We start from the raw sequence: 72089 nt of genomic DNA, 5'->3' as shown, positions 1-72089 counted from the left end.
GGAAGATAATTGATGGAACTCTAATAGCAAGTGAGTTAGTTGATTCAAGATTAAAATCCAAGTCACCTGGGGTTATTTGTAAGATTGATTTGGAGAAGGCTTTTGACAGAGTAAACTGAAGTTATTTGGAGTTTATGTTGAAGAAAATGGGATTCAGTAGAAGGTGGTGTAATTGGGTCAGGTTCTGCTATTCTACAGCTACCTTTTCAATGCTAATTAATGGCTCATCTTTTGGTTTTTTCAGCAACTCTAGGGGGGTCAGGCAAGGATGCCCTCTATCACCTTTGTTATTCAACATTATTATGGGGGGTTTCTCTAAATACATTGATAGGGCTGCAGCTTCAAACCTTTTCAGTGGCTTCTCTATGACTAATAATGTCTTTATAGTGAATCATCTACATTATGCTGATGACACTATATTCTTTACTGATAACAAGAAATAGGAGACATCAAACTTATTCTCCATCCTTCACTGTTTTGAATACATTGCAGGTTTGAAAATTAATACAGGTAAAACAAGGCTAATTGCAATTGGTGAAGTACCTCAGCTTGAAGAATGGGCAGCTGAATTAGGTTGCATCACAGATTCGCTGCCATTCTTGTACTTGGGAATGCCTCTGGGAGCAACTGCTAATTCCAAAGCCATCTGGGTTCCTATTATTGAAAAGTTTGATGCAAGACTATCTATATATAATCAGTGTACTTTATCTAAAGGAGGTAAATTGACACTTCTTAAATGTATCCTCACCTCTCTTCCAATGCATTATTTCTCCCTTTTTAAGGCTCCTATATCTGTCATAAAGATTTTGGAAAAGAAAATGAGGAATTTTCTTTGGAGGCATAATACTGGCAGCACTTGCTCTCACCTGATTAAATGGTCTACTGTTTATGCTAGTAAAGAGAAAGGAGGCCTGGGTATTCTCAATTTAAGGAAAATGAATGATGCTTTACTTGCTAAATGGTATTGGAGGTTTGGTATTGAAAAAACTCATCTTTGGTATAAAATTATTGTGGAGAAATATGGTTGTGACTTCTCTTTTTGGGTTCCAGGGCAAATTCAGACTCCATATGGTGTCTCATATTGGAGAACTATCTCCAATGTTAGTATTCTGATTTCTGCAAACTCAGCACTTTGTCTTCACCCTGGTAATCAACTATCTTTTTGGCATGATAAGTGGATAGGTAATACTTTCTTAGCCTCTACTTTTGCTTGTATTTTATAGTTGCAGCAAATCCTACAACACACCCCTTATAATAATTTGTAGATCTAAACATAAGAATGATGATAAGAATGCTAAAATTGTAAAGAGACACAAGATTTACGTGGTTCGATCCATTTGATCTACCTCCACGGGGTTAGGGTTTACTATGATTGTTTGTAATTACATCTTGATTACATGGAGACTCCATTAATGAGTATTTGGAGCTCTAGTTTCTTGAAGGAAGAAGAAGAAGATAATAATACAAATTCTGCTCTCTCTCTCTCTCTCTCTACCAATGTGTCCTCCCTAAAGTGTGTGTTTATAAAGTGTCTCCCTAAAGTGTGTGTTTATAAAGTGTCTCCCCCCTTTTCTCTCCTGTTATTCCCTTTATATAGGTGTTTACATAGTGGATGACAGCTCATATTTCCTTTTATTTCATATTTCCTTTTATTTCCTATTTCCTTTTATTTCCTATCCTCCGTGCGACATTATTTCACATCCTTTTATGAATCTCTCATAATTACAAATATTTGTGCGGTATTTCGATCCTACATCTTGCCTCTTTTTTCTTGAATATTGCTTGAAGAGCGATCTTTAGGAAAAAATCTGTTGTTGTAGTTGTTGGAGCGAGATACATGTTCTTGGAGTAGTCTTTGATCTTTGTTGATGAAGGAACGAGCGAAAGAATACTGGACTTGAAAAGTACGTACTTGCCTCTATTCTTTTGTGAAGTTCCGAAACTTTGCGAAGTAAATAAGAAGTATCATCTCTTGAAGTACGCGAAATATGAAGTATCCTTGAAGAAGTATAAGAAATACTCAATCCTAGAAATATAAGAAGTATCCGTATTTGAATGAGAGTAATAAGTATTGCCTCTATTCGTGCGAAATTATTACTCTATTTTTGGTGAGGATTCTTGTTGTTGTACGTCCACTTTGGAAATGATTCTTGCCGAAGAGATAAAGAATATAAAAGGTTTTCTTGGTAATCCATAGTTGCATCTGTTGTTTATCTATGAAGGTAGAATCCTTGAGAAAATGTTGAATGTGCGAATTGTTTCCTCATTCTTATCTTGCCTCTGTCTCATGTGTTGTGCTCATGCGATAGTATAATCTCTTCAAGTTGCTTATAATTGTGTGAAATAATTGAGCGAAATAATCATATCGTTCGGAATAATCACATTCTGCAAAATTCTGACACATTTGACGAAATTTTGAATCATTCTGCGAAATTCTGAATCATTATACGAAATTCTGAATAATCCTGCGAAATTTTGAACAATTCTGCGAAATTCTGAATAATTCTGCGAAATTCTGAATAACTCTGCGAAATTCTGAACAATTCTGCGAAATTCTGAACAATTCTGCGAAATTCTGAACAATTCTGTTATGAAATGTGTATGCGATGTTTATGCCATGAAATGCTTGTGCAATGCTTTTATGATGCGAGTATGATGCTTGTATGATGAGAATGCTTATCTATTGCAATGTATAGTTAATGTTTGTGTTACTTAGCTCATTTTACCGTCTAAAATTGATGTAGCTTTAAATTGCTTCCATTCTTCATTTCTCTGGCTTTTTCTTTAGTGTATGCATTCCTCTTCGTGTAGTTATTGTTCCTCACAAGTTCTTACTTGTGTTTCATCTTTCCCCTTTCCTGCACTATTAGTATCTCACAACAGTATGATCATAGTATCAAGTCTGCGGCATTTTCACCGCCTCAATTTCATTTCCATGTACATATTCGCAAGCTTATTTTCTTTCATATAGTCATCTTCGCAAGTTTATTTGCGTACTCTCTTATGTGGTCTTATTTTGCCTTCCTAGTTAAAGGTCTTATTATGCCACCTCTTGTCATTGCGACAAAATCGCAGGACGTCTTTGCACTTTCATGCAAAAACCCATTGATCTTGCCTTAACTTTTTCTTTTGTATTATTGCCTCTTCAGGATTGTTGCAACAATATGACAGGCCTAAATATTCTTGCGAAAATAAAGCCCCGTGACATTGTCGTCCTGCAACGAAATCGCAGGACGTCTTTGCACATTCATGCAAAAACCCATTGATCTCGTCTTATCTTTTTCTCTAGTATTATTTCCTCTTCAGGATTGTCGCAAAAATATGACAAGCCTTAATACTCTTGCGAGTAAAAAGCCTTATGACATTTGCGTCTTAAGACACTTATCAGCTCCCTAATGGAGGGTGCCGCCCTTATCTCCTCCCTGGTTACCCCTTCAAGGAGGCGTACTTCTACCATACAAGGTTAGCTCCTCCCATCCAGTCTTAACAACAACCAGTTGTTTTCGCAGGCTCTTATCCCTTTTACCTATAGGGATTATGGTTACGAGACTGCACCCTAAGTGGGGTTTTCTTCGGGCCGAGTGCAGTATAAGCCAAGACTTGTCAAGAATGCCAAGGTACGCTCCTGGCACTCTTGACTCAACCGTGTACCTCGGCGCCTTGATCAAATTCCGCACTCCTTAGGAGAGTCCTTATTACCTTAGTCGCCCAACCTAAGTCATATGCTTAAGCTGAGAATCCAAGGTGCCTCTCTCGGATGGGCTTTATTGACCCCAAATCTCCATGACTCAGGTTCCAGGGGTGGTGTAACCTTTTCCCTGAGTCATGCTACAGGTACCCCCTTCTATGACGTGCTTTAGATCTTACATTTTCCTCTTGCGAAATTTTATTCGCGAACTAGGGTGTACGCCATAAAGGTTCGCCCCATTCTAATCTTAGATTTTTATGGATCTTAGATTGTCTCTTGCGAAATTTTCGCGTTTCTTTACTCTTTTATTTCTGTCATTTCTTTCATTCACTCTTTCATTTCTGCCATTGCTTTAGTTGATGAAGAAATTACTTCGCTTTCTCTTAATTTGCAATTCTTGCGTCATGCACCGTCAGTTAATGCTCCACTTTAGTAATGTATATATGCTCCTGTGATTCTCTGTAAAGAGTTAATGGTTGCATAATCAAAAAATAACATCACTGCTTTACTTTATTATCGTCAACTTTATTATTGCTTATTTCTAGCTTGGTGACCAATAAAATCAGAGATAAGTGGAGAGGGTACTTCCCTTATGGATTTGAGAAGATTTGAATAAATAATCAACGAATCCAAAAGAATTGAGTCGTTTATTTCGTCATTGAGCTATTTGGATCACCGGTTCTTATTCGTAACTCTTGAACTGTCGAGAGAGATATGTACTTCGCTGGTTTGTTGCTCGCAGATCTGTCCCCTCCGAAGTGATTACTTGGCGAGATAAAGGTTGTCGATGAAGTACCTTCATATCTAACGAAGTAATGATTGCTGATCCTTTACTAGTCAAGTTGGCGAATTGAACCTGAGATATTACGTTTCTGCGAGCTAGCTCGTTCCTTATTGATTGCTGACGAAGTTGGTTGACGAATTGATCTCTGCGAAGCTTTTAACCCTGAGTCTTTCCTCTCCATTGCCTCTCTGGTCCTTCATTTTCCCTTCACTGGAGCTGATATGGAGAATTTGTTTCGAACTTCATCAGCTGCTGGTGAGGTTGTCACGAAGTGTGATTCGCAGAACTTCCTCTTCTTTGAAATAGCACTTCGTTGGAGCAACTTTATGTAAGCGATTTCTTTATTACCACTTCTTCACTCTCTGTACGTCTTCGTGGTAGTTAGTGACGGAGTAGGGTTCTCTACTGTTTCTCTTCGCTATTACTATTAGGAATTCGCGTTACTGGTTGTCTGATGATAACCTACTCCCTCATTCTTTTCATCTTAGCTTTGTACCGTGCGGTTCTCGTTTTCAATATTTCGGCGAAGTAGTTAGTTGGCGAGTTGGGTACAAACTGGTTGCATATAACGGCTGGAGTAGCTCTACTTCGCAGAGTTAGTTATCTCTTCTTTGTTCTTCCCTTTTACGAGATGTCCCTTATGAAGTAGTTTGCTCAAACTTAATTGTTGATGACGAAGTGACCTTAGAATCTCGCAGGTGGATGGTTGGTGACGAAGTGAGCTGTTATTTGGATTGAGCTGATTGCCTCAAACTTAGTTGTTGGTGACGAAGTGAGCTGTTTCATTTCTCGGCCAGAATCATCCACGTCATCGTCCATTTTATTCTTCTTCTTCGAATCTGAACTCCTATTTACATATGTGAGTTATCTTCGCTTGTAGCTGCTCTTGCCCTGTGCGTCTTTGAATTTGTTTTGTTCCTTTATATGTGTCTTTAACCTCCCTTTGTATGAGTTGGGTCTTCTCCTGAATTTCAGTTGAAGTAAACTTCGTACGTCCATGAATATTTTTCTACTGCCATCTGCTTTTTTCTTTCTCCTTCTTTCCTTAGTTGTGAGTGTTTTCTTCGCACAATTACTTTTCTTCTTATTTTCTTCGCACGGGGAAAATCCTTCTTTTCTTTCTATCGTTTCGTTCTATCATTTGGTTGAGGCTTTAAAGCCTGAAAATTTATTTGCACCCAAATTATTGTCTTCGCTTGCTCCATTTTTGGTTCTTGAGTTTGCCGTATGAGAGCTGGCACGAAAGACTTCGCGTGATGTAAAACTTTGGGTCATATTGCGTTGCTGCTTGTAGGAGCTTCTCCTTTCGGTTCTTTTCTTTATGCGATACCAACTGCTTTCTGTGCTGATAGTACATACCGTGCGAAGTTATCGCACATAAGCTTTTCCTTCCTTCTCCCTTAGCTTTTCCCGTTTCCTTGCTTCATTAATTTTTCGAGTTTGTTCTCTTAAACACGTAAAGATGATGTCCTGTTTTAAGACAATGTTTGTAAATCAGACTTTAATAATCACAAATCCTTAGTTGAATTTTGTTTTTGGGACAATGTTTTGAATTTTGTTTCTGAATTGTCAGATCTAATTAGAGCTAAGAACAAAATAGATGAGATGGGGATAAGATTTCGTTTTTTTTGTTTTTTGGATTGCGCATCTCAAATCTTTCTTTGATCTGCAAATCTGTATATTCTCCTTTTGATCCGTTGATGCGGGTTGAAAATCTTTGCATCTGTGTTTCTAAATTGTTGATGATGTTTGTTGCTGGATATAAGAATCTTTTGTTCAAACTTTCGTTTTCTCCCTTGAAGTTTATAGATCCAATAGAATTCACCACTAACAATAACTAATCTTTTTAATTCTCCTTCATACCAACAAGCAGGTAATGTTTCTAGCGCCAAAATGTAGTTGCAGGAAATCCTACAACACACCTCTTATAATAATTTGTAGATCTAAACATAAGAATGATGATAAGAATGCTAAAATTGTAAAGAGACACAAGATTTACGTGGTTCGATCCATTTGATCTACCTCCACGGGGTTAGGGTTTACTATGATTATTTGTAATTACATCTTGATTACATGGAGACTCCATTAATGAGTATTTGGAGCTCTAGTTTCTTGAAGGAATAAGAAGAAGATAATAATACAAATTCTGCTCTCTCTCTCTCTCTCTCTCTCTCTCTATATATATATATATATATATATACCAATGTGTCCTCCCTAATGTGTGTGTTTATAAATTGTCTCCCTAAATTGTGTGTTTATAAAGTGTCCCCCCCTTTCTCTCTCCTGCTATTCCCTTTATATAGGTGTTTACATATTGGATGACAACTCATATTTCGTTTTATTTCATATTTCCTTTTATTTCCTATTTCCTTTTATTTCCTATCCTCCGTGCGACATTATTGCACAGCCTTTTATGAATCTCGCACACTTACAAATATTTGTGCTATATTTGGATCCTACATATTTATAAGCTAGACAGATTGCAATTTGGTAAAGTTACAGATCATATCACTGCTGAAGGTTCTTGGCTCTTTGATTTCAAGGGAGTTTTAACTAATGAAGAAACAAATCAACTTGCTATTATGTTCTCTGTCATTAGCTCTAATCCACCTGAAAGAGACTCTCTGCCATACACAAGAAGATGGGCTCTTACTTCTAAAAGTTTATTCTCAGTTAAATCCTTATATGCTAGCCTAATCACAGAAGATGGGATACAAGAATTTCCTCATAAGGTCAATTGGAAGCCTGAAGTTCCTCCTAAAGTCTCCTTTTTGGTTTGGTGTGATGTTCATGGTAACATGCTTCAATACAAAGGAATGGATTTATACAGTTCTTGTATAATGTGTGGTGACAGTACTGAATCACAAGATCACATTCTACAACATTGCAAGGTAGCTCGAAGTGTTTGGTCAGCAGTAACCCCAGATAAGAACTGGTCATGGGTATTCCCTGTATCTATGCTTTCCTTTGCACATTCATAGCCTATTAATTCAATTTCAGCCACTGCTAAAACAATTTGGGATTTAATCCCTGCGGCACTGATTTGGGTTATGTGGAGAGAGCGGAATTGTAGAACCTTTGAAGTTAACTATAGCTTCAAGACTGATAAGGACCTGGCTACGGATGTAAAAACTATGGTACTAAGCTGGGCAAATGCTTTTGGGAAGAGAATTCATTGTAACTTCTCCTATTTTGTTAGCAATTGGGATACTGTCTTTCATTAGGCTTTTGTTTTCTTTTGTTGTTTCTTGTCTACAGTTTGTAGACTGCTGTAAATTCTTCTTTCTCTAATAAATTTCTTTCTTCCAATCCAAAAAAAAAAAAAAAAGCCATATCATGGAGTTATATACATAAAGCTCTTGGTATTTCTACCCAAGCATTCGGTGCATGGGTATGGTAAATACTATATTTTCATTTATTTTTTATTTTTTTTTATATTAACGATTTCCACTTGAGTGTTCACTTAAGGAACAAAATCATGCCTTAATGCTTCAAAAAAAAAAAATCATGCCTTAAATTCTTTAACCAACAGAATCGGGTCTTCCATCCTAAATTCTTTAACCAACAACAACTAATACCAACACTGCTGATGGGGGTATCAGTTACCAGAAGTGGTACCAAAATCCATAAACGTAGTCATTTTCTCTTTTGGATTAATCACCAAATATATCTGCTCTGTACTTTGTTCAAGGATGAAATTTGCAGCCGAGGTACCTGATTACGGATTCTTAAAAAAGAATTTTGTACTGCATAAGACAATAACTAACTTTCCTTAAAATTAGAAGTTTAGAACTCATCGGAAAATCGAGTCCAATTTGTAATAGTCTGTAAGTCCGACATGTTACCATTTGCCATTTTAAGCAATCAAGGCTAATTTTTAACGTCATTCATGAAATCTCCATGAGTCCTATATTCAGGTAATTCTTGTTCGTTTGTTAGCCACTCATGAATTAGTCCAATACATAACTATTTCAGGCACTTTCATATCCATGCATATGAATATCGTATGAACTTAACCTTAACACTAATGATAATCTTTCTCAAAACTATGAAACTGTTTAATGAAAACCTAATACAAACCCTCTTTTCCTTTTCCATACTCCATATCTTAACAGCACAATAATTCTTGTTTATCGAATAAATGGATGAGGGGTGAAAGTATAGGCTTTCATGACGGTGTTTATTAAAGCATGGATTTCACGCCGAAAGTACTTGTCGGGCAGGTATAAGCAGCAGCACGTAGTTCCCTAGGTTTAAAGACTTTGGGTTGAGGCATAATCTCTGCCGTCCAAATCTGATTGGATCTCAGCCGTCCTTTATCCATCATAGACACCACCTTTCCTTAACATTGATTAACAAAGATAATAATCCCAGATCGGTAATTCCATATTTGTTAATCAGTTTATAAGGAAAAAGTATCGGACATGTTATCTCCAATTGGTAAGGCTTGGAAAACTTGATTTGATTACTCTTGGAGCTATTCCTTGACCAAGCGTCCATGGGGCTAACCCCCACTGGCCACCACGCTTGGATCGGGATGAGGCAACCAAGCGTCCATGGGGCTTACCCTTACTGGCATCCACGCTTGGATGCTATGCTTACCTCTAGTAATCGGGTAACACATCTTACCAGTTGGTTTTTGGTTTTTACTCCTTTGCTGCTATTACTGAATGCCACAAGGAACCATGGCAGACACATCCCCCGGACAATGGTCTTGTTAGCAGCAATGTGAACAAATTCCTTTACTTTCTCAACTCTTGATCAATCAATACTCTACAGTATCTAAGAAAAACTCATGAGTATTTGTTGGATAAAATACCCTAGTTACCGATTCTCCAATAACACAACTCGTGTATTATCCACCGATCCGTTACAACTCTTTGTAATACGGTTTTCATCTATGTATTACTTTTCGTAATACCAACAACACAACAAGAAAAGAATGATAGAAAAAGATGATCAATCACAAACTTAAAAAACTTACTTGGGTGTACTGAGGAGAGTAATCTCCGTGCTTAAGACATTTGATTCCCTATATATAATGATGTTACAGGTTTAGCGGTATATGTCTCCAACATTCAACAATACCTCGATGTTTTTTTGCAGTACTTCGATAACACCGAACAACGAACGCGAATAAATGTAGCACAAACTCTTCTTTAACTCTTTAAGACAACATGCAAACTCTAAAATTTCTTTTTTTTGATAGAAATAAAAGGACAGACACAATTAGAGAGTGAAGAAACCATCATGAATCCAGACAAGCGGATCATGGATTTGTCTCCCTCTCTTCGCCAAATAAGATAAGTCTACATGTTTTTTGGATTGTAAATCCTTACACAAAATGTTACTAAAACTATTAAAGAGATTTAAAACATTGTCCATGAGTCTATTGTTTCGCCAGTTTGTAACTCTCCTACTTTGTTGCATAGATCTCCTGATGCTTGTGTTGTTTATCAAAAGGTTGAAACGGTTGTACTGAAGTTGATAGGCCCATTGCAGAGTTTGAATGGCATCTAAGAAGTCTCCTTCTTCCTTGCTATGAGCTCTGACAGTGTTGGTTCTTTTTCCAATAGTTCTCCCTGATGCATCATAAATAATAGAGCCGATCCCAGTGAGTTCAGTTTTGTTGTCATAGTGAGTGTTAAAAGCAAAAGTAGGCCAACTGGTGTTCAAGGTGTTCCTAAATGGGTTGTTAATGTTGGGTAGCGGCAGACTATAAGGATGATGTAACTTAGAGATGGAGTTCAGGTGATTAATAATCTGAGTACCAGTAGCAAGAGGGTTAGGAGTAATGCCTTTGAACACCGAGTCACATCTGGCTTTCCAAATAAACCAGGTGATTGTAGCACAAAGTTCAGACCAAGGAGTAAAAGAGAACCAGGATTTGCACCAGTTGGAGCAGCTCTAATTGGGAGAAGTAGTATTATCCAGGCTATGATTACAGCGAGCCCAAACCGCTCTAGTGAAGGGACAGTGCAGGAAAACATGTTCAGCTGTTCAATAACATTATCATACAAGGTTCAAGTCGGGTCTATGTGTTGCATGAACCTGGACAGATTACCACTGAAGGGAATATCAGAGTAGAGTTTCCAAGCGAACATTTGAATTCTAGGTAGAGCATTGAGTATCCAGATTTTAGAAGCAGTTGTGTAGATATTCTGAGCATCATGTTTGGTTAGAATGTTGTAAAGAGAATTAGTAGTGAAGATACCGTCATCATAGTGGTTCCATCTTAGAATGTCAGGGTGACTAGGATTGGGTTTTATGGAAAGAATACTCTGAACCTGGGAGGGTGGGAAAAGAGAAGAGATGAGAGGGACATTCCAAGATTCACCAATAACAAGATGGGCAACTAAATAAACTCCTTTGGTTTCTACATCCAAACTGGAAGGATCAAAAGGTTCTATTAGATCAGGTAGACAAATGTCTTTTCTAATGTTTATGCTAAGGCCATCTCCAACTTCCCAAGAACAATGCTCTTTGAGAATCATAAGGCCCTTATGGACACCTTTCCAGGCCCAGGAGGAGCTTGGATTGCAAGAAGAATGAAAGGGATTAGAGAAAGGAAAATATTTGGTTTTCATGTTTTTAGCCCACAGAGAGTTAGGCTGAGTGAACAACCTCCAACCGTTTTTAGAAATCAGGGAAAGCTTTATTTTCCCCATGTCTTTAATTCAGTACCACCCTTATCCTTGGCTTTGCATAGGCCTTTTCAGGCTTTGGGATAGAAGCCTCTTTTCCTAGTATCTTTTCCCCACCAGAAATCACGAACAACACCTTCAGCTCTCTTTATAATGGTTTTGGGAAGGAGGAAAGAGGACATGGGGTAAACATGAATAGATTCAAAGGTCGTTTTAGCAAGTACATTCTTACCAGCTGGTGACACCTTTTTTCCAATCCAGCATTTTAGTCTAACTTCCATTTTCCCCACCACATTTTCAAAACAACCAATCTTGGATTTGTTAGTAAACAGAGGGGTGCCTAGGTATTTGTCGTCTAAGGAAATTTTTTTGACTTTTAAAATGTTGATGATTTTTTTTCCCAAAAGAGTTTTTCACTTTGGGAGAAAAAAAGATCCCGGATTTGAAAAAGTTAACCATTTGACCCGACATTTTACCATAGGACTCCAAAGTTTTCAGAAGACCTTTATTATGCTTGATGGTAGCTTTTCCAAAGATCAGACAGTCGTCCGCAAAAAGAAGGTGACTAATAGGCACACTTTTTGGAGAAATTTTGAAACCAGATATAGTTCCAACAGCTTCAGCATTAGATAGAGTTATAGAGAACGATTCCATACAGAGGATGAAGAGATAGGGGGAGAGGGGATCCCCTTGACGTAAACCCCTAGTGGGTTTGAAAGAGGTGCTAAGAATACCATTAATTAGAATTCTAGAGGTACTAGTGCTAACACATTGGAATATCAGGTTGCACCAACCAGAAGAGAAGCCCATGCGTTTTAAGATAGCCATAAGAAAGGGCCATTCAACCCTATCGAAAGCCTTGGCCATATCGATTTTAAGCCCCCTGAAGCCTTTTTTTTCCCCTTTTTTTCCTCATGGAATGGATAATTTCATGAGCCACAAGGACATTATCCGAGATTTGTCTTTGCTGAACAAAACCACTTTAGTAAGGAGAGATTAATCCATGCAAGTGGGGTTTTAATCTATTGGCTATCACTTTGGAGATAATTTTGTAAATGATGTTGCAGAGGCTGATAGGCCTATAATCACTAGGATTATTGGGATGGTGGACTTTAGGAATAAGAGAGATAAAAGTATGATTTAGTTGTTTTAGCATGTGCCCACTAGCAAAAAATGCTTGCACAGTTTTCGTAATGTCAGATTTGACAAGGTTCCAGCTTTTTTGGAAGAAGCAAGATGGAAAGCCATCCGGTCCCGGGCTGGCATTGGGAGGCATATCGAAGAGGGCCTGATGAATTTCAATTTAGATAGGAGGAGACATAAGAATTCTGTTGTCATCATCAGTAATGAAAGTTGGGTCAAGATTGACAATATCATGGTCAATAACAGGAGAAGAAGTGCTTAGAAGCTCTTGGAAGTGAGAGTTTAGACAAATACCAATCTTAGTTCTTCCCTCCATCCAAATATTGTTAGAAGAATAAAGCCCATCAATGTTGTTTCTCCTACTTCTAATAATCATATTTTGATGAAAAATTTCGTGTTCTTGTCTCCTAGGGCTATGAATTTTTCTTTACCTTTAATTTTAAGCATTTCTTCCTCGTAATCATAAAATTTTTTGAGACTAGCTCTGGTACTGATTAGAAGAGGATCATCTAATATATTGAGAGGATTGATAAGGAATTTCTTAAGAGTGATGGATAGGGATTTTATATTGGATCGAATGTCACCCAGCTGAAGTCTGTTCGATTTCTGAACTTCAGCTTTGAAATTAAGAAGATTTTTGACAAGGCGGAAGGCATGAGATCCTGGAGTTTCGTAATTCCATCTCTCTTTGATGACATTCCTGCAACTCTCTTCTTCTAAGAAGAGACCAAAGAATTTAAACGGTTTATGACTAGGATGAGGCTGAGCATCAGTGTTTAAGAGGATAGGAGAGTGATCTGAGCCAATGTGGGGAAGATGATGGAGTTTAGAATTAGGGAAAAGAATGGACCATTTTCCATTGGCCATACCTCTATCAAGTCTTTTTTTCGATGTGATGTCTACCAGATTGTTGATTAGACCAAGTGAAGGGGAAGCCTACAAAACCTATATCATTCATTCCTAGGAAATGAAGATATCCTGGAAAGTAGTAATGGAGTTTTTGTTAGGTATGTTGCCCCTCTTTTTTTAGAGGGAGATAGGATCATGTTTAAATCTCCTAGAATAAGCCAAGGAGAGTTGACAAAGGGAGACATTTTCTGGACTAGGGACCAACTAAGCTCTTTTTTTTCAGGATAAGGGGATCCATACATGCAAGTGAGGATCCATTCAGACTTAGAACCTTCACTCCAAATCAGACAATCAATTTGGTTATCATCTTGATGAATAATATCTAACTTAGTGGAGTTATCCCAACAAACAGCTAGGCCACCTTTCTTGCCAATAGGAGGTTGAGGACACACATTATAGTAACCGTTCTTGTTTAGAGTCTCAATCACAAATTCATTTTGTTGCTTTGTTTCAGAAAGAAAAATGATGTTTGGGTTGGAATCCTGGATAAGTTTGCAAAGTTGTTGTCTAGTGTCTTTTGAGCCAAACCCTTGGCAGTTCCAAGTTAGAAGACTACTAAATTTCCATTAATAAGAGATGATGGGATATGAGAAGGTAATAAGAGGGTTTAGGGAGAAATAATCACAGGTACAGAACAACTTAGGTTTTCCTAGAATCTCAACATAGATAACAATCAAGAAGTAAAGCATATAAGCACAGGATTTGGTAGTAAAGTACTGCAATTTAGGGGATTGACAAGAAATTGAAAAGATAAGTTTTTGGAAATTCCTGACCTGGATATGAATAAGAGGATGTGCATCATCAGGTAAACTGTTCTTCCCCAGTTCATAGGCATAAGCTCCAGCATTACCCGCCACTCCTTTCTTTTGGTGCCCAATATAGCTTTCTTCTTCTTCAATTTGGGTTTACCTTTGGGTAATTTCTGATTGGATGAAGCAGTTCCTTCAGAAAATTTTTTGGAAGCCTCAAAGTGTTCAGAGCACCAAGTGAAGGTAATGGGAGCTTGGGAATTTGGGTATTTGAATTTGTTGGCTTGAAAAACTTCTTCATCAATGGTTTTTTTTTTGGGGTTTAGGGGTTCAGAGATGAAACTAGGAGAAGGGATTTGGGAATGAAACTTTTTTTCTCTAGAGATGCGAGACCACGAAGGTTTTTTTGGTAAGATCTCAGCCGATTGGGTAGAGAGAGAAAGGGAGAGATAGAGGTGTCGGGTTTAGGACCGAAACCCGGTGGATAGGTAAGATCCGCTTGGTTAGATGCAGGCGGATTAAGAATGGTGAGATGGAGTGGGCTGTTGGTAGCATATCTGCTCATTAAAGGGTTGAAAGATAAGTCATTAATGTCATGGAACCTGAATATAACTGGTTGAGATGGACCAACATGAGGAAAGAAGATTGGGGTTGATTGTAATGGTTGCATGGCCGGTATGTTTGGATTGACAGGCGACATGAAAATAACTGGATATGGAACAAAGAAAGGGTTCTTCGACCAGGGATCAGATAAATGGGTTTGAGGGGGTTTGGCTTTGAAGAAGTGTTCACCAACAGGGAGAGAGTTTGATGGACCGTCCATCTTACCAATGCTACTTTCCATAGGATAACTTCTAGCTATATTTCTTGCTATGAGTTCATGTTTCTTTTCAGGGTGAGAAATCTTTCTTAGAAGAGCTTCTCGTATTCTCGGATTACAGTTGTCTTTGTTGTGATCAAGGGTTCTGCAATGTTGACAGAGTCTGAAAGGGTGTAACGAGTAGGAGAATTCGATCCATGTGTTCTTTACTTCTACAGTACAGTCTATTCCAAAAGGAAAACTGTGTGTAACCTCCACTTCAACCATAACTTCTACATTTTTTCATAGTAATCTCTTCTGTAAGGGTCTTTGAAGTAAAGCATACGACCTACAGGACTAGAGATACCAAACAGAGCTTGGAAAGTTATGTAGTTTGCTGGAACTATCTTGAGATGAATACTTAGAAACACCTTGTCGAACTCTTCAGGTTTAATCTCTTCAACACCATCAAACGGAATTTGAAACATCACCATGACTGAACCATGAATGACCCAGGGCTTTGGTTAAGCAATAGTAGTAAAATCTTCAAGATGATTGAAACTGAGATGATAAAAGTTCCTTTGTTTGTTGAAAGGAGTAACTACTGTTTCTTTTTTAAGATCCCAGAATTTTATTATGTGGGCTTGAGCTTCATAGTAGTGAACGTTAGAGGGACTATGAAGTTTCCCAATAGCACACCAAACATTAGATTCTACTAGAGTTGGCTTTAAATATGGGTATAAAATGTAGCACCTACGTGCTTATCATGTACTAAGAAGGACAAATAAGAATGAAGCAGTTGGAAATGAAGATGAGAAGGCAAAATAAAAAAAGTTTAAGGTTCATAACAATAAACATATCAACCAAGTCCACCTTAATGGTTGTATATGAAACTATCCCCCATCACCATTCTACTCCTTAAAAAATCCTTCATTTAGAAAACAAATCAAATCAATTTAATTAGAGATCGACTACTATAATTTAAGCATATAATTTATTAAGGTATCAACTACTGTAATTTAAGCATATAATTAAGCTAATCATACCAGATATATAAGTAAAAAATGCTTGGTTACCACCGTATGTCCAAAACCACGACACTTGAAACATTGGATTTCCTTGTCATTCTTTAACACATCTTCTTTTTGGTTATGAATTAAGAAAAACTGTTTTGGATGATAAGTTGTCAAGGATCTGATTTTCTCTCATAAGAATATCCTTACCGCATTGTGTTAGAAGTACAATTGCATTTTCAACAAGTGTATTTTCTTCCTTACAACTTTCTTCACCCCAATTTACACTTACTTCTCTCGTAAGAATGGCTTTGAATCCAATGTTCTTTTTTTCAGCAGAACCTAAATATCAAAGATCTTTAACTTTCCTACAAGAGATCTTCTACAAAGTATAGAACCGTCATTGGCTTCTATTACGACATGTTTCTTAGACTCGTATTTGGAGAGTAACGATATGAGAATCTTGCATACTATTTTGTTTTTTAGATATATTCTTTCAAAGCGAGAAAGAAACATTAACAATCTTACAGAGTTTAGCATTAAACTCCTCAAAAATATCGTTATCATTCATTCTAAAGTATTCACATTCATAAGAGATATAATGAAGGCGTACTTTTTTTCCCTGAAATGTTACCTTCGAACACGGTCTTATGAGTATCACAAACTTTCTTGGAAGTTTTACAAGAGGAAACATGATGCAGAAGATCTTGACTCATTACATGTATTATGACATTTAATCCATCATAATATTTCTTCGCAACAGCCTTTTCTTCATTAATATAAGATATTAAGCATTTAAACTCAGTTTCTGAATATTCCATTTTCGGTCGTTCATACCATTCTACTATTAATATCCAAGTATTAACATCGCGAGATTGAAGAAAGGATTGCATCGCAGATTTCTACCAAAGATAGTTAGTTCCATCAAATCTTGGTATTGCGTTAACTGGATCATCTATAGATTCAAATCCTATAGGTTGGATCGCACCAAACACAAATTGTTTGATATTTTCGTGTTTGCGTTCTCTGATACCAATTGCAATGATGAAGGTACCCACGTACACCACAATCTTTTCGTTTCAACCTATATGTCTGATACCAAATGTGACCGTCTATGGACAAAGTCGAGACAATACAACGACCAAGTATTCACTTTACAATAGTTACGATACAAGACCGATTGACTATAAGGTCAATGTCAAGTGATTAGGATTTAACATACACGTGTTATTTATTTTATTATAGTAAAACAATTATAATGCGAAAGTAAAGTAAATGACACAACAAGATTTTGTTAACGAGGAAACTGCAAATGCAGAAAACCCAGGGACCTAGTCCAGTTTTGAATACTCTCAAAATTAATACACTATACAAAGAACAAAGCCAACTTCGTATAGTTGAGACCAATTAATATACCCTTACTTAGTTCCCTTAGTATCCCTGCGTCTACTACCGTTTGGTCACGCACGTGAATCCCCAAATAGAAAATTACTATCTTGAGTTGTTTTACCTATGTAAAGTATTAACCACTCAACTCCTTTTGATCGTCTTCCATATAGTAAAGGGACAAATTTGTTTGGTAACTACTTTGATAATATTTTAGAAAAAGATTCGTTGAGTTATGACAAATGCTCTGGCGTTTAAACTAGTAAACTCCTTTGTCGATCCAAAAGGATCTTCCGTCTAAACTAGTAAAACCCTTTGTCGGGTAAGATCAATCCAAAACAATAAGTTAAATTCGGATTCACAAATGTCGAATTCAGATATTTAAGAATACCACCAAATGATAAATGCCGATCTAAACGACTATATGATCAAATCTATCAAAGATAAATCGGATCTCATCCGATCAAGATATGTGCCAAGAGATACGAAAAGCAATAAGAAATATCTTTTTTCTTCAAATATTCAATTTCCTTCTTATGGATCTGCACACAACAAAATTGAATCCACTTATGATGGATCACGCGCACAATGGTGTTAGAGCACTGCTCGGTCGAACTTTCATGCGTGGCTATCTCAAGCATGTTTGTCAATATTAGTGATCAAAACTATAAGTCTTGATTTCTATAGATGTCTCAGACTAGGACATAGATAGTGTAGTTGAGCTTAGATTTCACAGAGTTCATCATTTGAATACGAAGAACTAATAAGGGGAGCTTTTGGAACTTCTTCAACAAAAGGTATGTGGAGACTTGAACTCATCTATCACTTGGAAAGTCTATTTCTAGTATCTCCTATATTGAGACATAAGTCGTGTTACGATATAGTTTTCTCTATAAAAAGAATCATTCAGATTTACTTTCTCTCTCCTATATTTTCAGATCTAAAATTTCTCTCTCTCCTTTTCTTTTTTATTTTCTTCCTGCTAGTGTTGAAGAAGATGAACGGTGAACGATGATGATGATGAATACGATGAAGTTCTGCGTTTTTTTTTTTGATGTTTTGCTTCTGTTTTGATGATGAAGACGGTGAGGTTGAAGATTCTGCTGCTATTTATGATGATGATGAACCTTATCATCTTATATGCTTGGGTAAGTTTCGTATCTACAAAAGAAGATAAAGATGACGGAGTTCATTTCGGGAATGAACTCTGGTTTGTGATGAAGATTTTGATGTTTTTCCGTCTGTTGTTGCTGCTGATGATTGAGAGGATGAAGATGATGAACATGAGTTGTGGTTGCTGATGAAGAAGATGAAGATGCCGGAGCTCATTTCAGGAATGAACTCTGGTTTGTGATGAAGATTTTGATGTTTTTTCTTGATGAATATAGATTTATGTTTTTCTTCATCGCTGCTGCTGCTATTGTTGAAGATGATGAATTTGATGAAGTTCATTCTTGAAATGAACTCTGTTTTCTTTTGAAGATGATGATGAAAACGATGAAGACGACGATAGATTTATGTTGAAGATGACGATGAAGACGATAAATCTTGATTTTTTGATGTTTGCTGCTCGTGTTGAAGATCTTGAATTTGATGTTGTTGTTGATGATGAAGAAGAAGAAAACGATGACGACAATTTCATGGATCTGTTGCTGCTGCTGTTTGAAGACTACGAAGATGATGAAGATGATGCTAATGCAGTTCAGTTCTACGAATGAACTATGATTTTTATGGATTTTTTTGTGTGTGTTCATGTAAATAATGAACTCTGTTTTTTTAGGTTTTTATATGGAGTTCATTTCTGGAATGAACTCTGTTCTTTTAGGTGATTATACAGAATTCATTTCTGGAATGAACTCTGTTTTTTTAGGTCATTATATGGAGTTCATTTTTGGGAATGAACTCTGGTATTTTAGGTTTTTTTTATGGAGTTCATTTATGGAATGAACTCTGGTTTTTTTATGTTTTATATGGAGTTCATTTCTGGAATGAACTCTGTTTTCTTAGGTTTTTATATGGAGTTCATTTCTGGAATGAAATCTGGTTTTCTTAGGTTTTTATATGGAGTTCATTTCTGGAATGAACTTTGGTTTTTAGGCGATTTCTGAAAAAATAAGTAGAAATTAACAGGAGTTCATTCTGACGAATGAACTGATACAAAAAATAAGTAGAAATTAACCCGGAAAGGTACTTTTGTCCATTTAATATTTTAAAATAATTATGGACCAAAAAGTAAAGGCATTTGACCAAAGGACTAAACTGACATGGACTTACCTAAAAAAGGACCAAACGATTATTTTACCGAGAGGTACGCTGTTGGAAACTTTTTTAATTCCCATCTCGCCTGCTTCTTCTTCAGTTCCTAAGTAACATTTAACTTGTCTAACTAGTACACGACACTTTTCTGGATTTTACCGTGTCTGACTCACCATTAACACCTACCATACCTTTGGACACTTCACTGGATGGATATCTGCACTTAAATCTCTTGTTTGTGGATATCTACAAGTAAAGTACCTAATAACCTAGCTAGACAAAAGCTTAGGATTTTGGTGTCATTGTGTGCATCTGTACAAATTACAGTTGCATAAATTATATCACCATTTTCCAAAATTCATTGAGAGGAGAGAACATAGAACATAGCATCTCTGCTGATATGGAGATCTGAGTATTTGCAAGTCAAAACAGGAATACAGCGCTTGTCCATGTTATCAGAGCCGTCTCCTATACGCTAGGCCATTGTCTAGAACATGCACTTGGTACTAGTCCAAGTTGGAGTTTGGTACATTGACAAGTTTACATGCAAATTTTTGGTTGCCGGACTGATCCCTGACGAATCTGGTATATGTATTATATAATGCATGCTCCCAATTTTTGGGCCGGATTGTTAACCAAAGCCCAGTTTATTTTGTAGAAAATATAGCTTCTTCCAGTAATTTCCGAGTTACCAAGCATCTGTATATAAACACCAATTTCATGGTTATGCCATCCATCAAATTTTGCAGCCAACATCACCAACAGTCTATTCTACACAACCAATTCCAATTTCAAGTTCTTCCGGTTAGGCAATGGCTTTCAGGGTAATTGGTTTCAATGATCCAATATAATTTTTCAGGATATTTGATGCATCTGATCATCAAGTTGAAAAATCAGTGAATAAATGTACGTAATGGATGCAAAAGCGATGGCAGCAACACCAGCTGATATAGAGTTTTTCAGCAAAAGGCTTTATTGTTGAAGTCCGATGTCATCCCCAGCTCATCTAAGTACCTAATCAAGCAAATAAAATGAGTTAAAAACTAAGAGCAAAACTTTTGAAGCTTGAGAGATTATTATTTCTAATAAACAGACGACAGAGGGTTTTATTGTCACACCAGAAGCTGTGAACAAATATATAGGAATTAGTGAGTTCCAAAAGCAGTAAGCCGAAATTATAAAACAGAGGTTACTTCAAAAAGCAAACAGCATCATACATATTAGAAAATGTTGAAATGTGTGATACACTTTTTCTAGAATTCTCTGAATGTAAATACTAGTGTAGTGGTTAAAAGAAATTACTAGTCTGTAAGTTGTCTGGTGTTTTCACAGCCAGTCAAAGTTCTTGTGTGAACACCAACTTTAGTTAACCAGTTCAGAAGACTCTAGATAGTTGATGTGTAAGGCTATATAGCCATGTACTTGTAACATCTGTACAATCTAATAAAAAAAAAGGAAAATCTCTCAAGTCCGAGAGTTATCTATCTCAAGTGTGAGTTTTGTGTTCTATCACAAAACTTGATTCACAAATTCACCATAAATTTCTAATTAAAGAACCCAACAGTGGTATCAGAGCACGTTCGATCTAATCGGACGTTTCACTTCCGTTTACAATCATCGCAAGCAGTAGTCAATCATCAATTACAGTACCTATATTTTCCGGTGAAAATTATGATTTCTGGAGCATAAAATTGAAGACATATTTTGTGTCTCAAGATCTTTGGGACATAATTGAAACTTGTGTTGATCTAGACACTACAACAAATTTGACTGAGGAACAACAAACTCAGTTGAAGGAGAAAAAACAAAAAAATGCTAAAGCTCTATATACTCTTCAGTCAGCGGTTGATGACACAATCTTTCCAAGGATTATGGGAGCTACAACGTCCAAAGAAGCATGGACTAAGATGAAGGAGAGTTTCAAGAAAAAGAAAAGGTACGGACCATTAAATTGCAAACACTTAGAAGAGATTTGGAAAACATCAAAATGAAGGATTCTGAGAAAGCAAAGAATTTTTATTCTAGAGTGAAAGATATAGTTAATCAAATGAGTATTTATGGTGAAGTTATTGCTGATAAAAAGTTGGTTGAAAAAATTCTTATAAGTCTCTCTGAAAAATATGATCCTATAGTAACTGCAATTGAGGAGTCGAAAGACATTAAGACTCTCTCGGTGACAGAACTTATGGGTTCTTTAGAAGCGTACGAACAGAGATTGAGTAGGCGTAACGAAGCCCCAATCGAAAGTGTGTTTCAGTCGAAACTCAACTTTGGCAAGTCTCAGAAATCTAAAGAAGATGGCGGAAAATCCAAAGGAAATTATAAAGGAGATAAACCCAATAATAATTGGGTAAAAAGAGAGACAGGAAAGAAAAATTTCCCACCTTGTAAGATTTGTGAAATACCAAATCATCGAACAGAAGACTGCTGGCATAAGGGCAAGCCGAAATGTGACAATTGCAAGCGTTTTGGTCATATTGCAAAATATTTTCGGGCAAAGAAAAACTTCCATGCCAACTATCATGAAGAAGAGAAGGAGGAAGAAGCACAACTGTTTTATGCCCGCCAAACATCATCAGAAGAAAAAAATGAAGCATGGTATGTAGATAGTGGTTGCACCAATCATATGACTGGCGACGAGAGCATTTTCTGTGACATCGAAACATACAAAAAGTCACTAATCAGATTGGGAAACGGTGAACTAATTGAAACGAAAGGCAAAGGTACAATTGCAGTGCAAACTAAAAAAGGTACGAAATTTATTCGAAATGTGTTCTTAGTACCAGTTTGAAAACCAGTCTGTTGAGTGTCGTCCAAATGGTCGAAAATGGATATTCTTTGTACTTTGCGGATGGTCTATGCTTCATATATGATAGAAAGAAAAATCAAATTATTGCTACTGTGAAAATGCAAAATCGAAATTTTCCTTTACATCGGAATTAGTAAGCAATACTTCCCTGAAAGTAGAAGTTGAAGATACATGGTTGTGGCATCGAAGATTTGGACACTTCAATTTCCATGCTCACAAGATACTCCAGCAAAAGAATATGATAAGAGACATGCCCTGTACACAAGAAATTTCCGACGTATGTGAAGGCTGCCAACTTGAGAAGCAACATCGTCTATCATTTCCGCATGGACAAGCTTGGCGAGGAACTGCACCATTAGAACTCGTGCATACAGATGTTTGTGGACCAATGAGGACAACATCGCTCGATCAATCCAGGTACTTCATTCTTTTTATCGAAGATTTTACAAGAATGAGTTGGGTTTATTTTTTGCACGAGAGGTCTGAGGTATTTGCAGTTTTTCAAAAGTTCAAAAATTTGGTGGAAAAACAAAGTGGTCATTATCTTAAAGTATTAAGAAGTGACAGGGGTACAAAATACACCTCTAAAAATTTTAACAAGTTTTGTGAAGATGAAGGAGTTGAACACCAGTTAACAGTAGGCTATGCACCGGAACCAAACGGCGTATCGGAGAGGAAGAACAGAACCGTAATGGAGATGTCTAGGTCTATGTTGTATGAAAAAGGTCTTCCAAAGAAATTCTGGGAAGAAGCTGTTTACACGGCAGTGTATTTGTTGAACAGATGTCCAACAAAAGCAGTGAGAGACAAGACTCCAATTGAAGCCTGGAGCAACAGGAAGCCGTCAGCAAAACATCTCAAAGTATTTGGGTGTATATGCTATATTCATATTCCCAAAGAAAAGATACATAATCTAGAAGAAAAATCAGAGAAAGGTATCTTCATGGGTTACAGCTCTCAATCCAAAGGCTACAGAGTATACAATATTCAAACAAAGATGATAATTAGTAGAGATGTGGAGTTTGATGAGAATTCCTCATGGAATTGGGAGGCAGATATTATTACCAGAAGGACAGTGATGCTACCTGCGGAGCCTGAAAATAAGAAAGATAAAAATGATGGCGGCGAGCAGACTACAGCACCTGCAGATTCACCACCAGAATCACCAGCTCCAGCATTAACTCCACAGCAAGAAGTATCCTCTCCAAAATCAACACCAGGAAAGGTTCGATCATTGCGAGACCTATATGAAACTTGCAACTTTGCATTTGCAGAACCTGAGAGCTTTGAGGAAGAAGTTACACAAGGTGTATGGGTTGATCCAATGAAAGAAGAGATCAAAACGATTGAGAAAAATGGAACATGGGAACGTGTCGAACGTCCACAAGACAAAGAAATCATTGGTGTGAAGTGGGTTTACAAAACCAAAACTAATCCAGATGGATCAATTCAAAAACGTAAAGAGAGACTCGTGGCCAAAGGTTTCTCGCAGCAACCAGGGGTTGATTTCCATGAAACATTTGCACCAGTGGCACGACTTGACACTATAAGAGCACTTGTGGCACTTGCAGCTCAAAAGAAATGGAGAATTCATCAGTTAGATGTTAAATCAGCATTTCTAAATGGCGAGTTGGAGGAAGATATATATATATATATTCAGCAACCACAAGGTTTTGTCAAGCAAGGAGAAGAAGAGAAAGTGCTAAAGCTAAAGAAAGCTCTATACGGGCTTAAACAAGCACCGCGAGCGTGGTACAGTCGCATTGACAAATATTTCATTGGATCTGGATTCAGGAGGAGTCCAAATGAACCAACACTTTACATTAAGACTACAAATTCAGGTACTCTTATTATTTCTATGTATGTAGATGATCTTATCTATACAGGGAACAATGAATCCCTACTTCAGGAGTTTAAGGAAGACATGATGAAGACATTCGAGATGACTGACCTCGGATTAATGCACTATTTTCTCGGACTCGAAATAAATCAAGAAGAAGAAGGCATCTTCATATGTCAGAAGAAATATATTGAAAACCCACTAAAAAGGTTCAAGATGGCTGGATGCAAGTCTGTAGCAACACCACTGGTACCTAATGAAAAACTAAGGAAGGAAGATGGATCGGCGAAAGCAAATGCATCAACCTACAGAAGTATAATTGGAAGTTTGCTATACCTTACGGCAACAAGGCCTGATATCATGTATGCAACAAGTTTACTATCAAGATTCATGCAAAGTCCAACACAAATCCATTATGGTGCAGCAAAAAGAATATTAAGGTATTTACAAGGTACAAAGGAGTACGGCATATGGTACAAGCCAGAAACAGACTCAAAACTAGTTGGGTACACGGATAGTGACTGGGATGGTTCAGTGGATGATATGAGAAGCACATCAGGCTATGCATTTTCACTTGGTTCTGATATATTTTCTTGGACTTCTAAAAAGCAAGAAAGAGTCGCGCAATCATCAACAAAAGTTGAGTATATATCAGCTGCAGAATCAGCACGCCAAGCTACATGGATGAGAAGAATATTTGAAGATTTGGGAGAAAAGCAAAATCAAGCGACTGAAATATACTGTGACAACAAGTCTGCGATTGCTATATCGAAGAATCCTGTGTTTCATAATCGCACAAAACACATTCCTATCAAGCATCATTTTATTCGATAAGCAACAGAAGACAAGGAAATTGAGTTCAAGTACTGCAATACTGGAGAACAAATTGCAGACATATTTACAAAATCTTTTGCAAGGCCAAAATTTGAGTTCCTAAGAAGACTACTGGGAGTTGATCAAAAGTGTATCAAGAAGGAGTGTTGAAATGTGTGATACACTTTTTCTAGAATTCTCTGAATGTAAATACTAGTGTAGTGGTTAAAAGAAATTACTAGTCCGTAAGTTGTCTAGTGTTTTCACAGCCAGTCAAAGTTCTTGTGTGAACACTAACTTTAGTTAACCAGTTCAGAAGACTCTAGATAGTTGATGTGTAAGGCTATATATCCATGTACTTGTAACATCTGTACAATCTAATAAAAAAAAAGGAAAATCTCTCAAGTCCGAGAGTTATCTATCTCAAGTGTGAGTTCTTTGTTCTATCACAAAACTTGATTCACAAATTCACCATAAATTTCTAATCAAAGAACCCAACAGAAAATTAAGACATAAATGGACCTCAAAGGCCTTAGTCTATGTGTGTGTTCATAAGACTCCTGATTTTCTGTTGACACAGAATATTTGGCATGTGAGCCTGATTGTAATTATCAACACCCTAAAACACATACACGGGGCTTCAGGTTGCAAAACAGAAAAGGATTCTTCATTGTAATCTAAACTGCTAGAATACGCTGGGTATAGAGCACGCATATTTCGACCCTTGATTAAGTTTTAGAGAATCAACAATGCGGCTGTGCAAATTGTGACCAAGCCGTAAACAATGCCAATGGTCCCGACTGGCTCAGGTAGATAAGCATTCTACCACTATTTCCAAGTGACAAACACTTCAAATAATAGCTGGAGATCTAAAACAAAGCAGATGATGCAAAACAGAACAAAAAGGCCTAGTTAGATGGTATGACTGCTAATATGAACAAGCTGAGCACCAAAGAACTCTCTCTGCAGGAAGCTAATTCCAATGAGCAATTCCCTTTTCAGTAGCAAGGTTCAAAAGGCCAATGACACAACTCTTTAACGTCGAAAGCAACATGAAATCATAGACAAAAAAAAGATCCAGTTTGTTACCAATAAAACACAAACGCTTGAGGAGAGAACACATTCATCTTGTTCATTGAATAAAACACCTTCTTTACTTTAGTTACTAATCGTGTGTTTATTAGACATTAAGAGGCTACCTAATAACGAATTTGTAATTAGTCATGCCGAGATTGTCTTCCATAAACTAAATATGTGGATCAAACATGAAAGTTGTGATGAAGAGTGATTAATCAACGACAATCAATCCTATCAAAAATGTAAATATCATAGAAAATTCCATGCCTTTGTCGTTCATGAGGGATATCATTAAGAAAGGAATAACACCATCCTTGAAAATTACAGCTTAAATTTCCTTTAACTTAAAATGTAAAAATTTGAGAAACTGGCTACTTCTTGTTCCAGATCGGAATATACAAAAATCAAGAAGAAACACCCAAAAAAAAACACTTGAGAGGCATAAAAACAAAGTGTAGAAATCAGAAATTTTCAACATAAGGAGAAGAACTTTACCTCCCAGATGCTCCAGCAACATCCATTTTAACCACCAAATATCTTCCATCAGAGATTGAATAACCCATTGCCTGTCATCCACAATTCATAAGTGCTTTGCACCTGCATCAGCTGAACAGTTATTGCTCACAAGCAACCTCTTTCCTTGAATGATATTGCAAAAGAAATCCATCAACGCAGGTTCAGAACACAGAATCTTTGCCTACCTAGGGAAGTAATTAATATCAATAACAGGATAATCATCACCAATTCTTGAATCCCTCTAGGGGTGTAAGTATACCTAAATAGAATCAATTTAAAGTAGCATATACTATGCGCAGTTCAACTACTGGAGATACATGAGATCCTACGCAGTTCAATTATAACCAAAGAGATCGCACAATACTAGTAAGTCTAATAAATTTGTAGAGCAAATTTTGTATTCATTTTACAATCAGAGATGGTGTGTGTATACCTAAAGGTGTATGTGAGCCCAATTACAACTTATGAAAACCCTAAAACACATACACGGGGCATCAGGTCATGAAACCAAAAAGGATTCTTCAATGCAATCTAGTCTTCTCTAGAATACGTTGAATGCTGACAACAACATCCTTAGGTGCAAAATTCACATATTTTGACTCTTGATAAAGTTTCATTGCATTAACAAAGCAGCTGTGCAAATTGTCACCAAGCTGGTGCCTACGGCGCATCTTGCACAACCTTCTTAAATGTAAGGACTCGAACAATGACTGCAAACTTGAATTGTAATTATGAAAAACAACTGTATTCTAGGTGATCTTACAATGGCTGCAGACTTAAACCGGTGTCTACGGCGCATCTTGCACAACCTTCTTAAATGTAAGGACTCAAACAATGACCGCAAACTTAAACTGTAATTATGAGAAACAACTGTATTCTAGGTGATCTTACATTAAAGAAAGAAGAGCAGCAGTAAAGGGAATACTGGCTAGTTCCATATGATCTATTATCATCATTGATTGGATTGGATTTCCAGTTTTCATCTTCGACTGTTCCCACACTTCTCCACTTGTGCCAATTTAAGAAAAAGTCCCTATTCATCCAACACTAGATAACCACATCTAAACATTCCCATATACCCAGTAACTATTAACATTTAATTAACCCTTATCTAAAACTTTAATCAGAGACACATTACTTTTTTTCATTATCAAAACTCGGCCAATCTCACCAAGAACACCTAAAAGACATGTTTTCATGTTTGTTTCTTACAAATTCATCAGATGACAGGAATGCTGCTCTGATCTTGTACTTTCTGCACTTGTATTTCCAATTTCTTTGTCAACTTGCACACTTGTCTGCTCCCTAAGATCATGAGACAACCTCCGGCACAGGTTCGGCATTTGCATTCTATTGAATTATGTTGGTGTCTTTTTGAGTTAAAACTAAATTAGCAATTAAAACAGTTGACCCAATTGAACCTGTCACAGCTTATGAAAACCCCATTTCCGATTCATCTCATATACCTATTAACATCCAAATCAAACAATTTTCCCTACCTTCCTCTTTCCTAGGTATTTCAGACACAAAACCCAAATTTCCATTGATTTAGTGGTGGTACAGAAGATAACGATGGTGGTGGTGGTGGTGGTGGTGTTGCTAATGAAGAAGAGGAAGGAGAAGAAGAAGAAGAAGGATTGTAACTATTCGCCGCCGTAAGTGGCACGACTGCCTGATGTGGTTGTTTTCATGTAAGTGTGGAACCCTAGCGTTATAAGAGCAAACACACTAAATAGACCATGAGACGAGGCACGGCTGCACGGCATAAGACCCACATGGGTTCTAGGCGCAGCATCATCCCGTGCACTAATTGAATTTGCTCGCACTGACCTAAATGAGTAATCCTAATAAAGAGTAATCCTAAATGTTCAGTTATTAAACTCTTTAATTATTGTTGCCAAGACCTAAACATGGTATAACTTATTGACTGGTAGGAATTAACTGAAGCACCACCATCAACTACAATCTTGTCATCACAACAACAACTCAATAGAGAGCTTTTCAAAACAACTCAATCGCTTATCTCGTACAAACTCCTTATAATACGTAACTAACATGGGGTTAGTCAATTGAGATTTATGGAGATACTGAAATAATTTTAGAGACTTTTGAAATCTCTTGTTAGTTAATAGAGAGCTTTTCAAAATCTCAAACAATTTATGTAATTGGATTGTGACTTTTAAAGGAACGCGCAATTGGGGGATAAAAAAAGTAATTGGGGGATATTGATTACTTCCCCCAACCCATGGTGTGTGCTAAGGGGTGATTTTTGGGTATGCAAATACTAAAATACCCTTTTATTAATTAAAAAACATTATGAAAAGACCATTATATCCTTTCTACTAAAACTTAAAATCAAAAACCAAACCATTTATCCCCCATTCTCAAATCAGTTCCGGCACTTGAGGGTTAGGTTTTTGATATTTTTTTCTTCATCGTTCTTCATCCGTTCTTCGTCGATTAATCGTCGACTCAAAAATTTCTTCGTCGATTAACCTACCCAAATCATAAACAATGCCTCCACGAAAGAAAAAAAATGCCCAATCGTCGAAATCGATAGGTCAACAAAAACACGAACAAAGAATTGCTAAGATTTCTCAAGAGCAAGAAGAAGAAGAAGCAGCGGATTGGGACAATCAACCTCTCGCAACCATGGCTTCTGTGAGAAGGTAAGTGATTTTAAACTACTTTATGAGTGTTTAAATCGATTTATAGCAATGGGTTTAGGTTAGAATCGCGAACCCTAACTGAAACAGTTGAGTTTCAGTGAGTACCGGCACTGAAATATGTATGAATACAGTGCCGGTTTTATGTTCCGGCATTCAATCTTGGATGAATGCAATGCCGTTTCCAACCCAGATTCACCTGAAACTGAATTTTCCCTACCGTCATAGAATTTGGGTCGAAGTCTATGCCGGTTTTTAGTACCGACAGTCTTTAATAATAATTCGTGTATGCCGGTAGTGGACTTAAAAACATACGGGAGAGTTTATGAATTTGTCACCAGTACTGGCATAGATTTTGGGTTGCATTATATGCCGATTTTGGGTACCGACATTCTTTTGTAATAATTCGAGCATGTCGGTAGTGAAATTAAGATATACAGGAAAACTTAAGAATTTGTCACCTATACCGGCATAGCTTTTAGGTTGATTTGTTTGTCGGTACAAAGTTACGACATGGAATTGATTTATTTAGAGAGTGCCGGTAGTAGTCTTTTGATATCCAGGAGAATTACATATGACTACCAGCATTCTCGATAGTCAATGTTCACTGCCGGAACATTTAACCGGCGTGGTTAGTTTAAGTAAGTCAATGCCAGTACAAAAACTGAAAGTGAGTTGTCTCACATTCATTTCGTATGCTTATGATATAGGTCAAAAGCCAAGAAAGCTAACAAAAGAAAAACTAGAGATGCGGTCACTAAGAGAAGAAGGAAGGGCGGTCTTGATACTCCTCAATCTCTCCCTCCTCGAGGGAAAGATGAAGGTCGCAAAAAGCGTTTGAGGCTGAGACAAGAGGGATAATTTGGGAAAGTGGTGGTGACCGTAGTCGAGTTGTAATCTGTGAGCACGATGATCAAGATGAGCAAGATGAAGAGGAAAGTGAAAATGAAGATAATGTGGTTCCTCCAAGTAAATTAGTAATCCAAAGCGAAGTTGGTGGGCCAAGTCAACAACCAACACAAGGCAATGGAAATAATGGCAAAGGCAAAGTGGAAGTTAAAGGTTCCCACCTTCCTCATATTAATGACATGATACCTGACCTTGAACGTGGTATAATTTGGGGTGAAGCTCCGGAACCGAAAACACTATTTGGATACAAGCACTCGTGGGCTCGTACTATCTATCAAACCAATGTAAGCATTTTTTATCTTATGCATATGTATTGTTGTGTATTTTTGTAAAATATCTTAATTGTATTGTCTCCTAATTGTAGGATCATAAGAAGGCTATGCGTGTTTGCTGAAACCAAGCCGCGGCCTGATTGTTGGAAATTGTCTAAGGAATGTGAAGAGGTCCAACAAATAGCAAAGGATTCTGGTCTATATCCTTTGGTTGAAAATTATGTGAAGCCTGATTCCTTGACTGTCAATTGCTTCGTCGAAAGGTATCATGGTGAAATCGATACGATGCACTTCCCTTTTGGGGAAATGGCCTTCATCCCTGAAGATGCTCAGAACATTCTAGGCTTGAGTGTTATTGGCAAATAAATTGCAGAAGGAGTTGAGTCTCTGGACCTAGAATGGTCGAAGTTGCACGCTCTGACTAACAAGCTGTTTGGTTGGGACTACAAAACTTCTATGGAGAGCTGTTATGAATCCACATCTGGTAAGACAAAGACAATCAAGTTGACGCTACTTAAAAAGAAGTTTGAAAACAAAAAGGAAAGAAGTTTGGAGGATGGATGGGACCCTAAAAAAATTCTTTATACTGCCGCTGCATACCTGTTATACATCTTGGGAACTAGGGTATTCCCTGACACTAATGGCAACAGGGTTAGTGTGAACTACCTTCAGTACTTGGATCCATTGGAAGATGTCTATGGGTATTCTTGGGGCACCGCAGTAATGGCACATTTGATGACGGAGATGAGAAGGGCCTCTAAGGCTAAAACCAACCAATTTGTCGGGAATTTCACTCTATTGCAGGTAATTTTGTTTTTAAACTTATGTTATTATGTATATTATTCACATGTACCCTTATCGTGAACTTAGAAAAAAAACTTATTGCTTCACATTGGAATAGGTGTGGGCTTATGAAAACTTCCCAACCTTGTTCAAGGACTGGACCTTCTTGAAGATCAAAGACCTTCCCGAACCTGATATGCCTATATCTAAGAGATACGAGTTCAACAATACTCCAAAACCCGGTAACATAGGTCGACTGATCGATATGAGATTGGCTTTGGACGCGATGAGTACCAAAGATGTTGTGTTCGACCCTTACAAGGAGGTTAGAGGAAACCACCAAGTTTTGAGGTTTGGTAACATTGCATTCTACCATGGGACGTTGTTCCACCCAAAAGGATATGTTATGGCAAATCCTACATGTGTGATGCGCCAACTTGGATATAAGCAATTATCACATTTCGAGACGGACTCTTTTCGATGTTTTTTTCTTTACCTTTCTCGGTGATTTTTAACTCCTAATCGGTTGTATGTAAAGTATGATCCAAAACCGAATCCAACAGATTGGAGGGATAGGGAACCACGTCGTTTGATAGATACTAGTCAGTGGGATAAGTGGGTGATTGAGGAAAACGGTGATAAGGTTGATGCCGACTATATGGAAGATTACCTGCAATGGTCACATCCTTTTGTCGTCCGCCCGAATGACGTGCAAGTTCCACCCAAGAAACACCCTCCCGTTCCAACTCCCACACAGGCACCACCTACGATCTCCCAACTTAATAAGACCGTTGGATTGCTAGTAAGTATTGTTAATTACTTAGTCGTTTAATGTACACGTAATCTTATATTACCATATATATACTAATTATGTGTTGTATGTATGAAACTAGTGGCGTCTGCTTGGAAAATTGAAGAAGATGTTAGGTTGCAAGTACGAGGAAGGAGATGTGCTATCCCTTGAAGAAATGAAGGAAGTTGTGGAAAAGCTTGATAAAATTGAAGAAACCGACCCTAGATCAAGAGATTTGTTCGTGGAAATTAAGAAGAAACCAGCACAAAAGAAGCAAAAGACCAAGTGATTAACTATTTAGTTGTGTTTCTTTTTCTGGATGGTGGTTGTTACGTCTTGAACAATTCCGAACTTGTTTTCGTTTGTACCTCATGGTTAACTCTTTAGTTGTTTGGTTTGATTTTAGTTTGTGATACCTGGATTAAGAACATTTAAGCAGAATCCAGTTGTTTGGTTTATGTTTAACATGTTTAGATTTCTAGTGATTGCTTTATGTTAAACATCTTTAGATTTCTAATGAAATGTTATTTTTGCAAGATTTATTTACGACTGCTGCTGGCATGAAAAAGCTTAGGTTCAACAATGCCGGTACTGGTTCCGGCATGCACGAAAATTACAGTTCATTTTCGGTTCCTGGTACCGGCAATGAAATGTTTTATAAAACCATACCGGAACTAGAAGATTAAAAGTTTCATATTCCTGTATAGAAATTGGAAGGTACCGGCATAGTTGTTTTTTCTAAAATCTATGCCGGTTTTATGATTTTTTTCAAATTTTCATAATTGACAGAAAACCGGCACTGTAAGCTTGGTTGCTTCTATGCCGGAACTCTGCTAGTTTTGAGTATAAATCCATTTCGAATGCTCTTTTATTTCGTTCCTACGTAGTCTATTACATTGGATTTGAAACTTTAAATTAAAACATGCTAAAAAACATAGAATGAATTACATTTGGTTAAAGATTATCTATTTCCATCCCTTTTCAACAATTGCAGAACCTTTGAGCATTTCCCGAATCTATTCGAAGACATCGTCCGGGATCATCTTCATTGGTTCTTCTTCTCTTTTAACATATTCCTTTCCCTTCATATAACACCCATCACACCCATCGATAGGCTTGCATTGGCCCTTGTGGTTTTCTCTTGACTCTGCTAGTTCAACAGCTTTGTCAAACCATTGAAACTCATCGCACTTTGGGTGATTCAAACACCTTAGAAACATTCTTCCATTTTCAGCATCATAAGTTATTGCAATCCAAAACCGGCTTGTCCCATCACAACTTTTACACTTTGAATAAATAAAAGGACAGTCCATGGCTAGGTGAGAAGGTGACTTACAAATTTGACACTTGTAATGATGACTCTGTAAGAGAAGATTATATTAGTTATGCGTCATAGTAGTGAAGATTATATTGTTAGTAATGTTTAATCTGCCTACTTTGCAAATAGAGCTAGATGATGAATCTCCCATCCTTTGTGAAGCTTTAACCGTGCTTGCTTTTTTGAGAGAAGGATTTTTGTTATTTGGTGGGTGGGGTGCGTAGATTTTTCCCAAGGAATGGGGGGTATTATATAGAAATGAATCACCAACGGTCTTATTTTTCAAAAAATTAGTCGTTTTTTTTTTTGAATTTCACAAACACTGGCATAGTCGCTATTATAGATCCAATGTCGGTTCCCTGTAAAGGAATTGAATATTGTTGTAAAACCGTGCCGGTAATGGTTGCATATTTGGCCCAATCTCTGTGAAGAAATTCCCTTGTACCGGCATGATTAGCTTATGGCAAAACTATACCGGAACTTAGTGTCGGCATCTTATGTCACAATTACTTCAATGCCGATTTTGGTGATTTTCAAAAAAAAATAGTCGTTGAGGTTTTTCTCTATATAAAGTGAGCTAATAATTGGACCCAAAAGTCCAAAACTCGTGTGTTCTTATATATCTCCTTGAGCCTCTTAACTTAGAAACCCTAAACCCTAGAATAATTATCTATAAATAGCTTAGCATGGTACCTAATCTCATATACAACAAATGGCATCGTTCGACTCGGAGGAAGATTTAGCAATCACCCAAGCATGGTACGCCGAAACTCGTTCTTCAAATATAGATAATAGCACGCGGGATTCCATGTGGTTGAAGATTTTTAACAAATTTATTCATGATTACGGTAACCCAAAAGGAAGAACTGGCAAACAAATCGAGGAACGATTTGTTTATGATTAATTCGACAATAACAAATGCGGTGGTTGATTATCTAACAATGAAACACCGGATCAATCACGCTACCTACAATAGATTGTCCCCTCAACAACTCGTATGTATCTTTATGATTAATTCGACATAATCTACTCGTTTGCAAATTTTATGTAACAAACAAAGTTTGTGTGTTGTTTTTGTAGCATGAAGACGTGAAAACGCGTTACTTACAAGAAAAGGGGGAAGCATTCATGTTTGAATCCAACGTCAACCATATTGTAACCAAAGCCACGGAGTACCACCACCTGGGTGAATCAGAGACGGATTCTTCTTAAGAAGATTGATAGTTTAGTGGTGTTTGCTTAGGTTTTTAGGGCATTTGGTTAGGTATTTCGTAAGGTTTTGTGGATATATCTCTATGTAAACCCTCACGAGACTATAACTCGTCCACTAGGGTCTCCTAGGGGTTTAAAGGATTGATGCACGTGGTAAGTGCATTCGTTGTTCCGTCGATAAGGATTACATTTGAAATAAGTTAAATTTCGGGCATACTATGTTTACATAATTCCATATCGGTATCCTGTACCGGCGTAGATCTTATATATGTATTACATGCCGGTATCCTGTACCGGCGTAGATCTTATATATTTATTACATGCCGGTATATAGTGTCAAAAATTATATGGTTTCTGTATATAATAAACCATGTACATGCATTGATATTATAGATGACACAATGCCGACTCCATTTTCCGGCGCGTCGTTTATCCTTATTACAATGCTGGCAAATTCAAAATTTAAATTTTTGCAAGTACAACTTCATTGATTGAGTACAATAACGGCCATATTTGGGCACCATCCTATAAATACACTTGTTCTCCCTACAAAACAACACACACCTGGTTCCATATACTCTCCAAAGATGATATCATTATATAATATTTCTAACTCTTCCAATACCTCAACATACAAAGCAATGGCATCCTTTGATTCAAATGAAGATTTGGCGATCACCAAAGCTTGGTACGCGGAAACTCGAGCTAGGAGGTAATCCTCCGTAAGGATGGATTCCATAACCTTTTGGGGTAAGGTATACAACAAATATATGCAAGAGTTTGGGAATCCGAATAGAAGAAGTGTTCAAAAGATTCATGATAGGCACCAAGTCATTGAAAGTGCGATACTTGCTTATTTAGAAATCCAAAAACCAATTTTCAACGATCCCCACTTTAACATGTACATTGACCAATTTGTAAGTATTGTTGTGGTTTATTTTACGTGATCCATGTTGTTTGATCTTCCTACTAAACACCACTAACCAAGTAAGTTTGTGCTTATGTTTTTGTAGCAAGAAGTCGTCAAAGCGCACTACTTGGAGGAAAAGGGGGAAGCATTCACATTCAATGCAAGCTACCAATTCATGGAATCCAAAATCCCGGAGTATGCCCCGGAGATGATGGAGAGTGTATCGTCCTCGGAAGAAGATTGATGCTTTAGAAATTTTAGTGTAGGTTTTGTGGGTAGATCTCTATGTAAACCCTCACGAGACTATAACTCGTCCACTAGGATCGCCTACACTAGTACAACTATGGGTTTTGGTCACGGCTGTCCTTGTCATGGTTAAACTAATATACGTGACTAAAGCTAGGTTAGTCCCGCAAAAGTACATATCCGAGACCACTGCTCATCTCTCTGGACACGGTGATATATCAACGCGTGTCTATTAACAGTATATCTATTTTTATGAGACACGATTGCAGGATTAGTGTTCCCAACCTAACTTGTTCCACTTCCACGATCGACTGCAGTACTCCACTTCCTGCTTTATCTCCTTCTTTCTCGCTTCAAGCCAGATAACAGTTTTGATGATGGCTTTGAAGAGATTACAACTGCAATTTCTTTTCTCTCTCTTAGGTTAATTAAGAAAAAATAAATAAAACCCTTCAATAAAATTCCCTTCCTCTTTCTCTTTTCTTTCCGGTGAGACAACAATTTTAGATATTTAATGAAAGTGAAGGCGAAAACACCTCACAAGGTATTACATGGTCTTCTTATGGTAAAATCGTTCCTTTTTATTTTTGTTTTGTATTGATCAAGCTGCTTTGTCTTTTATTTTATCAACAAGGAATGCTTGAAATTTCAGTTTAGATTGGTTAATTGTGAAATCTCTTTCGTTCTCCATAACTTATTTAAGAGGGTAAGCCCCTGATTTTCCTCCGTCTTCTAGATGTAAATTATTTCTCACTATTTCATAGATTTACATTTCTAGGTTTTGATGTTACAGTTTTAATTTTTTTTTTCTGCCTACAACATCAGCTTATGGCGCTCTTCATTTTAGCAGTCAAAGATTAAGTCTGTAATATAAATGAACTTTTGTTTGATCTTTAGGATTTCAATTTGAGATTTCTTTGGAAGAACCCAAAATTAAATTATGTTTTGACACAAAATTTAGATTATGTTACTTAACGCTTGTTTTATAGAGAGATTGGATTAAAATATAGAGTAGCACTTAATGATGTGCTAATTTTTTTATGTTTACTGCTCCACTATGGAATTGGAATTTTGGGTTAGAGTGTTGATTAGGGACTCCTAGTACGACCACTTGCTAAGCTTTAGATGTAGAGAATATTTAACATGGGCAGATGGAGTGGATTACTGTCTCTAGTAGCTTGTTCTTTGTTTTCTGTTACACCAAATGTGTAAAATGATGTTGAAGTGGGGAATAAAATGGGTACGTTGTACTGAATTGGCACTTGCCCTTTTTGCTTTTGCTTTCTTTTTTCCATTTGGTTTTATTCAGTATTTGTTGGTTTTGTTCTTCTTGTTTTATTTTTCCAGGTTTAAATATTTTATCTTGATTTCAACAATGAGGAGTGAATGTACAATCTTGCGTTTCAGACTTCATAAAAATGAGTTTTCATTGGTTCATCCTCGAAGGTGATTCGTTACAAGTTTGTCTGTCAAGACTCAAGATGTTTTCGGAAATGGCAGGATTGTCTTGGCCATCGACTGTATTTTTTTTTTCCAATCCGCAAAATTATTCCTTACATAATTATTCTTTAAACAACTCAATAGTATAATTTTTGATTTTTTTTGTTGTTGCAGACTCAACTCAATAGCACACCTTGTGCAAACCTTGTTCTTTCTTAAAATCCCACTTGGATACTGCAATCGAATCCAGAACTGTTGGTCATATGCTAAATATTTTTTGAAGGAAAACATGCAACATGAAGTCCTAGTATGAAAACATGCAGCATGAAGTCCTAGTGTCCTACCCATTTTTACATATGATGATATTGTTAGTTGACCCAGATGAAAGTTTATACATTTGATTTCATTGCTACACGCTTCATGAAGATTTAACCTCTCTTTACTTGATAGTTGAGTGATAATCTGAAATTGTTATCTAGATTTTCAGGGTCCATAAATGTTGAACTAGGAACTTCCCCAGCTTACTGCGTGGTCAGAAGTGAACTCCAGAGATAAATTCTTGTCTGTTATCTGTTAGGAACTTGTGGATATAAAGTTGTTGCTTCTGACAAGTTATTTGACATTCAAATCTTGTGTACAATATCCAAATCTCGGGTAAATGGTTCGTTGGCATCCATCTAAGTTGTTTCACTAGTATTCAAGAACTCTCATATTCATTTTTTGTAGGGAAACATCGTGCTTTAGATTTGTGAGTTTATTTTCTTGCAATGCATCAGTACTACTCAGTAACACTTCCTTTTCTTGCTAATTATAAATTTCCTTACTGAACATATCATGGATATTTCTTGGATTTTCTCCTTATATAGTTTTTTAAAATATTGGTGACTATATTATTATTGTGGTGAAACAATGCATGGAAATAGGACGGACCCTGTCCAACAACATCTTGTCATATGGACCTGATGGTAGCGAACTCTCTTTCTTTGTTCATTCAGTAATACTTTTATGTTTCTGTATTTGCTCTTTGATAACTTCTTTTATGGCAGTGGTAAATTAACTTTCAAGGCACTGATGGAGTCTGTGGCACAGTCATTTGTAAATAATGGTGAGCAATACAAAGATGAACAACAATAGGCATTTCTTACTTCACTAGAACTTGGTATGCGTCATGGAGAAATACAAATTTCAAACCTTCACTCCACCTCCTTTCGATTATGTGTGTGTCTCTTATTGTGTTCTTTGAATTTCGTCAATTAGTTCTACTTCTTTCGTATTCGACTTCTGATGTAATTTTGATCACTTTCTATGATTAATGTCTAGTTCTGTGGTGTTTGGATCCCATTTCACAATGTAATTTGAAGTTGCTAAAATAATAATATGTTAGAGGGTCGAATGAAATATACCTTGGCCTTCTTACTCAATAAGAAAAAGATGAAGTTATATTTTGCGTTTTTCACCTCCTTTTTATACTAGTTTCAATTTCAAATTCCTAATGCTGAACATTCTGATGTTTCTTTTGGATTTGGGTGCTGGTGGCTGAGTGAATTGTGCTTGTGAAGGTGGTGATCAGAAATACTGATATATGCATAAGCTTCATGTGCGCACCAAGTATTGCACAATTTTGGTGTATTAGCATGCAACTGATGGTCGGCGCAGTCATCCAGGACTCAGACATGCTTATTCCTTTGGCTGGTAAGTTTCTATATGATTTCTTATTGGTGGGCACCATTCTAGACACTCTTGTGAGGACATTGGTTACTTTTTCCTTGGCTTGTTTCTGTATCTAATTGTTGCCGAGTCTCAGTTGTGAGGTCGGAGTAGCTCTAATGCTTGATTATTTTCTGAATCATATGAAAATTATTCTCCACCATACATTTAAAATTAGCAGACATTTTAGTATTGTTTAATATAAAAATATATTGTTTTGCAAGGCATGACTCTCACCAGAGTAATTTGGGCAGATTGTTCCCGTTAGTGTACAAGGGATGACAGAAGATTTCTAGCAGTGACTTATCACTCTCCCATGTGAAATAATATATTCTAGATCCGAAAAATGACAACACATGCACTTCAGCAATATAAGATCTTACACTATTGAATTTTACATTTAGTTTTATTTTTATTTTCTTTTCTTTCGCAGCCAAGCGACATTCTAGCAAAAGAGTTCGGATGAGTTAACGTTGTTGTGGTGTGGGTGCGTCATCCATCTTCAGTAACGGGACCTGGAGTAGCCAGGCAATGGAAGTGCAGTTCTCCCAAAAATTTGTTAGAGGCTGTCCTTCCAATTATTTTATGCAAATGCGCTTATATGGTTTCATACTTGCTGACCATATTGATATTACTTGTAATCAACTTTATTAGAATCCGTATATCAAGATATATATAAACCATATTGATTTTTCATTAAATTGATGGAATGCTGTAAATTTTAGTTTATATTATTTGTTACTGGTCCACATACTTTATTCTTTTAAAGCGCAAAACCTGCTCATCATCGAAGTATCCTGTATGAGTGATGGTTTTGACACGGTGTATATATGGGATCCGAGACCATTATACAAAATTGGTCCCGGTAAAATATGGAAATTCGTGTCCAATGAACAAGTCTAGTCACGGTGTATTACAGAATTTCGTAACTAATGAGCAAATTTGCCTCGGTTTATAATAAAGATCCGTGACTAATGAGGTTGTGGTCACGGTGGAATATAGGAAATAGCCACGAAAACCACCGTGACCAAATGGTACAGACTTTTGGCCTCACAGGCTTTAGTCACGGTTTTTCAAAAAATGAAATACCGTGACCAAAGACATTTGGACACGGTAAATTACCGTGTCTAAAACCCATTTTTGTACTAGTGCTAGGGGTTCAAAGGATTGATGCACATGCTAAGTGCATTCGTTGTTCCGTCGACAAGGATTACATTTGAAATAAATTACATTTCAGGCATACTATGTTTACATAATTCCATGCCGGTATCTGGTACCGGCATAGATCTTATATATACTCTATATTATTGTATGCCGGAATTCAGTGTCAAAATTCTGAGTGCAATAAACAATGTTCCGGCTTTTTAGTTATATACATTAGTGTGCCGGCAATTGATTCCGACATTGTCGAAAATCTAACGTACACTGCCGGAATAGAGCATTCAATGCATAAAGACTATTTTTTTTTGAACCATAAACCTGTAAAGACCATTTCCGGCGTGGGATCTAAGTTACTGACAATGCCGAAACTATAAAGTGAAAAAGAGTCGTTGTATCCTCATATATTTAAAGTGGATACACCTATTGCAGTTGATACCTCAAAAAAAAAAAGGTGAGCTCCAACACATTTCTCTCATGGCAAAGAAATCACGAACTACCGATTTCAGAGGATTTTTATATGAAAAAAATCCACTCTGATAGGTAATCAATCATCATCCACCACCAACTCAATTCCCAGGATACTACAAAAACTTAAAAGGAAGGAGAAAACCACCAAGTCAATTGCTGCAATGGAAGAAGAGATGCTTAGAAGGAAAAGAGAAGAAGAAGAGGCAGCAAAAGAAGCAATGTATCGCGAAGAAACAAAGAGAATATACGAACGTGTAAAACAAGCGAAGATTGAAGAGGATGTTGAGGAAAAAACCCAATGGATTAAAAATTACTACATAGTATCAGATTTGCCGGAAGATCACCGCCCTTCACACCTTTTTTGGGGTCTTATTGCGGATGGTCCTTATATGTCGAAGTTCGTGGACGGTAAGTGCAAGAAACGCAAAATGGATTACGGGGATGAGTTTGTAGCGCATCGGACAATTGCCCTCATAAAATTGTGTCGCAATACAATGAGCTTATCGCAAGATACCGAGATAATAGGTATCAAGCTCAGGCCGCATATATCAAATGGAGAAAAGAGCCTTTTAGGCATTTCGTACCAAGAAATGATGTTAGTTGCAATTAACTTGAGATCTTTCACTTTTATGTGTTTAATGTTTATGTGTAACGTTGTTTCTGTGTTTAATGTTTTTTAGTTTGTTTCCTTAGTATTAATATGAAGCCCAATTTGGGTCAGTTTGCTTGCTTAAATCTTTTGGAGATCCGTTAATAATGAATCAAGAATCACTACCGGCATCGATAAATATCCATATACAATACCGGTTTCTGGTGCCGGTGTTGAACTGTGATCAGCATACTATGCCGGTTTTATGGTTATAATTGAAACTTATTGTCAGAATGCCGGCATTGAATTGTGCAATCTTTCCATGCCGACATCCTGACGGTTACAAACACAAGTTATGTGGCAGTTAAAGACTCCTTCATTCCACTAATTTGACAGTTACAAACTATTTTATCCCACTTATTTGACGGTTATAAAATCCTTAATACCAGTTTATGCGTCGGTTACAAACTCCTTCATTCTATTTAAGTGACAGTTATAGAAAGGAAATTATTCAATCTCCCTTTGTATTCACTCTCCCTTTTTGTTTCATCTTCTATACCAAAGACAATGGGTCATCGCAAACCTCGTGAAAAACCCATAACCAATCCTGAAGAATATTCTGATGATGGTGGTAAATTGAAATCAAAAGCGCAAGAAATGCCTGAGCTTGAAGAGTCTGTGGGTGAGGCGAGAGTAACACAATTGCTCCGGTAAGTGATGTATATGTTGAATTGAAGTATTTTTAGGGTTTTTCCAAAGTGAAACTTGGTTTTTTAGTCTTTCTACTACACTAGAAGTAAATTTTGAAATCGAAATTTGAAGTTCAATTACATGTTTGATTCGCAGTAGAATTCAACTTGAAAATCATGCCAAATTATATGTCTTGAATCCCTATTTTATTGGATGAGCCTTCCAGCATGCATATTTAATTGAATACCACGTCGGTTGTAGTTGTCGGCGTTGTATATTTGATCAATATTATGCCATTTTCATTAGCCTATTTTGTTAAAACATTTGTACTAAAATTACATAGTTCCGGCATACACAATATCTATCTTACAATGACGGCATCTATGACGGCAGTGTCGATATGTGAACTTACTATGGCGGTTTTCTTTACCAAAAATTATTAATTTTCTGTCTAAAATTCAAGACAACTGGCATGGATTTTTAATTATTTAGAATACCGGCTTTAGATCCCGGCATTGATGTTATGTTCAATATATATGTCGGTTGTGATTATTTAACTCAGTTTACATATTGGAACATAGGTCTACAGCAGAACAAAAGAACAAAGGAAAAGGAAAAGTTGTTGTAGAAGAAAAACGAAAGTCTTCTCGACGTAGCCGTCCTGATCCGGCTACTGCTAAGGTCACAATTCGGGATCAACCTATAAGAGACTCAACCAGAAGTGATGATGATGATGAGTGGGAACAATTACCTATACCGGAATGAGCAGGTGGCTCATCCTCACAAGCAGGTGGCTTAGGACAAACTGATGTCGGAGTTGAAGCCCCTAAGGATAATGAAAAGGCACCCCCAGACCACCTTCCTGATAAATATGACATGATTCCAGACCGCGATGATGGAAAACATTGGGGTGAACCGATAAACCCGCAACTCTTATTTGCTTACAAACACTCTTGGGATCGTTGGATCTATCAAACTTATGTAAGACGTTTGCATCTTCTTATTATATTATTTATCTGTGATCGAGTGAATTTAATTAAGTTTGGTGTGTTTTTATAGGACCACAAGAAAGCCTTTCGTGTTAGACGCAATCAACAATCGGATGTATGGCCTTTGAAGCTTGAGTATGACGCTGTTAAAGCAGTAGTCAAAGCATCTGGTTGTGTCCTGCGATAAAAAATTATGTGGCCACTGATACCGTCACGGCGAACTGTTTTTTGGAGAGGTTTTTTGGTGAAACTGATACCATGCATTTTCCTTTTGGCGAGATGACCATTATCTCTGAAGATGTCCAAAGGATAATAGGTCTTTAGGTTCTTGGGAAAGCCGTTAAGGTAGGATATGACTCTAAGGACCTAGGATGGGACAAGATCTATGAGCTGACTAAAAAGTTGTTTGGATGGGACAAGGAAACCACTTTGGAAAATATGTACAAGACAAACCGTTCCCAGACAAAGACTATCACATTCGTCAAACTCATTGAATTGTTTGGGAATACGAAGAACAAAGAATTGAATCCCGAACAAGTTCAGCAAACTGCCGATGCTTATATGTTGTTCATCTTGGGATCCGCTATATTCCCTGACGCTAAGGGTAACAGGGTGCATATGAAAAACCTACAATACTTGGATCCGTTGGAAAATGTTCATGAGTATTCATGGGGCACTGCTTTCTTGGCACATTTTTTGGCAGAAATCCGTCGAGCTTCTAAGGCGAACGCCCGTCAATTTAATGGGAATTTCACTGTAATTCAGGTATAGTGAACTACTTATTTTGTGATCGTTTTCATTAAATTTGTTAGTTTCCAATTATTTATTTTCTTATACATTTCATTGGAACGATCTTTCATTGGCATAGGTGTGGGATTATGAACACTTCCCAAAATTGTTCATACGGTATAAAGGATTGAGTGCTACACTGAATATCAACAAAATAGGCCTCTAGGTCAGAAATACTTTGTCGACAATACCCCCAATAACAAGAAAAAGTTATGTGCAATGAGATTGGCTTTGGACTCGGTGGCTGTCCAAGATGTTGTGTTTGACCCATATAGGAATGCCAGAGGAGTTTACTTGCAAAGGCGTGACAATGTTTCATTTTACAACGGACCGTTATTTCATCCAAAAGGATTTGTTGGCTCAACAAGACTTGCCGGCTTACCGAGTTTCCACGTGAGTAAGCTTCGAAGAATTCCTTTGCTTCGTTCGTATCCCATGGAGATTGCCCGGGATCTCTCGAAGGGGGAGGGTCAAAAGATAATTTCTTCCAAAACGTATCAATAACCTCAATAGGTATCACTTCTTCATACTTCACAAGCATATGACGACACGGAAGCCCCAATGAAGACATGTCGGGACAAATACACACATCACCCGGTTTTCCGTAATTTTTCTCATATTCCATTTATCTCATCATATGTTTTATTGCCCAATGAGAGACGTTGAATTATATTTCTTGGAGCAACTTACCATAACGAAGAAACTGAGTCATCCTTTCCATTGAGATTTTCTCAAAATCCTCCTTGATCCTATTGATATCAGCCTTAAAGTATTGCTCCATTGCCTCGGTGACCGTAACCACATTGCCTTGACCGGACTGGATGAGATCTTTAAATCTCCCATGAGCGGACTCTGCTGCACTAGTTGCTTCACTCGTGAAGTGTGTATACCGGTTTGTCCATGCACGCACAATTTTTTCCTTGAACTTATCCAACCATTGAGTCCGACAATACCAGACGGCAGTCGGATAAACTTCGTTCCAATCGGCAATAAACTTCTCCAATCTCTTTCCGTACATAACCTCTGTAAGAGACCAATAAACTTTCTCCCAATCTCTTAGAAATTCCAACCACTTTTTATGATTTTCCGCATGTTATTTGTCCACTCGCTCCTTTATCTTGCCTCTCTCATCTTCTTCTTCTTCGGGGGATAGTTTGTTCTTTCGAACATCTTCATCTAGTTGAATAATCATTTTCTTCTTAATTCCGCCTTAGTGGGTTCAAACAAGGAATGACAAGTTTTTTTGACATTTTCACGTATATGATACGTACATAGGAAATTTTGTGCGTCCGGGAATACGTCGGATATTGCTTTCATTAATGTGTCATCTTGATCGGTTACGATGACCCTTGGAAGTTGATTTTCCCGGAAGAATAATTTCAATTGTCGTAATGCCCAATGATAATTATAATCCCTCTTGTTTTCCATTAAACACCAAGCCAATGTGAATGTTACCTTGTCCGAGATTTTCCCCACGATGTTGAACAACGACATATTGTATTTGTTTGTCTTGTATGTACAATCCATCAAAAGAACACCACAACATGTATTTGCCAATTTTGGAAGCAAAGGATGCGAAATGAATATTTGAAGGGGATTCTCGTCCGGCCCTCTTTTAATGATACGCGTGTAGTTGTAATCCCAAGTTATCTTCTCAAATTCTTACATAACGGACCTCCCTTCCCATTCCACCCTTCTAATAATTGCTTGTGCTCTATAAATTGTACGTAGAGAAGACACGTTAGACTCATCCTTTTCCTTGAAGCCTATGAGAATTTGTCTCGGTTTGATAAGTGCAATTATTAAACTGAATACAAGCTTAAACGGGAAATTATTATTCCTCATACGAGTTTTGTATACCCTATTAGTCTTCTTTGGATATACGTAATCTGGTAATCTTTCTCTTGTGGCTATTCTTCTCCTTGTATTTCCCACTTCTCTCACAAGCCATCTCAAAACGCCTCTTTGAACCTTCGGTATTCCTCACCAACACATACATGTTCTTAAGAGTCGTCTCTTTAGTACAAGCGATTGCTTCATTTCGATCTATTATTCCCTACATAAGATCAATTTCACGTTCATTAGAAGGTTCATTACTAGCAATCCATTAGTAAAGTTCAAGATACTAGGTGAAAAGTATTCATTGGTCACATACCGGAGGTATTTTATAGTATTCCGACGTATCCCGATGAAGCGACTTTGCATTTGTTGGATCAATATATGTCACCACCTAAAGATCGAATGAAAATTAGTTCCAACGAAATTAAAACACTATGCCGGAAACCCGTACCGGCATGCTAGACCAATGTTCCGGCATAGTCGAACTTAACCAAAACTGAAAACCAAATTTGAAACATATTCCGTTATAAAAGATTCATTAGACAACAATGTCGGAAGCAAAGGTGCCGGCATTCTCGTAATTTATGGTCCCAAGCCGGTACACGCTTCCGGCATTAAAAATAATTGATATGTAATGCCAGTATTTATCTTTGGAAAACATTTATTCCTGTATGGTTTTTGGTACGTACCAGCATTGTAAATTTGAAACTTAACAACGCCGGTTGCGCTGCAGACATTCTCGATATTGATGGTACCACGCCGGTACAGAGTTCCGGCGTTGATGTTTATTAATTTCCCATGCCGGTATTTAGTTTTAGATGGAAATATTTCCAGTATGTTTTTCTTGCAGTTCCGGCATGGTAACCGTACCGGCATAGTTTTTTGGTAGAATACTATGCCGGATCAATATTCAAAATGGGGGATATCGCTCTACCGGCATGGTTGTAGTATGAATACCATGCCGGTAATGAGTCTGCCGGCATGGTATTCATACCATTTCCATGTCGGCACCGAGGTTTTACAGTTGAAAAAATGGCGGGTTTAAAGAAAAAAATCGATTTTTCAACCTCCTAGCAGCTTTACCTGTGTATTGGGGATGCTTGCATGTTGTGCAAATTTACTTTCTTGTGTAGCTTCTTCGAAAAACTCTCCATACTCGTCAAAATTATCATTCAAGGGTGTTGGCTCAATAAAGAATTGCAATTGAGAGTTGTTGTCGTTAGCTGAAGATTCAAGATATGCTCCTTGTTGTAGTTGAGCTAAAGATTCAGCAGCAGCAATTCTCTCTTCACAATCATCCTCCATTTTCCCCAAAAAATTTCTCTCTCAAAATATCTTTCCCTCCTTCTACTCTCAACGCACTCACTAAAATTCAAATAAAATACACACTAATCATTTATCAAAAATCTTATGATTTTACTAATTATTATTAATCACTAATCCTGATTAGTGAGGGGTAGATTAGGTAATACGTAAAATACTTAGATAAGGGGTGACCCCCAATTGATATCTGGATCTAATTTTTGTCCTTTTCTTATATCCCCCAATTATTTTTTTTATCCCCCAATTTCGCGTTCTTTTAAAATTCTTTGTTATTGGATTTGAAATATGAAATATGAAATGAATGGCTTATGGTTTTGAGTGACTTCTAGAGACTTTGATTATAAAACATACCATAAAAGGCTATAAAAAAAGTCTTTCCCAATAGGTTATATTTTTAGAGACTTTTTTCTTTTCTTTTACTTTAAGGATTAAATATCAAAAATAATAAGCATATACACTACACCAACTAAATTTGCAACGGCTCGGAAATTAGCAACGACTCCTTGCAATTCTAAATTTTGCAATTCGCAACGGCCAACAAAACCACATGTGCTGTCCAATCGTGTGCAAGGTAACACCTGAATTGCAGGCGTGCGAACCAACCGTGTGCTACGTAACACCTTATAACCCTAGTTTCTATCATTTTATCCCATTCTCTCTTTCCATTCACAGATAAACTCCATGTTCCTCCTACTCCTGTTCCTCTTCCTCATACCCGTACTCATACTCCTGCGATTTCTTACTATGTTCTTCTTCTTCTTCATTATCATCATCGTTGGTCAACTGTTCGATCTATAATCGTCCTTTCTCTCTTTCTACATCTACCAACAGAGGTAACTAGCAGATTTAGTTTAGTTTTTATTTTATTTTCATCAGATTTATCTAATTTGTTTTTGTTTTCGAAATTTATGGTCAATAATTAGAAATGGGTGAAACTTCTTTTTGCATAGATCGTAAGAGGTTGTTTAATTTGATTCATGATTTTAAATGTAATTATGACTACGAATCTAGGGATTTGATAGATTTTTTTCTCATTGGTTTCTAGGGTTTGTCAGTTTCTAGGGTTTTTTTTTTGTTTCACTGAGATTGAATGGGTATTCTGTTTTGACAGGAAGCTGATTTTGCGTGATTTCAAGATGGAATAGATGAAGAAGAGATGATTATGCTGAGTAACAGATGTCATGGAAACGAGTAGTGGAGATGGGTTTAATGGCAAGCCGCTGTAGTTCATGTTGGAAGTGATACAGAGATAAAGAAGGTAATGGTTGTTGTTTTTGAGTTCGAGAGAAGTTGTGCAACTGTTACTATTGGGAGTTGATTGAGCCGAGAGTTATGCTTATTTAAATGGTTAACCGGAGTTACTACAAGAGCGAGACTTTAGTTTCTATTCCAATTCGTTAGAAGATCACTTGGTTATCTACCAGTGATAATGAATGAATGTGTATGCTTATGTTTAATTTGCAGGGAAATGGAAAGCTATAGAAGAGTACCGATTGATGCACAACAACACCACCAGGTTGTGTATGCAAAATGTTCGATGTAATGCATGATACACTAGTCTCGAGTATGATGGGTTTATTTAATTTTCTAAAAAATATTATGCAGGCCTCAGGTATCATCAGCTTTGCTCCGTAAACATAATGGTGCATTGGACCCCTTATGTAGTTTTGATTGATGATTTTTGTTGGAAATGCAGGATGAAGGGATGTATGTGATATGTATGTTGCTGCTGCTGCTAATGGATACTTGGAGTAACAAGCTTTTTGTACCTAATTTGGATCATGGTGTTTCTGTTGGATATTGGAGTGTTTTGTGTTGTTATCTGGACTTGCTTCTATGATATTCTGAATTTGAAATTTCAATTAGATGTTACTCACTCACTCTCCCTGATTTTATCTTGTTTTTCATTCACTAACATTTTTTTTCATTTCTCTTACAAACTGAGTAGTACAAGTACCCATACATATAGGCTTTTTAGCCGACCTTTGAACTCTCTAATCTTCTCTAGAATTTTCATTCAGATAAACTATTTTGACTGACACACTATACAGACTCCAGAGAATTCTTTTCTCTATCTTTCATTTCACACTTGTTCACATTACAGGACACACTTTAGCAAACTCTAGATTTTTCTTGTCTCAAACTTCATTCACACTAACCTGACAAACTAACTAGATTATTTTTCTAACTTCTTTACTGTTTTACAGTCTTGTTAACTTTTGGAAATGCATTAACTCCAACACTCCTCCTTAATGCATTTTCAGTTCTCTTCAAAGGTGCTGCTTTCATCTCACAGATGAACTTTGTTTCTTTGTTAAAACCTCTTGATCCAAGTACAACATAACCGCAAGTCTCAACTGCACGTACTGGCTTTGGTCTCCATACTTTCTTGTGCATAGAATGTGACCTGCAATGCCTATAACCTTGACCTTCACATGACTTATGTTGTTGATGCGGCTTTAGCGAATAAAACTGTGAGCCATTGCCAACTTCTGCCTTCATTGTTGTATTGTGAACATAACTCCAATACATAGGAAAATTTCTATCTTTCACTTTTATTTTTGCTATGACCTGGTGCCTATTTTTCTTATCATATATGAAGCAAAAACCATTATCAAAATATAAAGCATACCCATTTTCTACCATCTGCCCAACACTTAGTAAATTAGCTTTTAGATTGGGAACTAAAAAAACATCTTTGATTAGCCTCATACCTTTTCTAGTCTGAATAACAACCGTACCTTTGCCTTCCGCCTCAACCAAGTCACCATTTCCCAGCCTGATTAGAGAATTAATAGATGTATCTATGTTGCGGAAAATGCTTTCATCTCCCGTCATATGATTGCTGCAACCGCTGTCTATGTACCACGCTTTTTTTTTCTCTTCTGTTGTTGTTTGGAAAGCATAAAACATGTGCTCCTCCTCCTTTTCAGCTTCATGAAAATTGGCTTGATTGTTTTTCTTAAAATGACAATCTCTTGCGAGATGCCCATGTCTCCGACAATTATAGCACTGTGGTTTGCTTTCATCGAACCAACAATCTTTCCACAAATCCTACATGGTGAATAATCCTTCCTCCATCTTGCTTCCCTGTAGTTTTCTTCTCCTTCTTTTAAAGTCTCACAACTATCTTCATTCTTTCCACTAAACTTTCCAGCCTTCAAATTTAGCTTGGACTGAAAAGCACTTTCAATTGGTGCTTCATGCCGCCTATTTAGTCTCTGTTCATAGGCTTCTAAAGAACCCATAAGCTCCGTCACCGAAAGAGTTGCGATATCTTTTGATTCTTCAATTGCAGTAACTATGGGATCATACTTATCAGTGAGACTTATGAGGATTTTTTCCACCAACTTCTTATCACCAATATTTTCTCCATAGCTTTTCATTTGATTGGCAATCTCCATTATTCTTGAGTAGTAATCTTTTGCAACTTCTGAATCTTTCATCTTAATGTTCTCTAAATCTCTTCTCAACGATTGCAATTTTACTGATCTTACCTTTTCATTTCCTTGAAACTCATTTTTCAACAAATCCCATGCCTCTTTTGCTTTTGTAGCGCCCATAATTCGAGGAAAAATTATGTCATCTACTGCCATCTGAATTGTGTACAAGGCTTTGTGATCATTCAATTTCATGTTCTTCAGTTTTTTTTGTTGTTCCACATTCATTGTTGCAGTCTCAGTTATTGTCACACCGCTTTCGACGACATCCCATAATTCTTGCGACAAGAAGTATGTCTTCATTTTGACACTCCAGAAATCAAAATTCTCTCCAGAAATACTGGTACAGCCATGGATTGATTAGAACCATTGCTTGTCGACATCTTAGCAAGAATAAGATAACGCCCGTCTCAATCGAACTAGCTCTGATACCACTGTTGGATATTGGAGTGTTTTGTGTTGTTATCTGGACTTGCTTCTATGATATTCTGAATTTGAAATTTCAATTAGATGTTACTCACTCACTCTCTCTGATTTTATCTTGTTTTTCATTCACTAACATTTTTTTTTCATTTTTCTTACAAACTGAGTAGTACAAGTACCCATACATATAGGCTTTTTAGCCGAACTTTGAACTCTCTAATCTTCTCTAGAATTTTCATTCAGATAAACTATTTTGACTGACACACTATACAGACTCCAGAGAATTCTTTTCTCTATCTTTCATTTCACACTTGTTCACATTACAGGACACACTTTAGCAAACTCTAGATTTTTCTTGTCTCAAACTTCATTCACACTAACCTGACAAACTAACTAGATTATTTTTCTAACTTCTTTACTGTTTTACAGTCTTGTTAACTTTTGGAAATGCATTAACTCCAACAGTTTCAAATGAGAGTGTCAAAGTAATTTTAAAGATTTTCGGAGTAATGTTTTTATGATGGTTCTCATTTTATGAATGCTTATTATTTGGGTCACATGGATGCAGTAACTTGTGATAAATGAAGAGGAGAGGGAGTTATATATTCAAGGTACACTTTTTTCTTTGATTTTATTATTCCAAGGACGGACAAGTACAAATATTCAACAGCTTCTCTTCATAGCAGTGTAAACTTTGTTGCTCTAAACATTAATGTCAAAAGTAATTATCTATTGAAAAAGTTCTAAAGGGTTTAGATTTTAGTTTATGTTTTTTTCTTCAATTTTTTTTAAAAAGAATTCACAAGAAACCGATTTAGAAATGGCATGACGATATTAAGCAGTTGATGTCACTGGATACGATGAATGAAAAAGCAAATATGCTTCTTCATATGACTCTCTCGCTGTTCCGGGATGTTCAGATTTGATCCTCCTTGATAAGGTAACAGTAGCAACATTTACTGATTGTAATCAATTACGAAATCTAGAGTTTGATTATCAATATAACAACTGAAATTATATGGTGTGTCAGAGTTATACTGTGAGGAAGAAAGAGAGAAATAGGTTACAAGGTGGGGAAAGTTAAGTTGTCCGAATTGACATAGAAACATTATGGAATGACCAAGTCATCTGTTTCTGTAATCATTTTTTCTTAATATTCTTGTATCGTTGTTTGTCGGTTTGGGAACTCATAACACCGTGAGGTTTTATTCGAAGAAGTGTCAATCATATTAGGTAGCAGGTTGTGTTAAATATAGACAGCAACATTTGATGTTTCAGCTGTCTTCTTTAATCCCTGGACCTTGCTCTCCGCTTGGGGTTAGACTTCAGGGAAGAAAATGCCACTAATAGATTACTTCAATAGTTCAATTTGGTATCTGTAATAGGATGTATCTATGAGCATCACTCGGCTCCTGACGATTAGGGACTTCATTTGTTGCTTATATGATGTTGATCCGGGCTAACAGCTTACTTGAGCACTTGTGTTTCTTTTGTTGTGCTCATAGGACATGAGCAATTAGTAGGTTCGGTACAAGAATTGGTTAGAGGGTCGTCATTATCCGTTGTACTCTCTTTTGTTATCCATTAGCTATTGCAATTTCTCACTGAAATGGCATGCTTATGTATCTATAGGTTTTTGGATGTTTACAGGGTAAACAAGATTGTTGTTCTGAATCCTGAATAAGAGAAACTCCTTGATGATTTAGAACTTTGGAATTTCATTTATAGCTTTTATCTTTGTTTTAATTATTTTCCTTTTTCTTACAGAATTCACATGGCTGGGAGGTATTATTAAGGAACTGAGACCACTCCTCTATACTTCAGAATGGTCAGATGTCATCTTTGATAAGGTAGTAGTAGCATTAGACTAGTATTTGCAACAAACAAACAATAAGAAATCCAAAATTAGCTGCAAGTTGCTCATTGCATCGAAATTATTAAAATTGTTTCTTAAGGATCTATAAATAATCTGTTACTCAGTATTAACTATCAAGTATTATCTGAATCACATGATCATGTATCCAATGTTGTGCAGTTAGTCGTCGTTAATAATAATACTGCTTCCAGTTTAGTTAATGTATGCAGAGCTGCAGTGGGCATCTCATGTTATTATGGTTGTTAAATGTTGTTAGAGTTATACTGAGATAGAAAGAAAGAGAGAAATAGGCTACAAGGTGGGGAAAGTTAAGTTAACCGAATTGACATGGAAACATTATATATATTTGATGACTAAGAAACTTGTTTCTGTAGTGAATTCGTTAACACTCCGCGAATGACCTTCAGTTTATATATCCCCAGAGCCTATTTAGGTTAGTCCGTCGTCCCATGGACCGATTTATGTGATAAGGAAGATTAGGTTGCTTTCACTGATTCTACTGGTGAGATTAATCTATTTCATTTTGCACTTCTTTGATTCACTAAGTTTCTTGCAAACAATCATTGTTGAAAGCTTAAACTGAATCTCTGACCAGTGGAGTTATGTATTTGCAGTGCTTGTGGTGTAGCGAACCAACTTATTAGCCTATGAGCGAACAATGCAAATGAGCAAGATGGGAAGTGGCAAAGTGCTCAGGCGACACCATCAATGAATTAACAATGATGCATCACCATTGTTATGCTCTGTAAGCCATATGAATTGGTTTGATGAAGCAGATAGACGAGGTGGCTACTGCTTGTACCTGCTATAGCGATTACTAAAGTTGAATACCTAGTCCTTAACCAGTAGTAAATGTGAACTGATCTGTTACTTGTGTTATGTGTATAACTTCTGATGATGCTAAACTGATCTAGACAGACTACATTTGGAATCCATCATCCTAAATCTTAACTTGTGTATATTTTTTTCTATGATACCTCATCTTTATTAGTATATCAATTGCTTGTCATTAATGTGAATTTGAGAGACATACCTTAACTTGTGTATATTGCTTTTCTGCAGGAAGTCATTGGTGTTGAAGTTTTTTTTGTCTTTTTGCTCAAAATTGTAGATGAAATTAGGTATGTAGTTTTCATTTACACTGTGCTTACTATCTTCGTTCATTTTTGGTTCTGATCTTTGCATATTGTGCACAGATTCTTGGGAATGGTCATCCTTCTACTCACATCTGTTTTGTCATGAAGACCACCAATGCTGGGTGAATTCCATCAAAACTGCAAGTGATTGAGCTTGGTACCCAACCAGGTCTGCTAAAGAACAACTCTAAGATTAAGGTCCTTGTCCTCCTATTTTTTACAATTAGTCATATATGAACTTAAAGACATTTTTTTGGTTGTACTTATCATTCTTTAGAAACTTAAGACATGTTCACAAATTTATTTTATTAGTAATCTGAATTTTTCTTATTAGTAATAGAGGACTGCATTGTTCAGTGCGCAGTCAATGTGTCTCTCAGTAGTATTTGGCCTGGGTTTAGCCTGAAAATGTTGCAGGGAACTTTTGATTAGGTCAACGACAAGTTGACTTGACTTTATTTTCCTGTTGCAAAACTTTAGCAACTACTAGAAACTGTTGCTAAATTTAGAACCAGAACAATAAAATCGGGTCCGGCTAAGTTTAGCCGTTCTAAGTTTTTTTGGTTTTAACCTTCGCAAGAATATATCAACAACTATAACAGTTGCTAAACCTATTCCCAACAGCCAAAACCGTTGCAAAGAAGAAAAAAACACCTGGGTGAACCGGAAAGCGTTGCAAAAACAATTCGCAACGTCTTCAGAGCTTTTGCTAAAAATGCACCGCCACGTTTAGCAACGGCTAGCTGCTGTTGCAAGTCTTTTTTGTAACAGCAGGCAGCCGTTGTTGATCCGGAAAAATGGTGTAGGGATAAGCTACATTGAAACCCTTTAAAAAATGAAAAATAAATGGTGTCGTACAAAACCAAATAAGTTTATTAGAGATTTAAATCCCTTATATTCGTGCAAATATTTTAATGGAAAAATGGTTACAATTCTATAGCATACATAGAATAATATATTTTCAATGAATGATTCATATATTCATTTTGTAAAAAAAAAAATATATACTACTTGTTTCACGGGAAAGTGAAATTCATATATGTCTTGTTGTCTCTATAAAACACCATAATTTCTTTAAATCATTCAGAGAGTCTCCCAAAATCTCTAAACTCACAAAGACTCGCCCAAAATATCTTTCATAAAAAGTCACTAAATTAGGGATGGCAACGGATAGCCGAAGTCCGATATCCATTTCCGAAAATCCGGCATCCTATAGGATTTAATCCGACATATCGGATATTCTATCGGATTTTACCTCTTAACCCTATCGAAATCGGAATAGGATGCTTCCGCTAGGCTAATATCCGACATCCGATAGCCTAGAGGTGTACTTGTAATTTCCTACCCCTAGGTATTATCTTGTCTGTGGTCATCCAAACAACATCAATTGTTGTGTCTAAATCCAAACAAAGAAATTTCATCTCTCAATCAAGCAGTTGACTCTTTTCTTTACTTTTGTTTCATTTCTCTCTGAGATAGATTATATGGTTTGTGTTGGGATTTTCAGTGGTGGTGGTTCGATGGAAGAATACGGTGTTGTAAACTGAAATTGGGTTTGCTGGTGATGATTTAGGTTGATTTGTGGCTTCAATTCCATCAAGAAATCAGAGAACGAAAGAATAAAATGGATGGGTTTTGACCTAATTTCGGTGTTGATTGAATGATGGTTGTATGGGTAGTTCTGAGATGTAAAATGAAGATGAAATCATGAAGAAACAGGTGAAGTTTGAAGACTGAAACTTAGTTACAGAGATAGTGAAGGTTATTAGTGATTGGTGGCTATAGTGGATGATGGCAGGATTGAGAACTAATTGATAATGGAGATAGATAAAATTATGTTGAGATTATTAATCCCATATTGTCTGGGCAACCTAAGATCCTGCGGTTTATAATCCTTTCGGCCTCTACACTCATTTCCAATTGGTTTTGAGTTGGATGCCCGTATTCTAACATGGTATCAGAGCAGGCTATTTTGTGTCGAGTCATTTGACAACACCTTTACTCCGCGTCACCCGATTTATTGTCCACGTGTTACACCCAACGAGGCTACACGTGAGGGGGCGTGTTGAGATTATTAGTCCCATATTGTCTGGGCAACCTAAGATCCTGCGGTTTATAATCCTTTGGGACTATCCACTCATTGCCAATTGGTTTTGAGTTGGATGCCCGTATTCTAACAAATCAAGCTTCAATTGAAATAAAATGAAAATGGGGTTTTCTGTGGACATAAATTGGGTTTGTTCGAGAGTAGAATGTGTTGATAGAAGAGGTGTTACTACTGTGATTGATGTCGTCGACTCATGGGTATCTATCTGGGGTTTGTTGTGGTTGAAATGGTCGTCTGTGATGGCTGGAATTGATTGGATGTCCTCGTAGTGATTGAATTTAGGCATGAATGGTGACTTGTACTTCTGTTATCAGATTTTATCGGATAAAAATCCGATATCCGATAGATTAACCTTAACCCTATCGGATTGGAATTTTTGGGCTCCGCCGGATGTTATCGGATATCGAATAATTGCTAACCCTTAACCTTAACCTTATCCGGATATTTACCCGTTGCCAGCCCTACTCTAAATGACTCTACTAATCCCAGTTTCCTAACCCCATGTAAATCTTACATATGGGTAGTCAAATGATATTTATATATGTAGTTTCAGGAAATCCTACAACACACCCCTTGTATTATCATGACTATAATTTCTAGATCTAAGCTTATTTGATATGAAAATAAAGATAAAGATAATGAAAATAGAAAACAAGACACAAGTTTTACGTGGTTCGATCAATTTGATCTACATCCACGGGGTTAGGTTTCACTACGATTATTGAATTACATATGAATTACATTGAGACTCCATTAATGAGTATTTGGAGCTCTCTCTCTCTGGTTTTTGGGAAAGAATAAGAAGATAATAATAATACAAGTTACTTTTCTCTCTCCTACCTTTCTCTTTATATAGGATGCTATGTAGTGGATGACAGCTCATAGTTCTTTTTATTTCATATTTCCTTTATTTCCTATTTCCTTTTATTTCCTATCCTCCGTGCGACATTATCGCACAGCCTTTTATGAATCTCGCGCACTTACAAATACTTCTGTGATATTTGGATCCTACATCTTGCCTCTTTTTTCTTGAATATTGCTTGAAGAGTGATCTTCAGGAAAAAATCCGTTGTTGTAGTTGTTGGACCGAGATACGTGTTGTTGGAGTAGTCTTTGATTTTTGTTGATGAAGGAACAAGCGAAAGAATACTGGACTTGAAAAGTACGTACTTGCCTCTATTCTTTTGTGAAGTTCCGGAGCGTTGCGAAGTAAATAAGAAGTATCAACCCTTGAAGTATGCGAAGTATGAAGTATCCTTGAAGAAGTATAAGAAGTACTCAATCCTCGAAATAGAAGAAGTATTTGTCCTTGAATGAGAATAATAAGTATTGCCTCTATTTGTGCGAAATTATTAGTCCGTTTTCGGTGAGGATTCTTGTTGTTCATTAGTGAACGTCCACTTTGGAAATGATTCTTTCCGAGGAGATAAAGAACATAGAATGTTTTCCTGGTAATCCATAGTTGCCTCTGTTCTTTATCTATGAGGGTAGAATCTATGTGCGAATTGTTTCTTCATTCTTATCTTTCCTCTGTCTCATGTTTTGTGCTCATGTGATAGTATAATCTCTTCAAGTTGCTTATAATTGTGCGAAATAATTGAGCGAGATAATCACATCATTCGGAAGAATCATATTCTGCGAAATAATCACATTCTGCAAAATTCGGGCACACTCTGTGAAATTCTGAATAATCCTGCGAAATTCTGAATAGTTCTACGAAATTCTGAATACTCCTGCGAAATTCTGAATAGTTCTGCGAAATTCTGAATACTCCTGCGAAATTCTAAATACTCCTTCGAAATTCTGAATAGTTTTGCGATATTATTCCTTAAAGTTTTGTAAAATACTTATGAGAATCTAATGTTTATGTTATGAAATGTGTATGCGATGTTTATGCCATGAAATGCTTATGCGATGCTTTGATGATGCGAGTGTGATGCTTTTATGATGAGAATGCTTATCTATTGCAATGTATAGTCAATGTTTATGTTACTTGGCTCATATTGCCGTCTAAAATTGATGTAGCTTTAAATTGCTTCCATTCTTCATTTCTCTACCTTTTTCTTTAGTGTATGCATTCTTCTTCGTGTAGTTATTGTTCTTCACAAGTTCTTACTTGTGTTTCATATTCCCTCTTTCTTGCACTATTAGTATCTCATAACAGTATGATCATAATATCAAGTCTGCGGCATTTTCACTGCCTTAGTTTCATCTCCATGTACATATTCGCAAGCTTACTCATTTTCTTATGTGGTCTTATTTTTCCTTCCTAGTTAAAGGTCTTATTTTGCCACCTCTTGTCATTGCGACAAAATAGCAGGACATCTTTGCCCTTTCATGTAAAAACCCATTGATATTGCCTTAACTTTTTCTTTTGTATTATTGCCTCTTAAGGATTGTTGCGATAATATGACATTCCTAAATATTCTTGCGAAAATAAAGCCCCATGACATTGTCGTCTTGCAACGAAATCGCAGGACGTCTTCACATTTTCATGTAATGACCCATTGATCTCGTCTTATTTTTTTCTCTATTATTATTGCCTCTTCAGGATTGTCGCACAAATATGACAAGCCTTAATACCCTTGCGAGTAAAAAGCCTCATGACATTTGCCTCTTAAGACACTTATCAGCTCCCTAATGGAGGGTGCCGCCCTTATCTCCCCCTGGTTTCCCCTTAAAGGAGGCGTACTTCTACCATACAAGGTTAGCTCCTCCCATCCGGTCTTAACAACAACCAGTTGTTTTCGCAGCCTCTTGTCCCTTTTACTTATAGGGATTATGGTTACGAGACTGCACCCTAAGTGGAGTTTTCTTCGGGCCGAGTGCAGTATAAGCCAAGACTTTTCAAGAATGGCAAAGTAAGCCCCGGACGCCCCTGGCACTCTTGACTCAACCGTGTACCTCGGCGCCTTGATCAGATTCCGCACTCCTTAGGAGAGTCCTTATTACCTTAGTCGCCCAACCTAAGTCATATGCTTAAGCTGAGAATCCAAGGTTCCTCTCCCGGATGGGCTTTATTGACCTCAAATCTCCATGATTCAGGTTTCAGGGGAGGTGTAACCTTTTTCCTGAGTCATGCTACAGGTACCCCCTTCTATGACGTACTTTAGGCCTTACATTTGCCTCTTGCGAAATTTTATTCGCGAACTAGGGTGTACGCCATAAAGGTTCACCCCATTCTAATATTAGATTTTTATGGATCTTAGATTGTCTCTTGCTAAATTTTCGCGTTTCTTTGTTCTTTTATTCTTTCATTTCTGTCATTTCTTTCATCCACTCTTTCATTCTCATAATATCATATCATTTGAAGCAAAGTAAATATTCAAGAGAAGTTCTAATACATTATAATTCTGAAATCTTTGTAATTCTGCATTTGTTTCGCATTTTGTAAATCAAATCAAAAATCTTTTTATTATCTGCAAAAGAAATATTCTAGAGAAACATATAAATTGAATTTTCTCAGTTTTCTGTAATTTTGAAATCTCGCAATATTTGTAATTTTGAAGTCTAATCTTTAAATCATAGTAATCTTTGAGATCTTGAAATCTTTGTAATTGTGCGATTGAATCGGGTTTTGTAGATCAAATCAAAAATCTTTTTATTCGTTCTTAGTATAAAGTAAAATGTTCAAGGAAGTGGTACTTATCTTTCATGTGAGTTGTTGTTGTTGTCAAAGAAGTGAATAAATGCCTTGAAATGTATGAATTTTGTGCAGCAAAAAGAAGTGTGAGAAGTGAGACTTGAACCCTTGACCTGCTTCTTGGATTTTCTCGCACCATACCAACTGTGCTAAGCCTCTCTTACGAAGTAATCAAATTCCAACTGTGTGAGAGGCACTTCTGTATATAGTTAAGCGTAACAAAAATAAACATGCGAGAAGCAAGAATTGATCCCGCGACCTGCTGCTTGCATTCATGCTTCCTGACCAACTGTGCAAGCTTCTTCTTTGCGAAATTATCATCAACTCTCTTCTGTGCGATATAATCAAAGAAATATTTGTGCGAAAAAATACGCATGTGTTGGGACTTGATCACACAACCATGAACTCATTAACTTCGCGGATGACCAATTGTGCTGCCTCTTGCTTGCGAAATAATGAAACAATATTGCAAAATTCATTTTTTTCGCTATCTGTAAAAAAGAAGAAAACTATGTTCGCAGGCAAATTCGAACTTGCGACCACGAACACACATACTGCTCTCTGGACCAATTGTGCAAGAACCTCTCTGCGAAATTAACGCATAACTTTTTTCCTTATTCTTTTATTCTCCCATGCAAATGAGAAGAAAATGAAAAATATGTGTCTCTGCGAATTCGAACCCGTGACCTATTTGTTGTTCGCTCATCCTTGAACCATCTGTGGGAATTTCTGTTTGTGAGAGAAATCACAACTTCTGACTCTTATCATTATCTTCGTCTTTCCTTCGTTTCTTCACAAAATGCCTCTTGTTTTCTCCTGAACATGAAAATCTTCCACTGAAACTTCCATTTTTTCCTAAAATTTCACCACAACAACTAATTTTTTCTCTCCCTCTTTTCATGTTTTTGAATTGTTGATGATGTTTACTCCATGAAAGTGTGATTTCTTCCATAAAATTACCATTTTTGAACCTAAACTTTGTAGATCTAGAAAAATATGAACAATAACTAATCTTTATGGAAATTTCTTGAACCAACAAGCTACAGGAGGGATAAATCCTTTACTCCTCCCTGTTTCTAGCGCCAAAATGTAGTTGCAGGAAATCCTACAACACACCCCTTATATTATCATGACTATAATTTCTAGATCTAAGCTTATTTGATATGAAAATAAAGATAAAGATAATGAAAATAGAAAATAAGACACAAGATTTACGTGGTTCGATCAATTTGATCTACATCCACGGGGTTAGGTTTCACTATGATCATTGAATTACATATGAATTACATTGAGACTCCATTAATGAGTATTTGGAGCTCTCTCTCTCTGGTTTTTGGGAAAGAATAAGAAGATAATAATAATACAAGTTACTTTTCTCTCTGCTACCTTTCTCTTTATATAGGATGCTACCTAGTGGATGACAGCTCATATTTCCTTTTATTTCATATTTCCTTTTATTTCCTATCCTCCGTGCGACATTATCGCACAGCCTTTTATGATTCTCGCACACTTACAAATACTTGTGCGATATTTGGATCCTACAATATAGAGTTTCATAGATTTTTTATTTGAGCGACTTGTCTAGATTTTCCGAAATTCTAGAAATTTCTAGTGATGACAGGAATGCTGCTCTCTTGTACTTTTTGCAAATCTATTTTCAATTGCTTTGTCAACTTGCACACTCGCTTTCCAAGTTACCGTCTTCTGTCAGTAGTGGCATTAACTCTCTGCTCCCTAAGATCATGAAAACATCCGGCACAGGTTCGGCGTTCGCATTATATTGAATTATGTTGGCCCCTTTGGTGTCTTTGAGCAACGCCAATAATATGACCTCCTTTGGAAACATCAATAGCACACAATTACTCATGACTCTCATCAAAATCATCACACCATTCTGCTGGCTTTATGATGTGTGTATGACTTCCCACGCCAAATCTCTGTATCAGGAGATGGAGGAATTTAATAAAATTAGTAATTAGAAAAATTAACCCGATTAAAACTGTACCAGCTTATAAAAACCCCATTTTTGATCCACTCATACCGATTAATATCTAAATCAAACAAAGTTCCCTATCTTCCTCCTCCCTCATAGGTATTTGAGACACAAAACTCAAATTCCGTTTATAACCCTTTGTTTTAGTGGTGGTGGAGGTGGTAATAAATATTGTGATATAGGTGGTGTTGGTGTTGATAATGAAGAAGAAGATGGTTAATGTAGGATTGTAGTTGTCCGCCTCCATAAGTGCTACTATTGTGTGGTGTGGTTTTTTTCATTTAAGTAAGATACGCTTACTGAAAAATCCTAGCGTTACAAGAGTAAACACACTAAAAAGCCTATGAGACGAGACGAAGCACGACATAAGCCCCACAAAGGTTCTAGACGCAGCATCATCCCGTGACAAAAATTGAATTTACTCGTACTGACCTAATGTGCTCTTTTTGGACCACAACACGCACTGAAAATTTATTAAAATTGCCGTGAAATCCAATGAGTAATCCTAATCATTGTTGCTAAGACCTAAACATGACGCACATTTAACCATGTATTAGAAACTAAATTAACCATAATGTTAACAGACTTATAAAATCCTTGTATCTTACGGCGAGAGTTATGGGAATGAGTGTCGTTCCGACTATAGGAAGCATAGACCGAGCGAATAATAGAGAAAAATGGTACATAGAAAAAGTGAGAACAAAAGAAAGAAAGAAAGAAAAAGGAAAAAAAGAAAACACTTCAGGAAAACACTTTTTTTCTTTTTTTTTTTTTTTGATTTCAGGAAAACACTTTATTTGAGGCCCCATATTTTTCTTTTCCTTTTATTCTTATCTTATCAGTTTTTAGTAGCTTTTAATTCCAAGCGGAAAATTTTTAACTCCAAACGTTTTGACTTTTTAAGAAATTAATTTTCACACTATTTCGTACTAAGTAGCGGGAGAACAAGTTTAACCCAAAATACCACTCTATTCTCGTATATGGTAGATGCAAATTTGATCATTTTGGAGGCACTAATCTCCATAGATTTTCTCTTAACATTTCTAGATTTACTACCAACAAATTGCCTCAGTAGTAGGCCTGCACAGAACCGAACCGATAATCGCAACTGAACAGATAACCGCATTAACCGAACTGTAACCGCACCGAATCGATAATCCAACAGTCGGTGTCGGTTTTAATTTTGGTAACCATTGGACATTCGGTTCGGCTATCGGTTCCATTACTAACCGCATCCTAACCGAACCGATAACCGATTATTATAGGCCGTTGACTCATTTCTATTAGGATTAATCCTAGCCGTCTAAAATCGGGTAACCCTAGAGTATAAAAACTGGAAACCCTAAATTATTTCTGCAGCCATTTCATTTCTTCTTCTCTTCCTCTCCGACTCCGTCTCTCTCCATTCGCCTCCATTACCAGAATCTTCTCTTCCTGCATATAGTCGCCTGATTCGCCTCCTCCACCTCCATCAAGATTCAAGACTTAAGAGCACCACCATCTCTATGATCTAGTAAGTTGTTTTCTCATTGATTGATTTTTTTTATCAATTTCTAGGGTTTTTTTTTTTGTTTTATTATTTTAGGGTTTCCTTTGATATTCGAGATGGCTTGAAATTTGTCTAATCAATCGATTACTGTTTATCAATCAATTTAGGGTTATAATTTTTTTTTTGATTTTATGTTCTCAAAACTTGAAGAGTATTGAGTTACCAGCAGCTAGAGTTCTTCATTAAAAGAGTATTGTCACATCAAACAGGTAAAACCCTTCACTTGACTTTTTTTGTTTGATTTGAGTTCAATCTTCAGTGTTGATTATGAAAAAGGTTTTTTCGATGTAAAACCCTTGAAGTGATTTATGATCTGTGAATCTATGACTATGAATCTATGAGAAAAAGGGTTTTAATGGGTGTTTAAATCTATGAGGTATTGTTGTTATATGAATTATTCTTTCAGAAATTGTTGTTGGAATTATTTGTGTAATACTGTGAAGTGAGATTCGCGTAACTGAGTTGTTAGAGTTACAAATTATAATGCTGATTAGTTTAGTGTCTAGGGTTTGATGATGAAATCCATGATTGTAATGCTGATTGGTTCCCAAATTGTTTCTTGAGCTTAAGTAGAATCCATTGTTCTTCCTTATCTTCTTGAGTAGTGATATGTGTGCTTGTATTGTTGCTTCTTGAACTAAATGTTGGAAATGATGTTTGTTGCAGGTGGTAATGCTTGGATCAAGTTCAATTTCATTATCGAGCTGCAAGATGGCAGGTGCATCTCCAGCCTCCCAATCCCCTGAAGCTGAGTCTACTCAAGTGACATCTTCTGCAACACTTGGATGATTGCAGTCACCTTTTTACTTATCATGATTGACTTCTTATTTGACTTAAAATTTCAATGTTTGAAATCCAGTTAGAGTTTCACTTGAATGAATGCAGTCACCTTTTACATATCATGATTGACTTCTTATTTGACTTAAAATTTCTATAGTTGTCATTTCTTTTGCATATCATGATTTATGGTTAGTGGAGTTGCAAACTTGCAGTCAGTTGCACTCAGTTTCATTATCTATGATTATGTAATTGCTTAGGGCTTGCATATGAAGATTACAGAGAAAGTGGTTGATTCTTCAAGTTGTGTGGTATAGTGTTTGTGGGTGCTGGTCCTTTTTATGTTACTTTTGTAATCCCTGTCCGTTTTATGTTACCTTTTGTATTCCCTGTCCTTTTTGAACTTGGAGTTTCAAGCTGTGTGGTGTACTAGTTGTAGACACTTGAAGTACATTACCCATGATGTGAAGAATTTTGATCTGACTTTTGAGTTTTTCTCTTTGCAGACATTTTGGGAAAGGATGAGGATTAAGGGGATTGTTGGCTTGAGAATTGGATGGATGGATGGACTGGACTCTGGAGTCTTTTACTTGTCTTCGATTCTTCGTGCTACTTTCTTATGTTAAACTTTAAGACTATTGTGTGTGTGTTTGATCCTTAGAGTTTAGACTCCTTGCTTTTGGACTTCATAATGTGTGTGACTATGTGTTTGATCTTTAGAGTTTAGACTCTTACGGAATTGATCTGTTTAATCTATTAAGTATGGTAAGTTGTTACTTCTTAAGTATGGAATGGAAGTACATTGTACAGGCGCAGGTGCAGGTACTAAATCTGTCAGAATTTCTGACAGATTAATTTATGGTTGAAACCGAACCGAACCGAAAAATAACCGAACATAGTCGGTTCGGTTTTTAACCTAACCGAATACTATTGAGTTCGATTACGGTTTTAAATGTGCTAACCGCATTATAAACGGTTAGTTGAACGGTTTTACAACTAACCGCACCGAACCGAACCGTATGCAGGCCTACTCAGTAGCTCCGAATATCTGTCGCGACCCAAAATCCGTGTCGTGGTCCAAATTTGACACCGTGACCTACGCCGTGTGAAAGCACTAAATTTCATGGTCACGGACCGAGCTAGTTTGTAGCATGGGTGTGCAATTACACACCTTGCCCAACTAAATCTTAGACCCAACTTATCTATTTTGTGCCAGTTTAGGCATTTTAGCACATTTGGCACCCCTAAAACCTGACCCACTAGTAACTGCACACCATGACCGAAAACTTGGCTATGCCCCTGTTCATGGTCGATGCTCTTCAAAGGTGGTTCGCCCAACGCATGCCGTGGAATCTTAACTCGGTTATTGCGTTTCCACAACACGTTATGATGCACTATTCGTGGCAAGTTCTCTCCTCTCCTACAATGATCATTGTAAACACATGATTTTGACGGCACGGGTGTGCCGGTAGCAAGGAGATGTTGTTATATAGTAAAGCTCATATTGTAAGGAGGTTGTCCACTTGAGGTCAACACTATTTCCTATAGAAAAGAAGGTTTCCAAAAAAAAAAAGAAGGTAGAGCTAATAGAATACCTTAGAAAAGAAAGTTCTCGAAATAATTATCTTGTGTATTAGAATTAATCTCCATATTAACCTATGATAATTTAAGGGTGTTTACATTTAGGGAGAGACTAATCTTCAGTACCAACGCCGGAAAAATCTGGCCGCCCCTGCCTCCTATCGAAGAATTTTACGAATATCCACCATCATCTCCTATTTTAGCTACCCCGGAGACCTCCACTGAAAATCACAAATTTTCTCCACCACCGTCTTCACTGTATCGGACACCACCATTACAGATCGCAAAATCTCTTTGCCAATCCAAATCCACATCAAACTCTAATCAATCAACCACTGTATCACCATCTTCAATACCCACTCAGATTAACAACCCCTCTGTCTAATAACTTACTCAAAATCATCGTCACAACCTTCTCAGCAGAAAACCCCCAAAATCAATACGAATTCTAATTTCTTCAAAAACCAAAGGTCCATCACCACCGTTTTCTCGATCTCTGCCTACACAGACAACACCACCAGAAACAAACCTCTACGAATTAAACCCTTCTTCTTTGTTTGTTGAAGTTGGCTTCACCAATTCTAGATCCTCCATCTACAGTTTCGGATAGAAGAAAACATCACGAAACTTTCAATCAAATAGCAACCCCGGGTTACCAAACACCAAAAACGTCTCAAAACCTTTCAATCAAATAACACTAACCATCACGTCACCGTCATATGAGGATACTAAATCCGATGAATCAATCATCAACAATGATGATAAAGATAAGTTTCTTTTATCTTCATTATTCTGATTTGTTTGCATCTATCAATCCCTCGATTTCGCAATATAAAGTCTCTGCTCGTGATTCCAATAAAAACTAACTTTATTAGATTCTTAATAAGTGCCTTTATCCCGAATCACCTGTTAATTTGATGTATATGTTATCACTTAATTTCTTTAGTTCATTAGATGAACTGTTTAACAGACACCAAGTTGAGTGATGACGTAATAAGATGAGATTTAAATTATGTATCTATTTTGTTCCCGATTAGTTTTCGTCTTCAGTTCATGGCTTCGCTAGAACCTCCATCGATAAACAAGGAATCGTGTGTTTACAAGGAACAAAGTTTCTATCGAAATTAAATACATGGGTTATCATCAGTTTCGATTTTGTAACCAGGAAGATGTTTTTGTTTGCTGTTATTGAACTCAGAGTTTAATTAGAACGGATCCAGGTTGACGGTATTGGGGATTGCTTGAGCCGAGAGTTTGCTGTCAATGATGACGAATGGATGTGTATGCTTACGACGCATTTGCAGGGAAGGAGTTATTTTGTGGAGTCCCAATACTCAAGAATTACTTAACCATCATCAGTTTGCCAGATGCACTACAAGGTGTTCGACAGAAAACCTGAACCACAGGTCATGTCTCACAGCAGACAGTTCTCCTCTCCTTTTTCTTTGCCAGCAGCTATCCATGGAGCTGATGGGGTTTGTACCAAGGCTAGTGTGGAAAGCAGACAACAATACTTGAATGTGTAAAGCCTGCAGTGGGTTTCCTTGGGTTTGTTCTGCTCCAATCTCCCATGCGACAGCCAGCTAATATATGCCTGCTTCGTGGATGCAATTCCAATATCAACAGATTCACTGTATATCGGCTTTTGGTTATGATTACCCTCGGAAAGGAATTTCCATGGCTGTTTGTACTCGATTCGTTATCTGCAAAACTTTGAGTTGAAAAGGAAAGATGAAGCCTGCGGAGAGAAGGCTATCGATTACACAACCACTGTGTGCAAGAAGAGCCTTTCCAATGTTCAACTACCAGAGCTTCCGGATCACTGAGAAATGCCGATGCTGCGCTCCAGAAAATCACTGCCTTTGCCTCTTCCCACCCCACAACTTAATAACTCCAAACATCAACGGAACTTTTCAGCAACAACCATCTCCAATGTACCCCACTTCGCTGTGACTACCAATATTCAATCCCCAGAATCCGCACCCACCATTAACCATCGTCACTCGAAGAGAACTCGACAACTCCAACCATCGTCACAAGCCGGAGACTGCCACACCGTTCAATGATAAGACGACATCGACTCTCCCACTCCATCCTTCACCGTAATCAACAGAGTTTCCTACTTCTTTGAAGAAAATTAAGTGCTTAACGGGATCGACTCCAACTAGAAGACTGTTTTTCACCAGCGACAATGGTAAAGAGCTAAGCTTGGTAGGTGATCCAAGTCTTCCGAAGTTACTAAAAAAAAGAAGAGAGTCGAAGTAGTGACGAGTTTCCCTTGCACACCAACTACTAGTAAAAGTTCCGAATGAAGGATCCTCCTTAATTCCCAAGATGATCGTGTTGCAGATGAATTCCGAAATTGGATCGAAGCTGCAAATAAAAGAGCCAGCCGGGGGGACCATAGACCAGATACACGTCCGATTAAACAAGACCATACAAGAGATGCTATCTTGTCTGGACAGACAAAATACATAACAGCAAGTCGTGCTAGGCGCAAATGCAACAATAACTGACTAGTGTGCCGCATTCTAGTCGAGTCGAGAAAACACCATCTTTGTTACCAATGAAGCTAGAGCTACTGGTGTCATAAGCACAGCGACCTCCTCTCCCTCTTCGTCTACGTTTTACACCTCCTCAACAGCACCACTCCCTCTTTACGAAGTCACACCAGGAAAGCTCAACTTGATAAACCCAGTGCGAGCAAGTTGCGGATACAAGACGAAAAACACATCATCAACATCAAATATGAAGTTGCATCCATCAACAATAATGAGAAAGTTTCTTCTTTTCTCTAGTTCACGTCTTCAATGGAACCAACTCGAGTTTACAGCACATCTTCATTCTCCATCAATCCATAAACCTTCACCAAATATTAATGACAGCAGCAGCTTTCTCGGGTTCTCCATTTTTCTCAAAGATCCAACTCGTATCACTACCAACAGTGCCAACAATATTACGACAGGCCAATACTCGAACCTTCATTGTTAATCATTTACTTATTATGATAGAACACCACAGACTCATATTATCTTGGATCCGATAACATGCATCAAGACCATATGCTTATTTCTTACACTTTTGAGGATTTAAATCCGATAACATACACTTTTGAGGATTTGAATCCGATAACATCCACCGAATCCAAGCTCATACAAAAGATATGAGTAGCTATTGAGGATTTGAATCCGATAACATCCACTAAAACCAAGCTCATACAAAAGATATGAGTAGCTATTGAGGATTTGAATCCGATAACATTCACTAAAACCAAGCTCATACAAAAGATGTGAGCGGCTATTGAGGATTTGAGTCCGATAACATAACACACCAAGACTAAGTTCATACAAAAGATGTACATAGCATCGGTTGTGACGTAGATCTAAGAAAGGGGAATTCATACTCAACATCATAACAAGAAAACCGAGTCCATGTGGAAAATACACGTGACATCGGACATGACTCAATAAATATCACGCCACTACTGACACAGCAGCTCAAATTTTGTTAGTACCACCAGAGGGCCTCATATTAGAGCCGTTGCTGACTCAATCCGGTACTCACTTTTTCCAAGCCAAAGTCTCCACTAATGCCTACCATCAAAAGATTTGATACTGCCATCGGTATTCCGAAAGCACCATCGGATCATCAGTCTACGGTACTCGGAAGACTCTACTACTCTTGACTATCATCTTATCGGGCAGGAAAAGCCGAAGCCATCAAATTAGTACAAATAGACACTCACAGATAAGTTGTCCACAAAGAAGAGTTTCAACCACCACCGAGTTAATCAAGTTCGATATTCATGTCTCCAACACTCGATAACCACGAAATCCGCACCCGCAAATCTAAACCATCACTCCACTGTCATCCGTGGACACTACTACTTCGGACCATCAACTTCCGGGGTCATGAATACTAAACCCGGAAGATGCATCATAAAATCAGATAAGTTTGTTGTGCTAATTGACCGACTTTAACAAATGAATTTTGAGAAAAAATGTTTTTTCGTTTTCAAAGGGGGTATTAGTATGTGCAATATTGATGCTCACATAACTTCGATGTCACCTGACCAATTTTAAGCTTCCATTTTCGGATAGCTCGCATTTGGTCATTATCGAGTGGCGAATAGCCGGAGTACTGAAGGAGCAGATAGTGCTTCCACAAAAAATGTTTGCAAAAAATCCCACATAGAAGAACCGTTGGAAATAGAATGCATCACTAAATGAAAATCCGAAGCGACTTCAAACCAAGCAGCCATGCCGAGAGTCCACATAGGGGGATTCGAGAAGACGAAGAGACAAAGCATATGTCTGTCTGCCGGGACTGATAGTAATATTGAACGAAGAAGAAGAAAGAATGGGGGCTTCGGCTGATGTATACCCGAAGCTATCAACAAAGAAATCAAGAAGATGATGCTCCGAGGAAAGAAGATCCGCAGTCATGATCAAGGGGGATCCGTGAAGATCAAGGAAAATCAAAGACTCAAAGAGAAGTGAACTTCAACAAAGTAACTCTGCATGGACTTGCCGCGTTGTACTCTTTTCCCTTCGTCAAGGTTTTGTCCCATTGGGTTTTCCTTGACAAGGTTTTAATGAGGCAACATAAGCGAGTCCGATTGTGCCCCAAGTCTTCTCAAAGGATTGGCTCCGACCGATATACATTCAAATCCGAAGTCACGATCAACAAGGGGCTCCAAGTTAAAATGAGAAGATGGATCCGAAGTCATGGTCAACAGGGGGCTCAGAGAAGGCAAAAAGATGTGCCAAGACAGCGATTCATAGACGCATTCCGGATACAAGCTATGACTGATTGCCAAATCTACAAGCCTTGACAAAACAGTCAGGGGCTAATGTAAACACATGATTTTGACAGAATGGGTGTGCCCGTAGCAAGGAGATGTTGTTATATAGTAAAGATCATATTGTAAGGAGGTTGCCCACTTGAGGTCAACACTAAGCCAACTTTTCCTATAAAAGGAGGTTTTCCAAGAGGAGAGAAGGTAGAGCTAGTAGAATACCGTAGAAGAGAGAGAGTTCTCCAGATAATTATATTGTGTATTGGTATTAGTCTCCACATTACCCTATGATAATTTAAGGGTGTTTACAATTATGTACAACATAGTCTTGTTTGCTGCATATTTTAGACGTGGAAACTAGTCCCCCATATTTTTTGGAAGCGACAAATTTAGTTTTGGATCATTTTTAAATTGTCTATTTAATTTCAATTTGAAAATTATTGAAATAACCCCGACATATTAGTCAGTGTAACTATTAGTACTGGATATAGTAGTCCAATTTATTTCCAAAATTTGAAACAGTCTTCGGCCGCATGATGTATCAGTAAGTATGCCTTATACAAAACTATATATTATTGTTGAAATTCTCCCCCATTAAGATAAATGTTTGGCTCATTCCAGACTTCGGGGGCCTTTATGCCTGAACGCACCTATGATTATTGCAATTGAGTATTCACGAGAAAAAAAAAAAAAAAAAACTTGGCCACCCGTACACAGGTTCGCTAGATTCGATTTGAAGAGGCTGAGACCATTTTGCTTAGAGTACACTCTTGAGCAACTGTCAAAAATACTTGACTTGACAAAATCCCGTCCAAGACTCGTAGATGATATGGAAAACGTAGATGATTTGGTCATCAGAGTTCAATTTCACTAGCATAACAACATTATTTTTGCAAGATGTTGTTGTGAAAAAACCATTGTTATATGTCATCATTGTACCCTTTTCTATAGCAATATTTTTTCAAATATCTAAAACAGAATTGCTAGCAATACCTATTCCAACTCCCTTTTGAATAGAAACACTTCTTCTAAGAAATATGAATAAAAAAACGGTGCGTGAGTTATAACCCCAAAGGTGTCACTATCAATCCACAAAAAACTCATGAAAATAAAAGTAACACAAAAACCCCAAAAAAAACAAAAAAAAAAACACAAAACCCCAAATTTCAATATTGGTTTCATCATGAAATTTGATTAAACCAAAATAAAATTTGATGAAACCAACATTAAAATTTGGGGTTTTTGTACCAATTTTTAAAATTTTGGGGTTTTTGTATCAATTTTGTTTACGATGGAGTTTTAATGGATCACAACATTTGAGTGGGGTTTTTGTACCACAAGTTTGGTCACCTTGGGTCTTTATGACTAGTTTTGAATAAAAAATAGCAACACTTATTCTAAGAAATATGAATGATTTAATATCTTATTATTGACTTTATTTTTTATTTTTACCTTTAATACTAATATATTATTGTTGTTGTTTTTCTTTTTCTTTGCTTTTGATTAAAAATTAGCTTATTCATTGAAGAGAAAGTTTTTATACAAGAAACTGGTTGGTAACCTAGTGATAAAATGACCTCCAACAATACAATACCTATTATTGTTGTTGTTATTGTGAAAACTGTGATTAGTGAAAATAATTTTATGTAAACAAATATTTAAGGATGAATGTTTTTCATTTAACAAGCTAGATTAAAATATAGAATCAATTTCTTAAAATTTAGTGGGTCCACAACTTATAATAGTACATCTTTTAGAAGCTATTCTCGAATAGCTTTTAAAATTTGTCCTAAAACAGAAGTGCTTTCGGAAAAGAAACATTTTTAAGAAATTTTAGCAAACACTTTTTTCTTAAAAGTATTATTCAAGTTGGTTACAAAGTGCTTTTGTAGAAAAAAAAAACTTAATTATATGGCCAACTCTTCGATATGATCACTTGTAACTGTCTTGCTAAAAGCGGTCTCTCCACATGGTTCTTCTCAATATTTCGCAGATACCTTAGTTATGTGCTTCTGATAGTGTGTGTATTCACACTCTACTAAAAGTCCTCAATCCTCAAGGATGTACAATTCGCAACATGATTCTCTGATGAACCCATGATAATAGTCTGAAAGACATCAGTGTTTCTTGCGCACTTATAAAAGATTTAAGTGAATAAAAACTTAAAAGTATCAGGCGAATGAAAATAACGTATTTCCAAACTTGATAGTCAATCAATCAAAAAAATTACTTACAT

General features: G+C 37.0%; 1 protein-coding gene and 1 long non-coding RNA gene across 3 annotated transcripts; one reads left to right on the top strand and one right to left on the bottom strand.

Annotated features, from left to right (window-relative positions):
• The first annotated feature begins 47203 nt into the window (after positions 1-47203).
• On the top strand, positions 47204-48406 carry LOC113317674. Of its 2 annotated transcripts, none has more exons than XR_003343836.1 (4): positions 47204-47363; positions 47642-47788; positions 47995-48046; positions 48227-48406. It is a non-coding gene; the product is annotated as an uncharacterized LOC113317674 (long non-coding RNA). The 2 variants fall into 2 exon arrangements; XR_003343837.1 differs by having other exon boundaries at positions 47995-48142.
• Positions 48407-49388: 982 nt separating this feature from the next.
• Positions 49389-50273, bottom strand: LOC113316247. The gene has a single exon (XM_026564465.1). It carries the CDS (start codon positions 50271-50273, stop codon positions 49389-49391), a length of 885 nt encoding a protein of 294 aa, XP_026420250.1.
• Between the last annotated feature and the right edge of the window lie 21816 nt (positions 50274-72089).

The sequence above is a fragment of the Papaver somniferum genome, chromosome 10 (genome assembly GCF_003573695.1).
Source record: "Papaver somniferum cultivar HN1 chromosome 10, ASM357369v1, whole genome shotgun sequence".
Classification (NCBI taxonomy): domain Eukaryota; kingdom Viridiplantae; phylum Streptophyta; class Magnoliopsida; order Ranunculales; family Papaveraceae; genus Papaver; species Papaver somniferum.
The sequence above is the reverse complement of the archived record's forward strand: the minus strand, read 5'-3'. Positions and strand labels throughout refer to the sequence as shown.

Coding starts and splice junctions, on each gene's coding strand:
- LOC113316247 (XM_026564465.1), bottom strand. CDS start 50,273: ATGAAGACATACTTCTTGTCGCAAGAATTATGGGATGTCGTCGAAAGC.